Consider the following 72,089-nt stretch of genomic DNA (forward strand, 5'->3'; position numbering starts at 1 on the left):
TCTTCCAATAGGCATAGTTAGCTCTATTGAAGAAAAGAGGCTTGTTGACGGACTGAGAATCAAGAACAAAGTCGAAGTTTGATGTAGAGGTCATTGATGATTTGAATATCGATTGAACTCTTCATGGATCTTCTCAAGATGTGGTAAAAACTTCAAATGAGACAAGCTCTGATACCAATTGTTGAGTTAATCGATCGGATGAAATAACCAATAGGGGGTGAATTGACAATTAAAATTTTGGTGGAAGCTTTGATAGAAAATAGAAATAATTTGAACAGCTATTTAAAGTGGTTCAACTTTCTCAACCAAAGTCTACGTCCACTACCTTAGCTATCCACACTAAGGATTTTCCATAAATTTACTAATTTTTCTTTCTTTTGAGGACAAAGAGTAACCTTACAACTCCCTCAAGAGTTATACCCCAAATTCTTGAGACACACTCTTCTCAAAGAGAAAATTACAAACTTTGCAAACTTACAGAAAAACCTCACAAGGTAAGATGTTTGCACAATTCTAGAACAAAGAAAGAGCACTAAAAATAAATACAATTGAGCACAAATTGTGTTCTTGAAAGCAAAATGAATATTGAATGGATGTTGGCTTGAATTGCTCAAACTTGATGTTTAAGGCTTTCTCTCTTGTTTCTTTTTTCAATTCTTTTTCACCAATGACTTCAAGACTTGTTTAAATATACCTCATATCAATTCTAGACATTGGGGATGATCATGGAGTCAATAAAGCCGTTATAGTGTGAAATCCACTTGAAAAGTCTGCTGGAAGCGTATGTGTATCGGTACTCCTTCATAGGGTATCGATACTACCTGTATAAAATTCAAATATTTTGACTGTTGCAAACCAACGATATCGATACTGGCCAGGGAGTATCGATACTACTATGTAAAGTAGTATCAATACCGGTCATGGTATCGGTACCCTATTTGCATTATGTTATTTCTCAGAGTCAAAAACAAAGTGGTAGTGTCTGTATCGTTGGCTATGGTATCGGTACTACTATATATAAGGGCATCGATACCCAAAATGGCTTCGATGTTTGGGGGTATCGATACTGTTAAGGCAGTATCGGAACTACCCTATTTAAAACTCAATTTTGACTTGATTATGATTCGAAATACTTTGTAAAAATTGTTTCAAAAATATTTAAAGTATAAATCTCAATTTTTCATTTAGTAAGGAGTAAAAATTGATATTTGAAAACTTGGAGTAATATTTGTAATATTCGAATAATTAAATCGAAAATAAAATTTGAATCGAATATAAAATCTTAAAATTCATTAACATATTTATTTGTTATATCGAAATATCAAAATATTTCCAACATTTTTATTATAATAATATTTTTATATGTATTTTTTATATTTTTATTATAGTTTAGATTGATATATTTTATATATAATAATAATTTTTCAAACAATTAAATTTTAAATTCACTTTATCTTTTCATGCATAATGTCTATAATAAACATTTTATTTTTTTTCAAACTTACTTTTTAACAAACAATCCGAAACAGGTAAATTTTAAACTGCACTTTTAAACAACACTTTTAAAAATTATTTTCTACTTCACTTTTAAAAGTCAATTTTCAAAAATTCTATCCTATCCTATGGACTTTTAATCAAGTATTGTGAATTGAGTTAATTAATTTGGTTTGAACTGATTTTTACTCAGCTTAATTGAGTAATATATATTTGTTTTTAAATATATTTTAATATTTTTAATTGAGTTAATGGTTAATTAATTTTTAATATGAAGTCAATTAAAGACATAATATATAATATAATTAGATAATTGAAAATTGAAAATTGGCTTACTGACATTTTTATCTTTTAAATTAAAAATATCATTATAATCATTTTAATCCTTAAATATTTAAGAATTTTTGTATGTATACTCAGAATATTACAGTTTTATAATTAGTTATATATTTTCAATAGTAATTTCATGTATCTTTTAATAAATTTTTATCTTCAATTTGTTTCTTGATGCATGAAATAAGTTATTTTAATGGTTAAAGATACGATTGTTTAAAAGTCTAAGGTTTGAGTATCAACAACTACTTCGTATTTGAGTGTTCATTATTAAATGATTAAGAATAGGAGTGTTCAAATTCGGGTACCCGGGTCCTCGGCTACTTGATTGGTCGGCCTGTGTCCTGGCCCGGATGTTAAGGGTACCTGGTAATTAGGTACCTGAATTTTGCGGGTACCCGTAATTCGGGTAATCGGATACCCGATTTTTTTTATCATTTTCGAATTATTAATTTACAAAAAAAAAACATACACAAATTTAAATGTTCGAATTACACACTCCAACATATAAAACATAGAATTTAAAAGTTCGAAATACAAAATCCAATAATCCAAAATATAAATAAAACATACCCTATTTTTTAATTTTATTAATTTAATTTAATATATAAAATTATTAATAATTAAATATGTAATATTATTATATATAAAAAATAAATGTAACTGGGTACCCAAAAAAATTTAATTTTGTGACCCAGACCCGACTCGGGAAATGTCGAGCTGGGTACCCAACCCGAAACTTGATTTTTTTTAAAGTACCCAGATTTTTTAACCGGTTCGACGGGTCGGGTCATCTGGGTCGAGCTTTTTTAAACACCCCTAATTGAGGGTCTTTTAAACATGTACTACCACTTGTAAAACAACCTAGATTAATAAAAAAATTTATCTCCTGATAAAATAATCAGGTTCGGTCAAGGACAGACGTATGATCTTATGTTAGGGCAAAATTTTGAACTTATAAAATTTTAAGGAGCGAAAATAGATTTTCAATAAAAAATACATAGAAAAAAATCTAACTTTAATTTTAAATTTTTACCAGAGTGACCTCCCCATTTAGGTCCATCCCTAGGATCAACTCTTAGGGAGAGGACCTTACGATTCCTTAATTTCTATATTTATAATTAGTTCTCTTAATTTTTATATTTATAGTTAGACCCTTTAATTTTTACATTTATAAATGAGGTATTATTTTTTTAATTTTATAAAATTCTCAATTTTTGATTTATTTAATTTTTCAATTTTAAATTAAATTTAATTATATTTTTTTTAAATCTCATTTTTTTAATTTATCAAATATTATTTAACTTTTAGTCTTTTCCATCTCAATTTAACGATAAAATAATTAATTATTTTTCATTTCTTTATTTATTGTTCAAAATCAAACTCAATATCACATTCACATTCAATTTTTTTCTTACTTATTCTCTTTTAATTTTATTTAAGGTTTTTTATTAACAAAATAATAAAAATAACATGTTTAACAAAATTTAATAATTTTTATATGATTTATTATTATAATATTAAATTAGTTGTTCTAAGTAATGAGATATATTTTTGTTTTATAAGTCTATTTTTAAGGTTTCACTCTAAATAATGGTGGAACTAAGTGGAGAAAGTAGGGCCATGGCCCCCTCAAAAATTGAAAATTCAATTTTAGACCTTCAAATTTTAAAAAAAAATTAATTTGTCCCCACAATTTTTTTTTCAAAAATGAGCAATTCAAAAATTTAATAATTAAATTAAAAAAATTAAAAGTGCAATAAAAAAATAAAGCCAAATTCAATGAAAAATGATGTGAGTTACTATTCTTTTTACTAAGAACTTATAAATTCCCATTAGCATGCGAAAGCATCAACTCAAAATGGAAAACATAGTAATTATTTTTATGGGTAGATTACACTGATTATTACTGAATTTTATTATTTCTTCTATTTCATTCATTATATTTTAAATTTTTTCATTAAATTTAATATATTTAATTTTTTTGTTACTCTGTTTTTTTCACTAACAACTATTTAAATTGATTGTTATATAGATATAAAATGATTTTTTTGGGTAAAAATTTTATTTTTTTAAAAAAAAATTCATTAAATTTAATATATTTAATTTTTTTTGTTACTATGCTTTTTTTCACTAACGACTATTTAAATTGATTGTTATATAGATACAAAATGATTTTTTTAGGTAAAAATTTTATTTTTTTAAAATGACATCATTTCAATGCTATTAATTATTTAACAACAGAATGACAAAAAAAATTAAATGTATTAAATTTAGTAAAAAAATTAAACAAATTTAAAGTATAATGAGGGGGGAGAAAGAGTAAAATTAAGCAATGATGAGTGTAATTTAGCCCTATTTTCAGGTACAATGTTTTTGACAAAGTAGCTGGCAAAATTTTGGAGCTTTCCTGTAAAATAATCACAGAAAAATAAAACAAGCGAGTGAAAAAAAAAATGATGAAAACATCTGTTGGTATAAAGGGACAGTGATGGAACTCTCCCTCTCACCCTCACCTCCTCCTCTCTGCGAGAACTGTACACCGGCAAAGTTTTAGGAATTTAAGCTTTCATTTTCATTCTTTTTACTTATTTCAACAGAGCACAGGAAGTAAAATCTCAGTTGGAAACTGTCTCCGGCGCCGGAGTTTCAAGGTGCGTCACCGTTTTCTTTTCCATTTTCATTCCGGTCATGATACATGCACTTCTTTTTCCCTTTTGGATTTAAACAAGTTTTTACGTGCATTGGCTTTGAAATATAGAATCATAACATTGGGGGGGGGGATTTTCAACTGTGAGCAACTTCTTTGTTGGTTTTCCATTGGATATTTCCCCAATGTAGAAAATTTGGGTTACTTCCCTGCTTCTCTATTGAACTACTTTTTCATTGTTGAATCTTCATTTCCTTGCTCTTCCTCGTAGTTTATATTTTTCATATTATACTCTCTCTCTTTTACCATCTGGGAAAATAAAATTTGTGAGTGAAATATTATGTTTTGTAGTTTTCCATGAAAATTTTTTGGTAGCATTCCGGGTTCTTTAAATTGTTCATTTTCCTTTCGGAGATTCTGGGTTTTTTTAGTTTTTATTTGTTGATTCAGCCTGCCATTAACCATTCATGAGTGAGTCCCAGGGGTATTATGCGTTTTCTGTGGCATTGTATTTATTGTAGTAGCGGACATAATGAATGTTATTGGCTATTGCGGTTATCGTTAGCATTACGGTAGTAAAAAAATTTAAACATTTTTAAAGGAGTTGATTTTTCTTTTAAAAAGGAGCTGATTTTTTGTTTTAAAAAAAGTTTAAAATAGCAGAACAAACCGCGGTCTGCTATTGTCACAGTTGGCCTTTCCCCGTTAAATTACGAGCTTGACAATTAGTGTGATTTCACTTCAAGCTGCTATTTTCCACAAACAATTTCGGACACCGCAGGTATTGCTACATTGCGGCCAGTGGCGAATGTAAAGCATAATCAGGGAGAACAGCTTAAATCCGAATTTCTTTATATTAGTTGTCCATTTTACTAGGCATTCACCCTTTATTTGTGTCCAATTTCAATTATTATTATCTACGTTCCCATATTCAAAATATTTCTAGATCCACTATGGGAACCCTCAAAACTATTTCTCGATCCACCACTAAGAGCAGCCGCTATTCCACTGTCCTGCCGCTATTTAAATTAATCTGAATGGTTGTTTATATTTATTGTTTTATGAGATGTCTAATAACCGTGCCAGCATGGTACAGATCAAATTGTTTTTATATTAGCTTACTTTTGGATGGTTCTGCCATATTCATTGACATTATTTCTTGTAAATTACAGATCATATGTATCCCATTAATTTTGGTAGTTGATTCTCACTTCTATCATGCTGTTGTAACATCACTGTCATTTGTCTTCACAAAATCCACATGCAGACATACGTGTTCTCTTTAGTGTGCTACCATGTGATTTACCAACTTCCTAGAGACATTTTACACTTTGCACTGTTCCGCCTATGTTTTGGATACATGTGTTGCTGTCATTTTAGAATATAAGATTTATGCAAAAAGCTTTTTGTTTTTTACCCTGTTGAATCAGTTATGGGAAACATGAGAAGTCCATTCAAGGGGATAATCAAAGACATCAAGGGTAGAAGCAAGTGCTACAAGCAAGACTGGGTCAATGGATTTTGCTCCGGCTTCCGGTATGTTCTTCGTTTCGATGTTTTTGGCACTGCATTATGTTCCACTTATGAAGATATTTTCGATTTTGATTCATATTTCACCTATCATTTCTACCAGGATATTTGCTCCAACTTTCTATATCTTCTTTGCTTCTGCTCTTCCTGTTATTGCCTTTGGAGAGCAACTGAGTCGAGATACAGGTACTGCATTTGTTTTGAGAATGTTTAAAAGCTAGCCTGTTCTAGAATGAGGTTATGTCAATGCAAATCATCTCATCTCAAAGATTATTATTGCGGGATGTTAGTGCCAAAAACTCATTTATCCTATTTTTTTCTTGAGTTTATGGCTTTTCATGAATAAACCTTGATACTGTTTACGTTTTTCTTGTTTCAGATGGTGCCCTGAGCACAGTGGAAACATTGGCTTCCACAGCTATTTGTGGAATCATTCACTCCATTTTAGGTGGGCAGCCTTTGTTGATAGTAGGTGTTGCGGAGCCAACAATTATCATGTACACTTATTTGTACAATTTCAGCAAAGGAAGGCCAGAGTTGGGCCAGGAACTCTTTTTGGCTTGGACCGCATGGTAACGGATATCGTTCCCTCTCTTCTTCTTATTGTAATTTTAAGATAATTGTTTAACATTCTTCAAGATTTTGATTCAGTTGAAATGATCTTATTGTTTAAGTTCGTTTCTTTCTTATCTTTCCCAGGGTTTGCGTATGGACAGCTATGCTGCTCATTCTTCTTGCTATATTCAACGCATGTACCATAATCATCAGGTTTACAAGAATTGCAGGAGAGCTTTTCGGCATGTTAATAACTGTCCTTTTCCTTCAAGAGGCTGTTAAGGTATTGAAATAACTTATGCAACAAAAAATTTGCAATGTTAATAATGATGGAATCACATGGTTTAACCTTGATAGTTATAAATGTTTGGATAATAGGGAGTGATCGGTGAGTTCAATGTTCCCAGAGGTGAAAATCGTAAGTTGGAGAAATATCAGTTCCCTTGGCTATTTACAAATGGGTTGCTTGCAGTCATTTTCTCGTTTGGGGTTTTATTCACGTCCCTAAAGACACGTAAGGCAAGATTGTGGCGTTACGGAACAGGTACACCGACTCACTAACCGGGATTTACTGATTTGTCAGTTTAGATGGATATGATTTCTGAAACTTTTTTCTTCTTTAAATCATGTTCTTAATGGATCTACTTTCAGGTTGGCTTCGAGGTTTTCTTGCAGATTATGGGGTACCCCTTATGATCTTGTGTTGGACAGCATTGTCTTACACGATACCTCAACAAGTTAATTCCGGAGTTCCCAGGAGGCTGTTCTGTCCACTTCTTTGGGAACCCGAATCATTACATCATTGGACAGTAATAAACGTAAGTTGTGATTCAATTACTTTGTCTGTTCCATTTCCGCAGGTCTTATGTTGTCGATATCTTATAACTGAACCGCTTCTTGTTACAGGATATGGGAAAGGTACCAATAATGTACATCTTTGCTGCCTTTATACCAGCAGTAATGATAGCAGGTCTATACTTCTTCGATCACAGTGTTGCTTCACAGTTGGCACAACAAAAGGAGTTCAACCTTAAGAATCCCTCTGCTTACCATTATGATATCTTATTGCTAGGAGTTATGGTAATTAATTCTTCCGCCGTAGTTGTTACCCCTTTTTTTCACAAGTTATATGATTCATACTAATATCAAGCTTAAATTCTTCTTGTCAATTTTGGTTTCAGACTTTGATTTGTGGATTGCTGGGACTCCCTCCTTCAAATGGGGTCCTTCCACAATCTCCCATGCACACCAAGAGGCTCGCCGTTCTCAAAAGACAGGTTAGACGTCGTACAATTAGAAATTGTTCCGACAATTCTTTTATGATCTCCATCGATTTAGCTTCTTAGACTATGCAATTCATCGATTGCAGCTGATTATGGAAAAAATGGTAAAAAGTGCCAAGGAGGGCATATCGCAACTAGCGAGCAACTCAGAAATCTATGGAAGGATGCAAGCTGTGTTCATAGAAATGGATGTATCTTCTGCTGTAAGTACTGCAGGCTTGTATACGTACGTATGCTCACAAGCATATTTGATTTGCTGCAAGACTTACTATAGCATAATTTGGATTGCAGCCTACTTCAGTAGATAAAGAGTTGAAGAACTTGAAAGAGGCTGTAATGAAACGTGACGATAGGGAGACTGCAAAAGAAAATTTTGATCCTGAGAAGCATATTGATGCTTATTTGCCGGTTAGAGTCAATGAGCAAAGAATGAGCAACTTGTTGCAGTCATTCCTCGTTGGCCTTTCATTATGTGCTCTGCCTGTAGTAAAAATGATACCTACCTCGGTACTATGGGGATACTTTGCCTACATGGCCATTGACAGCCTCCCAGGGAACCAGTTCTGGGAAAGGGTGTTGCTTCTGTTCATCACCCCCAGAAGACGTTACAAGTAAGTCGACATACCTTAAAAGTAAACTTAAAATACAAAACAAGCATTTTATGAAGATGGTTGATTTATACAATGATATATCATATAGAAGCAGTAGTATAACTCTGATAAGAAACTGAATTTGATGGTTTATGTGATTTTGCATCTTATATCTTCGAACAGAGTCCTTGAAGGTGTTCACGCGTCATTCGTTGAGTCTGTACCTTTCAAGCCCATTTTGATGTTTACACTCTTCCAATTGGTATATTTTCTGGTATGTTTTGGTGTGACATGGATACCTATAGCCGGAATACTGTTTCCACTGCTGTTCTTCCTCCTCATCAGCATCAGACAGCACATCCTTCCAAAGTTTTTCTCACATGAATATCTTCGAGAACTCGATGCTGCTGAGTACGAAGAAATTGCTGGCACACCCCGTAGAAACTTAAGTTTATCATTCAAGGTACATCTTTTTCGGTTCTTCCTCGTAATCTGCTGTTTTAGAACCAGAACAATATTTCCATTTGGTTTCAACCTGTCATATGAACTTATGGGAAGAGTTTCCTCTCCATAACCAAAATCTTACCGTAAATGACGTGGTTTTCCTTTTGTACTCTAGTACCGTTCGAGTCATGGAAACTCTTTTGGCTTAAAAGATTTTATGCGGTTTGTTCACATACTTGGTAATGTTCAAACAGGAAAGGGAATCATTTGATTATCACAGTGAAGGGACTGAAGACAACTTTTCTGATGCTGAGATATTGGATGAAATGACAACCCACAGAGGAGAATTGAAGCTTAGAACCGTAAGCTTTAAGGAAGAAAAGTTACATCAGGCTTATCTTTAAGTTTTAGTGTTCGACGAGCCTGCTATGACGTAGGACGCCAATTTGTAATCATCATCCTCGGTTTGAGTGAAGCAAACGATCATAATCCTAACGAGGAAATGTCCACGAATGTTGCCTCTTATATACCCAGTTATGTACCAGAAAAGCTGACAGAAAAAGGATTCAACACTTTCTGGCTAGAATATTAACTGTGAAGTTAGGTACTTTTCATGTTGGAAAAAAAATGGAAATGCCAATTCTTTTATTGATTTTATCATCAAATTATGTTTTTTTCCCTTCTAGATATAATGAAAAAGATTATGTTTATTTTACTTTCTCTCCTTCGGTATTTTGATCGATGTCCCACGGCATCAGGCAATGATGGAAACCCTTGCCTTTTCTTCCTTCTCAAGTCATTAGTTTCTAGTCAGAAGCTGGATGGGCGTCATAGAGTACCAAGTTACATGTTGAAACAAGAGTTTGGCCAAGAAATAACTATTTGGTTCCCTGTTTCGAGACTGAAAACAATGTTCAACTAGCTGGAAATGAGAAAACTATGCAGGAGGTGAGGTGAATGTACTGAGAATTTTGAAAAAAATTATTTGAATATGTTATTTTGACAGAGTAAAATTTTCCATCCCCTGTTCTATGTTACATTTCCCTTCTCCTTCCGATGGTGCAGACCGAGTTGAGAAAGAGAATCAGGCCAGTGGTTCCTTTGAGTCTTCCCAAAAGAGACAGATGAAGATATGAATCAGTCCCTGTCAATCATCACAAAGGATATGTCAGTTTGAAATCTGGTTATTTGGGTTTATATATGAACAATCCTTTGATTGTCGCTTTCGACTTTATATTAAAGCGCCGGTGCCGGATTTTAATGTCGCAGGTAATTTTATGTGTTTAAGCGATCAAATCGTAGCAAACTACACTCACCATATCCTTCCATAGAGATTACTTGAAGATCCCCTCCAAAATACTGTGCATACAAGCGGCTTATAGGTATTCCGTAACTATATCCGGCCATTGTTACTCTATCATCCGTTCCGAGAGCCTATGGCAGTGCTATAAAGGTATGTGAAAATCTTGGGAAGGCCTTTTCTTGGTATCCCACCCCCTTCATCTAAGATCTGCATTGCCAGTTAAGACCTACTTATGATGCTAGTCAAAGACCAAGAATGCATAGTTCATCAGGCATGAGAAGCTTCCTTTATGGTCACATCCTCGATTCCCTCGGCAACTATTATTGGAACAGGCGGTGCAACTTTATCCGAATCCATAAAACGCTCTTGGACAGCACGCAATGAGTTCTTGACCAACTCGAACACCATAAGCTGCAAATGTGTTGGAACGTACCTGTTATGCAAGAAAAACAGACGATACATGTGACTGAAAACAAAGGATTATCGATTACCATATTAATGACCGAACAAAAGACACACGACGGCTTGGGAGAATCCATGATTGGAAGTGTATATAAAATCAACTTACGGAAACGTAAAACTGGGATCACCATAGATAACGATATCAGGTGCAGTCCCGTATTCTCGCAAGCAAATCGCACGAGCTCTTTCGCTAGCATTTCGTGCCACTTCCACTGGAGACATTTTTGTATGTATACAGCCAACAACATACGGTGAAGGATTCGGCTTATGCAACTCGACATGCTGCCCTGGTTTCACCAAAATTTAAACATGCAGACAGTGCTGACAACCAGCTCCAAGATACAGATAATGAAGAAGAGAACAATAGATCTATCACACTAAAAGTAATGAAGTCAAACCAACCGATAAGCATGCAAATCCCAATTCTCGACATGTAAAACCGATCTAGAAACTGATGAATCTCGTCGAGATCCTCGTAAATGATCTTCGGATCCATGCCTTTCTTCAACTGTTGAACCCCCAAGTCCATCGTAGGCACGACGTTGTTGTGTCTTACCTTGATAGCCTTGATCATATGTGTAAATTCCTTCTCGTCATTTATATTCTTGATCTCGGAAAAATTTCTCATGTCACGGAAGGAATCAATGTACCAGAGAAATCATCAGAAATCAAAGTAGATAACTTAATCTCTCCCCATCTCTTAACTCAAATCGAACAAATCCCTCACAGAACAAGGAATGCAAGTATCAAAATGTTGACAGAGGATGCAGAAACTTAAAGTAAATGCTAACAATTTCTTTGATTCCATTAGCAGTTAGCAGCAGCAAAGCAAGGATAGCACTGGGGTCACAGTATTACTAGGGCCGCATCGAAATGTTTTAAAAGATCGTGACGCCGCAAACCGCATCTGCAATATAAAAACATAGTTATTTTTAAAAAATAAATCACATCGTAATGTCCGCGAACCCACAACAGCAACATCGCAGCTGCAGTTTAGTAGTATGATTGGGGTTCATCCAAGACAATGAATTTCAAAGGCAAGTCAAGTGGGAGTTGAAGTTTGGAGTTGAAATTCAAAGACCATTTTTGGCAAAATGAAAAACCAAACTCAAAACAAAGCATTTGGGGTTCATCCAAGACATGAAATTTCAGAGGAGAAAAAGAAGAAGAAGAAGAAACGAACCTTCAAAACAGCAGGCTTGTCAGAAAGGCCATAAGGGAGGGCACCGAGCTCAATAGCTCTGCTGGCAATTCTGATAGGGAGCTCCTTGTGGAGGAACTGGCCGGAAAGCAACAAGTTCCGGTCCGATGGATTTGACCCGAACTCCATCATGTATCTCAAGCTCACCCCGGTCTGCTTCATGTAACCCCATTTATGGACCTCGTCTATTAAGCTCTTGGAAAAAGACTCGTACGCCTTCTTAGCCGCCATCACCAACGCTTATAATGCCAAACTAACACACATAAACAACATTGGAGGAGAAGATGAAAAATCAAAAACCAAAAAGAATAATATTAACACCCAAAACAAGGAAAAGATTGGGAATATAAATTGCATTTCATTGACTAATAATGTAAAATGCTAAAGAAAAAATGGTTTTTACAATTGCAGGCGCCAGGGGGGAGTCTTCTATCCTCTTGTCCTCTCTCTCCAGCTCTGCCTCTATGTTGTAATGATTAATGAAAAAAATATAATTTTTACGATATGAATTATGACAATCATAGTATATTCTCAGAATTTTAACGTTGATGTTAAAAAACCAAAAGAGAATGAAATCACCATACCCCCGCGAAAACTGAAAATCTCTGTTCCTCTTGTAAATGGTGAGTGGTGGTGGTGACTCAATCAATTTAGCTTTATAACACGAAATATGCATAATTTAGTTTTTTTTTAATTAATACAAGCAAGGGGGAAATCTACAAAGTCCGCTGTTTAAGTTGGTTTGTTGGTTTTATTTATTTTAAAAAATAAAAAGCCTAAAGTACATAAATGGTCCCAACTATAGGACACTATTTTATTAAGTATTTCGACTATTAAAAGTTACAAAATAGTCCATTTATAGGGCATTACTTTGTTGAGTCCCTTGAGTATTAAAAATTACAAAATGGTCATCTGACTATTTATATATTCTAAACATGTCATTTTTCTTTATAAATTTGATGACATTCTGAGCTAGACGTTAACTTATTGACTAAGATATGATAGTCATTTGAGATTTGAGGATTAGATTTGATCATATCACAGTCAGTAGGTAGGGTTGTAAACGAGTTGAGTCGAGCTTGAGTATTGTAGAGCTTGACTCGACTTGACTCAAAAACTTATGAACTTAAAATTATGAAGCTCAACTTGAACTCGAAATAAAAAAGTTGAAGCTTGAATCAACTCGAAATCTCACGAGCTTAAAATTTTCAAGCTCAACTCAAGCTCGAAAAAACTTGAACTAAAAATATTCTCAGACTTAGTCGATTGAAGCTCAAACTCTAGCAGAAACTTAAACCTTAAGTATATGAAAGCCTTATATTGTATATTTTTAAAAAAAGAATAACATATAAATGTTAATATTATTAATAATTTAATTTAAAAAATCTAAAATTTAATATATTAATTTTTCAAGTTGTTCGACCACTCTTAATATTATTCTCTCGAGGGACTGGCCGCTGCTCTTGCAAAGCCTGGCTATGGAGGACACCAAGGACAGACTACAGGGGACGGTGGAAAAGAGGTGTTGCAGCCGCCTTTCTCCAAGCCTTTCTTTTGGGTATTTTCTTTTTTCTCTTCTTTTCCTCTCTCCTTTTTGAAGATGTATAATGAGATATTTATAGTGGGAATTTCTAGGGTTTAATGTTCTCATAAATTCCCTAAATACCTTTGGTTTCATATCATTGTGTGAATAAATTGACATTTGGCAGTGGTCTCAAATTCTTAGTAAGGGCAGGGGTTCATGTGAGGTGCGTTGGATAGTTAGACATGTGACGTCAGTAATTTTATCTCGTACTACGTCAGACTGATGAGATAAAACTTACCCTAGCAAGAAAATTTGTTCCTCAATGTCTCCATCTTCTGTTCCATTGACCCTAGCAAATTAATTTGTCTAGGCAAATAAATTCTTCCTCAATCATTTCCTGCATCATCGCAACCAACAAACAACCCTTCTCCTCAGCAGCATTAGTTTAGTTAAATAAACTTTGCCTCAGTAAAACTTATCCACCACATGAAAATATGTCATAAATGCAACTATATACAACTAAAATGCTATGTTAATGGCTTTTAGACAATCAATAACTTAACTAAAAAGACTTAAAATATAGTATTTTTATGGAGTTATCACACCCCAAACTTAAGTTATTGCTTGTCCTCAAGCAATTGATAATGAGCAATAGAAAAATGAAATGTTATGGCCAAGTCTAAATCAGGAAAGTCAAGTGGTTTAAAATTTCAGCTCTCAGCAACAAGTTTGGCCTTAACATGATAGACTAACTGAGAAGTCAAGTACCTTTCCCTAGGCCAAGACTCTTTGTCAATGTGTGTGCGTGATTGTATCTAGTCTATGCTTAACAAATTTAGAAAACTCCTAAGAGAGTTCTTTTGGTTTGCCAAGCCATAAAATTGTTCATTATGCACAGCTTCACTCCTTTTTATTCAACATGTAACTTCAGTTTTTTTATACTTCTTCAAGGGGAGTCAGCTCATCACACCTACCGTCCCACACTCTAGGTGAAAGGGAGCATACCTTCCACACCCGAGCTAGTCACGTATAGTCATCTTGTGACTGCTTTCATTCACTCATGTGCCAAGGCTACCATTTATTTAAGGGAGTTGCCAGGTAATGTCGTCTCACAGAGGAGTGTCCCTCTACAGTTATGCCGAGGCATTTATTTGCAATTCAACAAAATTCAACACGCTAAGGAGTTCAACTTAATCTTTTCAATCATTTGATGTCACGATCCGCAAAAGTTTTATCCTAAAAAATTTCTAAGTACCTTAAGCATAGAAAACATACAGACGTGTTAAAAGAATCACAAATAATCAAGTCCTAAGGTTGGTTCTATCCTCCTCATCAGTCATATACAATAATTCTAGCCAAGGTAAAAACAATTTCATCATCGGGCATCATCAACTTATTCCAATTAACTAGCCTAATCATAATTAATGCCATAACAAAAAAAATTCTACTAAACATTATCAATGCAGATGACTAAGTATGAATAATACCTCCCCCAAACTTGAGGAATGCATTGTCCTCGAAGCATGAAGACTAAATTAAAGATGAAATGCAGTGCAAGGTACCTTGACTAACATCTACTTTGATGGTGGTGGGGTTGTTTTGCGTAGATTCCTCAGGTGGAGAAGTCCAAACGTGATTGGTTGTCTTCTTTAGGCGATGCTTGATCAGAGTTATTGCAATTCGCAGTGGCATTTGTGAAGACGGGTGGACATCATTAGCAATTTCATTGTTTGTGCCAAAACCAATTGAGTCTTCTTTCTAAGTGGGTGCAGCATCCATAGGGGCTTTACCCTTGTCCACATGCTTGGGAGCCTATTCTTCTAAAAACTAATATTAAAAGTAAATAAATAAAGAAATAAAGCGAAGAAAAACAAACACAAAAAAAAAACAAAAAAAATAATTTTTCCATGATAAAAAAAATAAAGAGGGTGGAAGGGATGCAAACTCCAAACATCCTGAATTAATATGTCAATTTGTTCGCATTTGATTGGAGCACCAGTATAGACCAAAATGCCCCACACATATAACAGTTCCACCTTCAAAATATTTTGCCCTAACATTTGGTGTCTTTCACATCTGAATTGTAAGACCTTTGTAGTAGTCATCTCTCCTTTAAAGTGCTATCCGTATGAAGCTGAATCGCAGTGCAATATGATCTCTTTGTTATGTTTCTTCAATGCTTTTAAAAGATTGCTACAGCTAGGAATATGTATCACTAACTAATCTTAAGTATCTAAGTCTAATGATATAAGCAAGGAAAATATGCAGTGGCAAATGGTATGGACAGATGGAAAAAGTTTACCGAGGTAAGAAAAGTATGAAGTGAAGGAAGCAAATAAAATTTTTCATGGAAAGAAAAATATGATATAGTAAATAAAAAAAAGTTGCTAAGGTTAAAGTTGTCAAAACTCTAGAAATAGACTGGCAACCTTACACAATCAGACTTCAAACGGAGCACTTGGGTTGGATTTGCTATGGCGACAAATTATTCTATGTCTATAATGATTTAATATGCTATGGCAATACCACTCAACGTGAGCTACAACCCTTGGTTTGTAAAACTGTTGCTACGATAATACCCCTCAGAGTAAATTGTAGCTTTTAGCCTATCTTACTCAAGTGTTTACCCCTTTTAGTCGAATGAAATCCCCTCATTATCTCTAAGGTGGATTAGAACTTCACTATCCCGGATTAATTCCCTTGTTCACGTAGATCTAACCTAACTATCTCGATATTAGGCATTAACTCCTAAAAAAATGGTGATCTCTCAAAAGCTCTTACAAAGACTAGAAATTTTTTGTCATGGCACCAGGAAGTCTCTCAAAAGCTCTTATAGTGCCAAGGCAAAAGATTAAAATAGTGAACAAAACAACATTTAGCAAAAACATACTGAATCATTCAATAATAGTAAAATAAAATATCATACAAGCATTTCCAAAACCAAATAAAACAATTTATGGTATGGTTAACATCATCCCAAAAATATTCAGTAAGTACAAGCCCTCAGAAAAATAAAAAATGAAGAACAATGGAAGAAAAACTCCGAGAACAAAGCTCTGATGTGACATCATACCACCACTATAACTACTTTAGCGCACCAACCTATCTTGAGGGCCTGGCCGCTGCTCCGGCAAAGCCTGGCTATGGAGGACACCAAGGACGAACTAGAGGGGGATGGTGGAAAAGAGGTTCTTTAGCCACTTTTCTCCAAGCCTTTATTTAGGGTATTTTCTTTTCTTTTTCTCTTCTTTTCCTCTCTTATTTTTGACGAGGTATAATGGGAATTTCTAGGGTTTAGTGCCCTTGGAAATTCCCTAAATACCCTTGGTTTCATACTCATTGTGTGAATAAATTGACAGCTAGCAATGGTCCCAAATTCTTAGATGGGGCAGGGGTTCACGTGAGGTGTATTGGATAGTTGGCCATGTGACGTCAGCAATTTTATCTCGTACTACGTCAGACTGGTGAGATAAAACTTACCTTACAAAGAAAATTTGTTCCTCACTGTCGTCGTCTTCTGTTCCACTGGCCCTAGCAAATTCATTTGTCTCAGCAAATAAATTCTTCCTCATTCATTTACTGCATCATCACAACCAAAAAATAACCCTTCTCCTTAGCAGCATTAGTTAAGTAAAATGAACCTTGTCTCGGCAAACTATCCACCACATGCAAATATGTCCTAAATGCAACTATATGCAGCTAAAATGCTATGTCAATGGCTTTTAGACAATCAATAACTTAAGTAAAAAAACCTAAAATATAGTCTTTTTATAGAGTTATCAGGTACTGATACCAAAGGTAATAAAAGCATCGATACTCTCTAGGTAGTACCTGTTGTTTTCCAAATTGTTCAAATTTCATAATGCAAAATAGGTACTGATACTCAAAGGGATACCGATACTAATTTACACAGTGACATCGATACCATGAAGCATAGTATCGATATTAGTCAAGTCAAACGGTCTTTAACGTCTAGTTTATTTAAATATTACAAAGGTAGTACCTATACTCATTAAAGGAGTACCGATACTCCCTGTTCTAAGCAGTTTTATTTTACTGAAAATTAATCCCCAATGGCTCCATAATATCCCAACGACTAGAAATGACAAAAAACTCATTCCAACATATAAAAATAAGTTGAGGACACTTGAAGAAGGTTACCAAAACACCTATCCAAGCATTCATACACAAGAGAAAAGTTTTTCAATCTTTATTTTATTTCTCTTGTAAATATTTGCATTTTTAGCTTAATTGTATATCCTTAGATTTTGTTTTTGTTAGCTTGAATCTTTGTAAACACCATACTTTTGTGAGGTTTACTTTTTTTACATCTTTATTCCTTTTGAAAAGGGGATTGGTTCTAGCTTAGCCTGTGAAAAGCTAGGGAGTTGTAAAGGTTATCTCTTTGTCTTGTAAAAAGAAAGAACAAATTAGTGAATTTGTTAGAAAATCCTAAGTGAGGAGCTTAGGTACTGGATGTAGATTTGGTTGAGAAGTTAAACCACTATAAATCCTTGTGCAAATTGTCTCATCTTTATACTCTTTACTCCCTAAACTCAAAAAGGCAATTCACCCCCTGTTGGAAAAATATTCGGTTGTTCAATTGAGCTTCATCGAAATCCCAACAATTGGTATCATAGCTTGACTTATTAGAAGGTCTAACAACCTTGAGGCGATCATTTAAGAAGCTCTATCGACTCCCGACACAAATGAGAAGATAGGTTCAACCTCCGATTCTTACTACATTGAAGACTCTCAACCGGTCAACAAGCCACCTTATTTCAATGGAGCAAATTATGCCTATTGGAAGAATAGAAAAATGCTCTTCATTCAAGCCAACGATCTAGGAGCTTGGAACTCAATCTTGAAGGGATAATTCATTCCAACTAATGATATGGATGATTGAAGTGATGGAGAGAAAAAGAAGGTCCAACTCAATGCAAAGGCTATGCATATTCTATTTTGTGCATTAGGCCCGGATGAATATGGAAGAATCTCCTCTTGTTCAAATGCCAAGGAGTTATGGGACAAGTTCCAAGTCACTCATGAAGGAACCAATGAAGTGAGGGAAACCAAAATTAGTCTTTTCAACCATAGCTGTGAGAATTTCAAGATGAAACTGGATGAAGAAATCAAAGCTATAACGGATATATTTTCCGTGATTATCAACGGTCTCAAGGGATTTGGAGAAGTTATCCCTAATGAGAAGCTTGTGAGAAAGATGATCTAGTCTCTCCAAAAGTCTTGGAAATCAAAGAAGAAGGACATTATCGAAGCTAATAACCTAAAGTCACTCACTCTTGATGAGCTTATTGATTCTCTTCTCACTCATGAGTTGATGGTGAAGGAAGAAAAATAAGACGAAGAAAAGAAAAATAAGAAGAAAAAGGAGGTAGACATTGCCTTCAAATCCACCAATAAGAGTAATCTAAATTCAAGTGACGAGGTGGATGAAGATGAAGAAGAAAAGATGGCCAAGCTCTTTAAAAGTCAAGAGATTCATAACTTTTAAGGAAGTAAAGCATGAATCAAGCAAAAAAAAAGTCCTCTGGTACGCTTCGAATATCAAAGAAAGGGGCATGTCAAGTATTATTGTCCCCTCCTAAAGAAGAAGGGATCAAGTAAGAAGAAAGCATTCGTGGTTACTTGGAGTGATGAAGATGAATCCAATGATGAAGATGAAATAACCAATCTATTCCTCATGGCCATCGAAGAAGATTCAATGGTAACTTCTAACTCTAGTGAATCTAATTCATATTCTTTTAATGAGTTACAAGATGCATATGATGAATTATTTCTGGAGTTTGAGACCATGAACTCCAAATATAAGAAAATAATTTCAAAATTTAAAGTTGAAAACAAGAAAAAGTTGATTTTGAAAAAAAAAATTGAAAAATGATTTAGAGCCTTCAAAAATGAAAATTGAAAATTTTGAAAAAGAATGTTTTAATTTAAAGGTTAAACTTGAATGCTTAACAAAAGAAAAGACAATCATTTTAAATAATTCATATAATTTCATAATGAAAAATTGCTCACATTGTCATTATCATGGTCACAAGGAATATACTTGTCCATTAAATAAAGGAAAACGTTGGGTTCCTAATGGAACAAAGGGCATTGAAACTAACGTCCAAGGATCCAAAGCAATTTGGATACCAAAATCCAATTAAATGTCTCTTGTAGGTATGTGGGAGCAATGGTGATGAAAATGAAGATAATCAAATGCTCTAGCCACACTGGAAAAGGAATGGGTAACCTCTAAGCTTATTTTGATTTTCTTGCATAATTGGTTGCTCATTCAGTTTAAGCATGCATGAGTTTTGATTTTAAATGATTTACGTTTTCTATCTCATGTATGTTAAAAAGATCTGTGATGAACATTTTTTAATGTTTTAAATGATTTTTCATAAATATCTGTTCATCATATTGAATTTTGGTCAAAATTCATTTTAATGTTTTGTTTTTACAAATTTTAATTTTTGACCTTAATTTAAATGTTTATGCATGTGAATTATTGCAAATGATATCTCTCTAACAATTGATATCAAATTTTCAAATGCAAAACATTTTTTGGATAGCTTTATGCACATGAACTCAAATACAAAAAATTGCTATTGCATAAAGTATATTAGACTTGGATATATTGAATTTCATGTGCTACTAACATGTTTGTTAATCATTGTTGAAATTCAATGTCTTTTAAGTGTCAAGCTTTTAAAGTCAAATTTTTGTTTGGAATGCTTTTATTGAGCGGGAGCTTTGATTTTTCAAATGATTTATGCTAAATTTTACCACTTATTCTCCATTGTTATTTTTGAACTTTAAAGTTGAGTTATTTTTTATATAACAAAAAGGGGAAGAAGCATGTGTTTGAAAAATTCAATTTCAAGAATGAAAAGGGGGAGCTTTAAAATTTTCCAAAATATGTCTCTTTTTCATTAAATATTTTATTAAGGGGGAGTTTTGCCCAAGACAATTTTTCAAATGTTATGTTATATTAAAAAGAGGGAGATTGATGAACTATATTTTATAATATTTTGATATAACAAATTAAGACAAAATGTCTTTGGACTTGATTGAATTTGTTCAAAGTTTTCAAAAATAATTCAAAGTCCATTAAAATAGAATTTGAGCACAAAATTGTTTTTCCAGGTACGTAGTACCGATACTGTTCTTACAGTATCGATACTACATGAACAATATCGATATTGTTCATGTGGTACTGATACCAAAGTTAATAGAAGTATCCATACTCTCTAGGTAGTATTGATACTACCAATTGTTTTCCAAATTGCTCAAATTTCATAATACAAAATAGGTACCGATACTCAAAGGGGTATCGATACTACTTTACAAAGTGGTATCGATACCATGAAGCATAGAATCGATACAAGTCAAGCCCAACAGTCTTTAACGACCAGTTTATTTAAATATTACAAAGGTAGTATCGATACTCATTAAAGGTGAACCGGTACTCCCTGTCCTGAGTAGTTTTATTTTACAGAAAATTAATCTCCAACGGCTCCAAAACATCCCCAACGGCTAGAAATGACCACAAACTCATTCCAACATATAAAAACAAGTTTATGACACTTGAAGAAGGTTACCAACACCTATCCGAGCATTAATACACAAGAGAAAAGTTTTTGAATCTTTATTTTCTTTTTCTTGTAAATATTTGTGTTTTGAGCTTAATTGTATATCCTTAAGTTTTGTTTTTGTGAGTTTAAATCTTTGTACACACCTTCTTTTTTAGAGGTTTTCTTGTTTACATTTTTATTCCTTTTGAAAAGGGAATTGGTTCTAGCTTATCTTATGAAAAGCTAAGGAGTTGTAAAGGTTATCTCTTTGTCACGTAAAAAGAAAGAACAAATTAGTAATTTTGTTAGAAAATCCTAAGTAAGCAGCTTAGGTAGTGGATATAGACTTGGTTGAGAAGTCGAACCACTATAAATCCTTGTGCAAATTGTCTCATCTTTATACTCCTTACTCCCTAAACGCAAAAAGATAATTCACCCCCTCTTGGCAAAATATTCGGTTGTTCAATCGAGCTTCATCGAAATCCCAACATATATCATTTCCTCCCTGTCACCAGATCTGAATCGTTGGATCTGAACCAATCAAACGGCCTAGATTAGAAAGCAGATAGGGCTTTCTTGTAACCTAGGAAATATATTCCATGCCGTATAATGCCAACCATAGTTTGGACCGTTGGATTGGTTCAAATCCAACGGTCCAGATCAATTGAATACAAAGGAATTCAATAAGGCTCAATACACTATGTACAAGAGAAAATGGAAAAATAAGAATGAAAGACTTTTTTCTCTTGATATTTAAGATTGGATAAGTGTAGTAACCTTCTTCAAGTGTCATGGAGAGTTTTATTATGTGGAATGAGTTGGTAGCCGTCTATGACAGCTGGGGATGAATTTTAGCCATTATAAGCATTAAAAACATGCAATTAAGGCCACATGCACATGAAGTTTTGAAACTTTGAGGAAAATTTTGAAACTTTGATGAGAGTTTCGAAACTATTGTGAAACTATCAAAACTTCAAACACGTTGTTTTTGAAAGTTTCGAAACTTTGATAAAAGTTTTGAAATTCTTACATAAAAAATATGACTGTTGAAGAAAATCGGGTTGTTGAAACAGTTTCAAGGGTAAAGTTTCGAAACTATAAATAGTGTTTTTCATATTTTAAAAGCTTTAAAAGACATTTTAAACACTTTAAACATATTTTAATTAACTCAAAAACATTTCTTATATATAAAACAATTTAAAACGCATATTTTTCAAGTTATTCTAGACTTTGAATTATTTTTGAAATATTTGATTAAGTCCAAAATCAATTTTACAAATATTTATTATATCAAAATATAATTTCAACAATATTCTTTTTTATCCTATTTTTAATTTAATCTTTATTTTATTTTATAAAAATGAATTATTTACATTTATCCGGCGAGACTCTTCTTAAATTTGAATCTAGTGCGAGTAAAAAAATTAATTTTCAAATCGAATTCAGATGAACCAAAAGCCAATTCAACTCGATCTATTATCATACCTAGTGGTAAAACATGGGACATTGTTGTAGAATTACTGAACATGGATGGACGAGACGGATTGTGACAATTGCTTCTTGGAATTTTACAAATATATATATATTTTAAATATTTTGTATGCTTTTTATTAAAATTACATTTTCATTAGTTATTTAAAATTTTATAAATTCATCTACTAATAAAAATTATAAAAATTATGATACTCTTACCGAACCTGGTCACATGCGTGGTCTTAATTTGCATGTTTTGTTAAAAGAATCCTCCTTGTCCAATGCTTTTTCACCTGTCACCATCGTCTACCTCTACCATACAAGTTTTATCATGTTCGCAATGTTCTATTACCATTTATGTTGCCGAGCCATAGTTTGTTTTACTCGAATCTCGGTAACTGTTCAAAATCTCTCTTTCAAAGTTCACAAACATGGAGAAACCAGTACCCGATCCCCGACAGCCCTTTGTTGCACTCATTGTCGGCGTCACCTGCATGGCAGGGCTGAGCTTAGCTGAAGCCTTGAAGAGCCCCAAAGCCCTCGCCGGTCCCTGGAAAGTTTACGGTTCAGCATTTCGTCCTATGCCAACCTGGTTTCCTTCCTCAGTCCTTGATAAATACATCGCTTTCGACGCCACCGACGCTGGCGACACGGCCGATAAGCTCCCTCCTTTCTCCGGCAAAGTCACCCATGTGTTCTGGGTGGCCATCCAGGATCGTGAAAGTGAACACGTAAACGTCACAGTTAACGCAACTACGTTATCCAATGTTCTCCACGTGTTAAACGGCGGCCGTTGTTCAAGACAGCCACATCACGGTTCAGACCGGCACCCAACATTACATGGGTCCGATCCATGATCCGTTGGAGATGACCCGTGGTTACAACCCCCATGAACCACCGTTCGTGGAGGATTTGCCCCGGTTGCCTTACCCTAACTTTTACTACGCGCTCGAAGATCTCGTGAAGTCGTACGCACACCGTCAATCATAATAGGCGCGTCATCGAGAAGCAGATACAGCACGCTACTTACCCTAGCAGTGTATGCATCGATCTGCCGACACGAGGATTTACCGTTCTTGTACTTCGGCAACCGGTACGCATGGGAACATTTCTGCGACATATCCGATGCTCGTGTGCTGGCAGAGCAGCAAATATGGGCTGCCGTAACCGACGGCGCCAAGAACCAAGCTTTGGCAACCGGTACGCATGGGAACATTTCTGCGACATATCCGATGCTCGTGTGCTGGCAGAGCAGCAAATATGGGCTGCCGTAACCGACGGCGCCAAGAACCAAGCTTTCAATTGTACTAACGGCGATTTTTTCACATGGAAAAGCGTATGGAAGAAACTGTGTGACATATTTCATCTCGAGTTCATCACGTTCGAGGAATCCAAAAACTTCGATTTCGTCGAGTTCATGACTGAGAAAAGCAGAGTTTGGGATGAAATTGTAGAAAAGAATGGATTATACAATACAAAATTGGAGGAAATTACATGTCCAATGGCTCTTAAAACTGTGTTGCATTTTATGTTTCAACATGTGTGTAGTATGAACAAAAGTAGAGAATTTGGGTTCTTTGGGTATGCACATACTCTGAAAAGTATTCCTCTGTGGGTTGAGAGACTGAGACACATGAAGATTATACCTTAGTTTCTTTATATTTTGATGTTAGTTGCTATTGTTATTCCCAAGCTCACCACTTCATCCATATACTGATGGAGTCGATTGAATAAATTTTAAAGTTTTTATGTTTACTTAATAAAAAAATGTTTGTAATAATTTTTATTTTATTTAAATGAAAATTCCATTTATAACTATTTTAATATGTATTATTTTATCCATTAAATAAATTATGTCATGTTTGAATATAAATTTATAAATTTTTTAAATTATGAGTTTGGGGGGCCTTTGGGTCATAAGTTTGGTTTATCATTAAACCCAACGAGCTCAAGTTGTGTTCCATATTTCGACCAGAATTGAGAAGGATCTTTTGGCCCGATAGGGCATTCAGAATAAAAAATTAGGATTTTACTCATCCTCAACTTTTAATTGTAGATCTATGACATTTATTAAAGTTTTAGACGAACTCATCACATCGAGGTAATGAGTTACTTAAAATATGATTTTTTTAATGGACTCAAATGAGTAGATCCCACGTGGACCATTAATTTATTAGTTTTAGACGGACTCATCACGTCAAGTCTATTAATTTTTTTATTATTGAAAAAAATTAAATTAGAAATTAAAAAAAAGGTAACTCGTCACCTCGAGGTGACGAGTTTATTCAAATTAAAAAAATTAGTCGTTTTGTAGCCGTTGGTCAATAGGCAGATGCTACGGTCACTTGAAGCTCGTCACCTTGAGGTGACGAGTTCAACCAGATTTTTGCATTATAACCATTGGAATTGGGGCTATAAATAGGGTTTTGATTTTTCATCAAACCCTAAATTAAAAAAAATACCATGAAAAGTCTTACTTTTTTATGAAAATCCCAAAAGATGGCTTCCTGAATAGACATGTTGCGCCTCGACAACGTCCATATTTCGTCAATCAAACTCTGGCCGGAAGAAGAATGGAGTATTCATCAGCGCGGGATGACTTCGAGAGATCCGCATCAGCGAATGTTGATATATCTTTAGCAATCCAGTATATTTTCATTCATATTTGTGCGTGGCTTCAAGGTGTAACGGGCATTCACTACAGCAAAAGTGGCTTGTTGTGGCGTGTTTTTTACTTATAGCGGCGTTTTTAAGCGCCGCTAAAAACACCTGCGGCGTAAAGACAAACGCCGCTAAAAGCGCCGCTAAAAATAGCGCCGCTAAAGTTTGCGGCGTTTTTCAACAAAAAAACGCCGCAATAGGTGACAACATATAGCGACGTTTGTTGAACAAACGCCGTAAAAGGTATTGATATTTAGCGGCGTTTTGTAGAAAAACGCCACAATAGGTGTTGATATTTAACGACATTTGGCAGACAAACGCCGCAATAGGCGTTGATGTTTAGCGGCGTTTTCTTCACAAACGCCGCAGTAGATGTTTATTTTTACCAGCTTTTTTCCTACAAACGCCGCAGAAGATGTTGATATTTAGCGGCGTTTTCCTACAAACGCCGCAATATGTCTTGAGATTTCACGGCGTTTTTATCATAAACGCCGCTAAATGTATGGTATATTGCAGCATTTTTTGTTACAAACGCCGCTAAATAACACATAATTTAACAGTTCTAAAAATTATGCTTAATACCCCAAATCTGTTTTTTCAACCTGTTCCATTATCCAACAAACAAAACAACAATAACATCAAATCCAATATAATAAATAAAAGTTTTCATTAACGTAATATAAGTTAAGTTAAACACGGTTCAGTAACATTAACATAATGCTCATAACATAAATGAGGCTACGATGGTGGATTCTGAGGTTGCGTTTTTTGTATCATCAGCATCATATCATTTAGTCGTTTTTCAAATTCTTTACATCTCTGCTGATATATTACTTCTCTCTGTTCTGCCGCTGCCTCTCTCTGTGCTGCCACTGCTTCTCTCTCTACTTCCGCTGCTGCTCTAGCTGCTTCCGCTGCTGCTCTCTCTGCTTCCCTTGCTTCATTTTCCGCTTTCAAGTTAGCCATTTGTTGATCCATCTCAGCCAACTTTTCTTTTAAACGACCAACTTCTAATTGGGAAGATCGAGACTGTGATGACATGTACTGTGATGAACTGGATCCAAAATATTTGGTGGGAGTAACGAATGATCCTTGACAGCGCACTCGACCATATCTTTCAGGACCCAAAACGTCATTAATAGCTTGGTTTTTAATGTCATCATCATTAACAATACCTTGACTCGAAGCAGTAACATGATACTCTGCCCTTTTCTCCCTCAATTTTTCCTAATAATAAAGTGAATAATTAATTAAAATAAAAAATATCATGGTACAAATATAAATAAAGTCAGGTAAATTTAAAACATCTACCCAATAAACGTACCATAATTTCTACAGCGTCAACAGTCATAGGAGTGCCATCCTTCTTCGTATGTGTCATGTCGAAGAGTTGGATTCGACCAACTTTAGAACCGGATGTATTTTCCTACAATGTACCATAATGTAATTACTATGAGTTAGTATGTACATGGAATACAAAAAAACTATTTCAATAATCTATAATACCTCCTCATGAGCTATACAAGCAAAGCTCTTCGATCCAGCCGTGTGCGTAAACTTTTGTTGTTGCCTGCTAGCAACACCAACATGCTCTCGGTCCTACAATGTCAAACAACCACTTATAATGATGATTTAAATTTTGTTACAAGTATTTATGAAAAATACATCCTACCTGTCCTTTTTGAGAACTCCAAAATCTGACTGCATCTTCCCATTGGTACCTGAGCATTCCTGGTTGGACTGTTTGCAACTTCTCTTCAAGGCTGAGATCATTCTTGAAGTATTTATTCTTTAAGAAGCTCTTGTGGTCCCTCCATCTCTTCCCTAACGCTTGCTTCACATAATCGTCAGAGACCTCTAAAACAAATTTCTCCTATACAGCAATAAGTGTGCACCGTAAGTATAATTAGTATTGAATTTATATAGAGTATCTATTATAATGACATTATTACCTTAACAAAATCCAACGCTTGATTTTTGTTACTTAGGCATTTTGCGCCATGACTCATAATTGATCGGTAACAGATTCGCATTACGTCCAACTATGCCTAAGTAACCTGCTAGAAGACGTGATTCTGGGCCAATAGGTTGACCGATATCGTTTCTTGAAACTTTGACACGATGTCCATGAGGAAGTTGGTATAGTTCCTTTAAAGTTATACGTCTTCGAGTCTTGCGCGTTCCAGCATTTTCAACTATATAAGAAATTATTAAATGTCAGTTTTGAAAATGAACAAAGTAGTAAATAAAGTTTCGAAGATTACCTTGAATTTCTACTTCTTCAACAGTTTCAGGAACTTCGGAAGACTCAGGTGCATTCGTTTCCTCGTTATTTCTTTCTTCATGGTCTTCAGAAGCTCGAACAACCCGCAAATCAGATATTTTTCTCCTCAGCATTATATCTGTAATAAACAAACATGAGTAATAAAAAATGATTTAATTAATGAATACATTGAAAGACAACATGTTAAGGGTTATAACATTATAAATAAATAAATGAAGATATAAAATCGTACAACAGTCTTATGTAATGTCAGTTGTCATAAATATCTTCATCAACGTCTTCCTGAACCCATTGAAATTGTGTTGTATTACTGATAGTTTCATCTAAGTTTGTGGTAGTAGAGGTAAACACTGATCTTGTTTCAATGTCATCTCTACTTCCATCCCCGATGTCTATCAAGTCTCTGGGAGTATTTCGAAGCACAACATACCAACCGTCATCCATTGGATCGTGACAATAAAATACTTGTTTCACTTGAGAGGAAATAATATGGTTCATCCATCAAACGTTGACCCGTGTGAATTAATCGAGAGAAATTCACCATTGAAAACCCGAATTTATCTTTTTATACATCTGTTTACATCAACCCAGTCACACCGAAACAACACAACCTTTCGTTTTCCATAGTAATCTAACTCAATAATGTCCAAGATTTCCATAATAATCGACCTCTCCATCCTCGAATTATTGTCCCTTACAGTAGCATAAACTTGTAGTTGATGAGGTAATACGACTCCACAATTTGTGTCCTCCTTAATCTTTCACGAGATTTCGTGTGAAGCCTGAACCCATTAATGGAAGGCATTATATCTTTTAACTATTCTATTCGGACCTTGAGAAAGCCATTTAACTTCTTCACTAACTTCTCTCCCACTCCAAACCTATTACACATGAATGGTGAATTAATTTGCATTGATGTCGATATAAAAAGCAAGACATATATTATTTATAAGTGTTCCGTAAGATTTAGTTGCTTACCGTCTGGCCTAACCATTCATGAAAAGTTTCTGTGAATAACTTATAGCTCTCGCTGATTTAATCTTCGGGAGTGTGCTCGAGATCTCAATACTTCTTTAAAACTCACTATAAAGAATATTATGTCGTTAAAAATTGATAAATATAAAAGATAAGAGATTTCATTAGGATTGGGTCTAAAAGACTTACGTGCGAAAGTGATCTATTGAATCGTGATGGAAAAGAACATCGGTGTGCTTGTACCCAAGACGTGTCATCTAAATGTGCAATTTCAACTTTCCCTAATGGTTGACCATAACTTCCAAACAAATAATGTTGAGTTAAGTCATCAGTACCTAACTCATCATTTCGATTTGGTCTATTCCATCTTGTTTCAACATGTTCCAAATATCTAGAGCAAAATGTCATACCTCCTGCCAAATACCCTTCAGCAATTGATCCTTCCGGATAACGCTTATTACGACAATAAGACTTCAACTTGCCCAAGAACCTATACAGAAAACAACACTACGTAAATATTTTATTCAAATGTATAATCAGTAGTAATTTGAAACGTGTAATTCAATAACACCTCTCTATAGGGTAATCCATCGATAGAAAACGGGACCACCAACTCTTGCTTCGTGAGGAAGATGAATTAACAGATGCACCATAATTGTGAAGAATGAAGGCGGAAATATCTTCTCCAAGTTTCATAAAGTCAAGGCAACTCGATCTTGTAGTTTATCAAGTTCTTCAACCATTAGAACTTTCCCACATATGGCTTTCATTATATTAGAAAGTTCAATGATACAAGATGTCACCTTACTCGACATGCAACCGCGAACAGCTACTGGTAGTAAATCTTGCATTAATATGTGATAATCATGACAAACGACGCCGTAGCTGGACTTGTTATAGTCTTGGGTCATTGTTTACTTGGGTGACGGCCCAACACTCTCATCAACGACAAATTCATACTAAAACATTATCTTAGAAATAATAGGAAAAGGCAAATGTATAATGTAAAAATTAGTCCCCAATAATTTTCAAATAGTTATTATGGATTATATTACTTTTTATCATTTGGACTTTAATGTTTTATTTTAGGAGAAAAAGAATCCTAACATTTGATTGAATAGTCATTTTGACCCTTATTTTTTCAGGAGTATTTTGGTCTCAACATTTCATTTTAAGGTCAAAATGCCTATATTTTGAAGCGTTAATTGTTTGTTAACTAACTGTTTTCATTTATTGAGGGGTCTTTTTGTCCAAATAAAACGTTGAGGCCAAATACTTCAAAAATATATATATGGGCAAAAATGATATTTGATAAATGTTAGAGGCTAATTTTAAAATTATGCCAAAGGATAACGCCTCGACAAAATATGACCCAAAGATGAACACATTCCTTTTAATTATTAATTTCATGGTATGTTCCTAAACTAAGGCTTAAATTTTGAATTAGCCTCTAAACCATTAAACGGTTTATTGAGTCTCCAAAATATTATTTGTATTATATCAATATATCGTTGTAGATATCAATTTTAATATTAAATTTTAGCTCAAATGTGATATAGAGTATATGTAAAACACATGAATCAAAATCTTAACAAGTTTACTTCAATTTGTTGAGAAGAACAGTTTATTTTTTAAACAAGAGATATTCAAGTTATTTGTAGTATAGATACACATTTTTAAAAACATCGAACATAATTAACCATTCTCACTAATTTCATGTACAAATGATTGAAATAGAAACGTCACACCTCATTGACTTAGTAAGGCAACAATGTTGTTGGGGAGTCCGATCATGGAGATTCTCCACGATAACCATAAAGTTGGAGTAATAGTAGAGGAAACATCATCATCATTGAGGATACATACTGCTTTTGCAATTGAAGATTCTTTCAACGTCACAGAGTTACCAAATTCGGTTTTAAACATCGGGTATTTTTCAACTCCTCTATCATCGTTCTAAATAAGCTTCGAAGATCCTACATGTGTACGATCTATGAAATTTTATTGACCATAGAAAAATAGTATATAGCGGCTTAAAGATTTATAGATTATTACCTTCAAGTATGAGATCGGCCATGGAAGGGTATGGAGCAATAGAAGTTCCTTTCAGGTCATCATCGAGTTTCGACGGCGAGACCGGACCGATAGCCTCCCAACGATAATTTGATCTATCGTCAGAGCAAAGACGCCACGCAAACATTCCTACGATAATTTCTCTTACTCAAGGCAACACCTGCTCCTTTTTTTTTCCAATACGTTACCTTTCTGGGTTTCCCCCATTTTCAGAATACCCACAAAAACAAAAATGAAAAATATCATTAATTTAAGAGGGATCAAACCGTGCAATTTTGTTATAGTTCGTCGATCAGATGACCGATTTGGTCACCGGGACATTCAAAAGACGACGTCGCTTGGAATCGTGCTCAGCCTGTTGTTGTACCAGAGAATAAGGTTTGAGGGAAGAAGATTTGAAATGATTTTAGGGTTCAGGTAGGAGAAAAGAAGGACCATATATTTAACATTTTGCGGCGTTTTTAAGAAAAACGCCACTATATCACATACTTTTGTGGCGTTTATAAAAAAACGCCACTATTGATTAATACTATTGTGGCGTTTGTCTAAAAAACGACGTGAAAGTATAATTATTGCGGCTTTTGAGGTATAAACGCCGCTAACTTACCGCTATATTGTGGCATTTGGCCTAAAACGCCATAAAATTTCTTCTCTATTGCGACGTTTTTTTGTTAAAACGCCACTATATATCCAATATATTGCAGCGTTTGTACATAAAACGCCACTAGATACAATAATATTGCGGCGTTATCAAAAACGCCGTACCATTAACTCAATAGCGGCTTTGTACAAAAACGTCGCTAATTGTTGATAAAACGCCACAATAAATAACTCTATACCGGGTTGTTCCAAAACGCCACTAAATTACTGCTCTATTGCGGTATTTTTTGAAGAAACGCCGCTATATTATCATTTGGCGGCGTTTGGATTATAAACGCCGCTATATTTCAATATCTTGTGGCGTTTAATCTCCAAATACCGCTAAAAACGCCGTTACAGAACACTTTTGCTGTAGTGATTGATTGAGGCTCTGATTGAACGTTGACAGCCCGAGACACACACTTTCTATTTCCCGAGTGGTGAAGCGATGACTACTTTGGAAGACATCGCTTACTAACTTGGTTTTACTGTGAATGGAGCCCCTGTGGTGAGGCAGAAGAATTATGACCCCAGAACATTAGTCTACGAAGTTTTAGGAAAGTTGCCACCATCCGAGTTCATTGATGGCTATCGAGTAGGGATGGCGTGCTGGAGTCCGAATTCCAAGTGACGGTCGACTATACCGAGAGCGAGGTTACTTTTTCATCCCAAGCATATCTTCTCCAACTGATCGGAGAAGTATTATTACAGGATAAATCCTGTAATTTGGCGCACACTCAGTATCATCGAATATTAAATGACTTCGTTGAGTTTCGAAATACCAGTTGAGGCTTGGCGATTTTAGCTTTTCTATACTGGGAGCTTTGCAAGGTTGTAATTGTCGAGTGGGGTCAAAAAGCTGATGTAGCAGATTGTCTAATATTGCTACAATCATGGGTTTGGTATCAATTCTTATTTTTTATGCTGATTACAATAGCCCCGACCAAGTTTCCTCTTGTTGGAAGGTAATTTTTTTTTAACTTTTTATAAAAAAAATTTATTAACTTTATTTTATTTTTATCCTTTTTTATTTTTAAATATTTTAGATGGCGCCATAAAATAACTAAGATGAAGTTGTTGGGTGCCACTGCACAAGATACACAGATGAGGATCGACATCGTCAGTCGATATGCGATATATATTTATTCTTTTATTATTTTTTAATTTTTTTAAACTTTATATATATTAACTTTGATATTTGTTGGAATATCGAATGAAGCTCAAATGACAACCGAATATTGCCTAGAGGAGATAGGAAAATTACAATGATTTATAGTGGTTCGACTTCTCAACCAAGTCTACATCCACTACCTTAGCTCTTCACTAAAGATTTTCTAAAAAATTCACTAATTTTTTCTTTATTTTTCAAGGACAAAGAGACAACCTTTACAACTCCCTAGCTTTTCAAAGGCTTAGCTAGAGCCAATCCCCTTTTCACAAGGTTAAATAAGTATACAAGAAAACCTCTCTAAGGTAAGGTGTTTACAAATATTTAAGCTCACAAAAACAAAATCCTAAAGATATACAATTAAGCTCAAACACACTATGTACAAGAGAAAAAGAAATAAAATAGTGAAAAAGCTTTTCTCTTGATGATGAATGCTTGTATAGGTGTTCCAACCTTCTTCAAGTGTCCTCAACTTGTTTTTATAAGTTGGAATGAGTTTGTGGTTGTTTCTAGCCGTTGGGGATTTGTTTTCTGCAAAATAAATACTATCTTTATAATTTTTAAATAAACTAGCCGTTAAAGACCGTTGTGCTTGACCAATATCGATACTATACTTCATGGTATTGATACCACTATGTAAAGTAGTATCGGTACCCCTTTGAGTATCGATACCTATTTTGCATTCTAGAATTTGAGCAATTTGGAAAACAACTGGTAGTATCGATACTACCTAGAGAGTATCGATACTTCTCTTACCTTTGGTATCGATATCACATGAACAATATTGATAATGTTCATGTAGTATCATACTGTAAGAACAGTATCGGTACTACGTACCCAGACCGTTTTGTGCTCAAATTCTAGTTTAATGGACTTTGAATTATTTTTGAAAACTTTGAAAAAGTTCAATCAAGTCCAAAAACATGTTGCCATAATTTGTTATATCAAAATATTATAAAACATAGTTCAACAATTTCCCCCTTTTTGATATAACAAAACATTTGAAAATTTGTTTTTCCAAAACTCCCCCTTAATAAAACATTAAATGAAAAAGGGTAATATTTGGAAAATATTAAATTTCCCATTTTTCATTCTAGAAATTGAATTTTTAAAACTCATACTTCTTCCTCTTTTTGTTATATAAAAAACAATTCAAATTTAAAGTTAAAAAATAACAATGGAGAGTAAGTGGTAAAATTTAACATAAAATCATTTGAAAAATCAAAATCTCCCCCTCAATCAAAGCATTCCAAACAAGAATTTAACTTTTAAAGCTTGACACTTAAAAGACATTGTATTTCAACAAAGATGAACAAACATGTTAGTAACACATGTAATTCAATATATCCTAGTCTATTATACTTTATGCAATACTAATTGTTGTATTTAAGTGCATGTGCATAAAGCTATCCAAAAATGTTATGCATTTGAAAAATTGTTATCAATTGTTAGAGAGATTTCATTTGCAATAAATCACATGCATAAACATTTAAAATAAGGTCAAAAATAAAAATTTGAAAAAACAAAGTATTAAAACCAATTTTGACCAAAATTCATTATGATGAACAAACATTTACGAAAAAATCATTAAAAACTTTAGAAAATGTTCATCACAATTGTTTTTAACATACATGAGATAGAAAACATAAATTCATTTAAAATCAAAACTCATGCATGCTAACAACAAATAGGCAACCAATTAATCAAAACAAAAGCATTAAGCTTAGAGGTTACCCATCACCATTTGAATATCTTTGCTTTCATCACCATTGCTCCATACACCTGAAAGAGACATTTATGTGGATTTTGTTATCCAAATTGCTTTGGATTCTTGGACGTTAGTTTTAATGCCCCTTATTCCCTTTTGAACCCATACTTGTTTAATTTTAAAATGTTTTTCTTTCTTTAAAGGACAAGTATGTTCCAAATGACCATGAAAATGACAATGTGAGTATTTTTCCATTTTAACATAGATGAATTGTTTTTATAAATGATTTCTTTTTATTTTGTTAAGCATTCAAGCTTAACTTTCAATTCAAAATTTTCTTTTTCCAAATCTTCAATTTTTTGTTTTTGAAAGCTTAAAATCATTTTTCAAAGTTTCATTTTGCTTTTAAAAATCCAATTTTGCTTTCAAAAGAAAATCATTTTCAATTTTGAATTTTGAAATCAATTTCTTATATTTGAAATTCATGGTCTCAAATTCCAAATACAATTCATCATAAGCAACTTATAACTCATTAAAATAATAAGAATTTGATTCACTAGAGCTAGATGTTACCATTGAATCTTCTTAGATGACCACGAGGCATAGATTGGCTACTTTATCCTCATCATTGGAGCCATTTCATCACTCCAAGCCATCACAAATGCATTCTTCTTACTTGATCCCTTCTTCTTTAGGAGGGGACAATCATACTTGACATGCCTCGTTCTTTGACATTTGAAACACACCGGGGGACCCTTCTTTTTCCTTGATTCATTCTTCACTTCCTTAGAAGTTATGAATCTCTTAAAAATTTTAAAGAGCTTGGCCATATCTTCTTCTTCATCATCATTTTCATCCACCTCTTCACTTGAGTCTTGATTACTCTCATTGGTGGATTTGAAGGGAATGCCTACCTCATTATTCTTCTTGTTTTTCTTTTCTTTATCTTCTTCTTGTTTTTCTTTTCTTTATTTTCTTCTTCTTCATTTACCATCAGCTCATGAGTGAGAAGAGAACTAATAATTTAACATCCCAAACTATGGGTTAGTGATCAAATTGTAAAATTTCAGAATTTGGTGACTAAAGTAGAAGAATGGATTAGTTCAGTGATTTATTTGGAAGTATTTCCTAAAAGTTGTTAGTAATTATTAAAGGAACTAAAGGGTAAAATGGTCATTTGATCATTTAAGGAATTAAAAATGTGATAGTGGGGATATATATTTTTACACGTGGGAGTGTAGGAAACCAAAAACAATGTTTCCAGAATTCTCTTCTCCTCCTTTCTTCTTTGTGCGTGAAGCTCCAGCTCAAAGGTGAGTTTCTTAATTATTTGGTTATTTGTTGAATTAAAAGTTGGGTTATGATTCTTAGGTGATACTTAAGCTTAAGTTATCTTAAAATCAAAAGATAAATGAGTTAGGGAAGATTAAAGATTTGGAGTTCTTGAGTGAATTTCCAGAATGGAGTTGATAAGTTGAACTTGAAACTAAATTTGACTTGTCATCAGCTAAATTAAGAAGTATTAAGTGTTAGAATTGGATTTGAAACATGTGGAAAATAGGGTATGATTCTTGAAATTCCTAAAGAGGAGAGGATATTAAGGTTAAAGATGAGATAAATGAATATTAATGAGTTTAAGTATTTATATGTAAGTTAGGAATATGAAAGGGGTTGAAATATGAAGGATTTAATCCAAAAAGAATGAATTTTTGGGTTCAAAAAGAGGATTCTGGGTAGAGTGCATCGATGCATATTCATAGTGCACTGATGCATCAAGGTTAAAACCCAGAAATTGTTTGAAGGTGTATCGATGCACAGGTAGTGCATCGATGCACCCTTTTAATCTAAAAACATCGAATGCAATTGGTGCATCGATGCATAAGGCATGCATCGATGCATCCCAGTAATAAACAAACATCGAATGTATTTTATGCACCGATGCACAGGTAGTGCATCGATGCACCGATAGGGAATGCATCGATACACTGTGCAGTACATCGATGCATACCTTCATTAAAAGATGAAATGGGCTTTTCTTTTAGCCTAATAAGTGGCAATTTAGAAGATATCAATTAGTATACTGATATGTATCAATGTATTATTATGATGTAGATATAGAATAAAGCTTGTTCCGGAACAATCTAAGGATTAAGATTGATTCAAAGCAAACAAGGCTAAGGTGAGTGCACATTCTCTAGTATATGAGGTTCAAGGTAAAATAAGACTTGTGATAAGTCTATTTCCAATAGTGAAAAACATGAATTCATAGAAGTATGTATTTGTTATGATTTATATGTGCATGAGTATATGTGTTATTGAATATGGTAAGTAAAAGGGATTAATGGTGATGATAAGAATAATAAGGATAATGAAATGATAGGTATATGTGAATATAGGTATTGATGTGTTTTTGTATGTATTGTAAGATGATATGTTTATGTGATAACATGATAAGATGACAATGATTTACATGTTATATGAACACATGAGAAATGTTATGAGCCATATGAAAGAGAAAGTATATGTGATACATGAGGGTGAATCCTATGTTTATATGAATATGAACTCATATGAGAATTGACATGAACTACGTGATTACATGTATATGTGAATAAAACCATGAGCTTATATGAATATATGATATGGTTACATGAATATGTAAAAGGATATAAAAGATAATGCCCATGTAATGTGTTATGAGAGCTAGGGGTATAGTTGGCATGCCAAGAGTCGAGGGTCTATGTAGTTCTTCAGGACATATATGTATTCTTTGGAACATGTGTGAAGTCTGGTGAGACACATACTTGATCCTTGGCATATGTATATGATTCTTAAGGAATGATATGTGGTCCTTCGGGACATATATGTATTCTTTGGAACATGTGTGAAGTCGGGTGAGACACATACTTGATCCCTAGTATATGTATATGATTCTTAAGGAATGATATGTGGTCCTTATAGACATTATTATATGGCACTACGGTGCAATTCTACGCGGCACTCCGGTACAATTATATGTGGCACTTCGATGCAATTATATGAGCTGTGGTGACAACATTAGTGCACAACCTCTATGTACTCGCATATCTTTACTTCTCACATGTGTATCATGGGCTATTAAATAGATAATATTAATAAAGTGATATGATAATATGTTTGTTTCCTTGTGGAATTTCATGTGTGATATTGATTGTACAAATGGTAACTTATAAGACCATATGATGAAAGGAATCAATGATAGTGATAAAATAAGAAAGAAATGAAGATGATAATATAGTTGCTTGGGTGTACGTGTTTTATGATAGTATATATATATGGTTTACATGATATGTATATGTGCAATTGGTTATGGTATTTGTTATATGATATGGACATAAGAGATCATAGGAACATGAGATAAGAGATATGAATGATAATGACATATATGTATGCATATATTTGTTACATGTAAAAGTATGAGTGGTATGAAATGATAGTAGTAATTGTTTAGGTATGATTATTAGTTACTGTTTACCTTATATGTTTATATGCCTCACTAAGTCTTTGACTTAGCGTGTAAGTGATTTACACGTAGGTTTCAAGAAGAGTAAAGAGCAATGTGGAGCAAGACAGGCCAGTTCTCCTTACTAAAGGTCAGATCAGAAAAGATGTGAATAATATGTATTTTAGTATATAAAGTTCTAGTTGGCATGTTTTCAAAAGAATATATAGTTTAAGCTATGAACAGTTTTATAAATCTTTCGAATAGTTATATGTAAATAAATAAGTGAAATATACACGCTCTAATTGGTTTTGTAATAATGAAAATGTCTTTTATGTAAATTAGTCATTTATATGTTATAAAAGTTTTAAATTACTCATTATTTTATACAAGTACATGTTTTAAAAGGTCAATGTGACACCTCAGATACGTATCCGGGTCGGATATGGGTTGGGGTGTTACATTTAATGGTATCAGAGCTACGGTTTAGCCGATTCTAGGCATCAATCCAAGTAAAAAGTGTTTTAAAAAGTATACATGCCAACATAAAGTGAATAATTTCTGATCTGATAGTGTAAGGAGTGTATTGTCTTGCTAATAGAATTAAAATGTTATGTTATATTAGATGTATGATCATGAGAGCTTCCAAATTGAAGCACAAGGTAATAGACTGAAGGTAATAGCATTCACCTGCCCTGGCCAGGCAGGGAGAAGAGCGAAAAACCTCAGGAAGTGCCTGTATAAACTTAGGGAATGTCTTCACCATGTTGAAGAATATTCTGATGAATTTTCAATTTATATTTTTTTTAATTCATAGAATGAATGTATCGAATTAGTTGAAAAGTTAAGAGCACCCGAGTTCAAGGATGGATTTGAGGAAGGTACTGTTGTTACAGACCTATGGTTAGATGATATGATAGAAGGTTTTTATTTCTCCAAAGAGGAGAAATTAAATTGAGTAGTTTCGTTACTACTTTGACAAGTTAGAGTATGACGGATAAATGAAGCTCGAATATATGATCTTGAAGCAAGGGAATTACCCATGCATGTGTATGAAAGTAAGTTTGATAAGTTAAGCAGATTTATTGTTGAATTGATTCTGATTAAGAAGGATAAAAAGGATACATGTGATTGATTGTTTAAGACTTGTTCCTTAAATTAAAAGAGTTTTACTGGTTTTGAAATTGTTTTCATTTCAAGAAATGGTTGATCGTGTTAAAGCTCTAGAGAGAGCTAAGAATAAAAGGATTGGGGAAAAAAATCTCAGATGATTAAGAGAATTAGTGCTTCATAGAATTTTAGCACCATCAAAGAAAGGTAGAGATTCTGGTTCAACTTTAAACCAGACATGAATTAGTTGTATTCTCCGTCAGAGAATCAAATCAGATGAGAGTTCGACAGACTCCAACAATATGTTTGATCTTGAAAGATTAAACAAAGAGTTAATTGAGAATAAGTTAGGGTTAAAGACAACCCTTGTGAATTAGGTTAAAAGCCCTTTTAGAAGTTATGTAAATCGAAGCAGAAAAAGTATTTTAAATGGATTAGATGAGTATTGAAATTTGGTGATTTTTTGAAACAAGTGGAGAAAACATAAGTATAAGAATGGTAAAGAATAAGGTTTTGTGCAAGTAAAGTTGACTATCAAAGTAATGAAAATGTGATAAGGAGTGATAGTTAAGGATAAATATATGTGATATAAAAGAGCATGGGAGTATGAAGAACATGATATGGTTTAGTTATGTATAAGACAATGCGGATTATAAAAGGATAAATGGATAAAGACCAAGGAATGGATTAAGTGTTTTGCTAGAAATTAAATAATGTGAAGGATAAGAAGTATTTTAAATGTATCAAGTGAGGTAGAAACTGTTTTTGTATTTAAGATGGAAAGAGTTAGCGTGTGCTAACAAGATTATGGGACGAAATGTATTGAAATTACAAGATTTCAAGATATGGTAGGTTATGATAACCAAATATGAAGTGAATCTAGATACAGTTGTATACTGTGATTATAGTAAAGTGATAGAGTGAAGGAAGTGAGGATTCAAATGTTTGAGTAAAACTAAGGATTGATAAGAAGAGTTTAAGTATGGGTACATCAATGATCAGTTTATAAATAAAGGAAGTTAGAATGTTAAGCTTGAATAATTGAAGTGACATGGTGTATGAGATTGAATGTTTATTTGATTAGTTGAGTAAACTATTGTTGAAATAATTCTGACTGCAAAGAACGTATATGAATGGTTCGATGAAGGTTTACATTTTAGATTGGAAGAATCGATGTTGACTAACAGAGTTATAAGATAGTAGTGTATTATAGTTAAAGGATTAGAAGGTGATTTCAGGGTAAGCTAATTATGTATGGTGTGGATTGAGATATGGTTATGTATTTTAATCATTGAAATGAAAGGTAATAAGAAGACAAGGAATACTGTATATGAATGAGAGTATGGGTTCAATAAGTGAATTACACTGGGTTGATTTTAACTGAAATGATGTTTATGATTAATTTGATCAGGGCTTACGCCCTAGATTTAAAAGTTGTTATTAATTAACTGTAATGGCATGGATGTTAGAGTTTTCAGATTTGAAGGAAACATAAATTAAGTTAATCAAATGAGATACGAATACGAATCTGGATGTGGTTGTGTATTTTGATCATATAGATATGATATAGGCAATGAGATAAATATTTATGTGTTTTAAAGAAAATTTTGAAGGAAGAAAATGCAAGCAAGATACGATAAGAATGAGGTTCTGTATAAGTGAAGTTGATTAGTAAAGTTATAAAGATATAATAAAGATTAGTAATCAGAGATAAGTTTAAGTGATAGAAATAGAGTATGTGAACATGAAAGAAAGGTATGATTGGTGTATAAGAAGATTTTGATTTATGAAGGAAATGAAAGGATGAAGTTTAAAGAATCAGATGTGATAAAGGTTATGTTGAGATATAGATTATAAGTTTAACTAGAAGTAAGAAAGGTATGTCAGGTAATATAAGAAATTGTTTAGTTATGCAAAGTGTATGTTTAAACAGCTATGATGAAGATTTAAGGTTTTGTTTCTTGGTCAAGTGGATATAGTCAGAGAAATGAATAAAGATTTATATGTATTAAGGAAGTTTTGGAGTCAGTCAAGTAAGGATGAAATAAAAGTTTGGTGATTCATGAAAGATAATTGAAGATTGACAAGGAATTTGATTGATTTATGAGTTGAGTAAAGAATTAATGTTATTGTCTATCTGATAAGTGACATGATAGGAGATATAAAGTAAAAAGGTAGTCGAATAATTGAAATGATAAGAACCAAGTTATTAAAGATGATACAAAAGATTAAGTTCAGAAAGCAGAATGAGAACGTTAGAAGATATGTTCTTCTCAGGATGTGCAGTGAAAATTCGAGGATGGATCTTTTAAAAGGAGGGGAGATTTGTAACATCCCAAACTATGGGTTAGTGATCAAATTATAAAGTTTCAGAATTTGGTGACTAAAGTAGAAGAATGGATTAGTTCAGTGATTTATTTGGAAGTATTTTCTAAAAGTTGTTAGTAATTATTAAAGGAACTAAAGGGTAAAATGGTCATTTGATCATTTAAGGAATTAAAAATGTGATAGTGGGGATATATATTTTACACGTGGGAGTGTAGGAAACCAAAAACAATGTTTCCAGAATTCTCTTCTCCTCCTTTCTTCTTTGTGCGTGAAGCTCCAGCTCAAAGGTGAGTTTCTTAATTAGTTGGTTATTTGTTGAATTAAAAGTTGGGTTATGATTCTTGGCTGATACTTAAGCTTAAGGAAAGCTTAAGTTATCTTAAAATCAAAAGATAAATGAGTTAGAGAAGATTAAAGATTTGGAGTTCTTGAGTGAATTTCCAGAATGGAGTTGATAAGTTGAACTTGAAACTAAATTTGACTTGTCATCAGCTTAATTAAGAAGTATTAAGCGTTAGAATTGGATTTGAAACATGTGGAAAATAGGGTATGATTCTTGAAATTCCTAAAGATGAGAGGATATTAACGTTAAAGATGAGATAAATGAATATTAATGAGTTTAAGTATGTATATGTAAGTTAGGAATATGAAAGGGGTTGAAATATGAAGGATTTAATCCAAAAAGAATGAATTTTCGGGTTCAAAAAGAGGATTCTGGGCAGAGTGCATCGATGCATATTCATAGTGCACCGATGCATCAATGTTAAAACCCAAAAATTGTTTGAAGGTGTATCGATGCACAGGTAGTGCATCGATGCACTCTTTTAATCTAAAAACATCGAATGCAATTGGTGCATCGATGCATAAGGCATGCATCGATGCATCCCCGTAATAAACAAACATCAAATGTATTTTATGCACCGATGCACAGGTAGTGCATCGATGTACTCTTTTAATCTAAAAACATCGAATGCAATTGGTGCATCGATGCATAAGGCATGCATCGATGCATCCCAGTAATAAACAAACATCGAATGTATTTTATGCACCGATGCACAGGTAGTGTATCGATGCACCGATAGGGAATGCATCGATACACTGTGCAGTGCATCGATGCATACCTTTATTAAAAGATGAAATGGCTTTTCTTTTAGCCTAAGAAGTGACAATTTAGAAGATATCAATTAGTATACATATATGTATCAATGTATTATTATGATGTAGATATAGAATAAAGCTTGTTCTGGAACAATCTAAGGATTAAGATTGATTCAAAGCAAACAAGGCTAAGGTGAGTGCACATTCTCTAGTATATGAGGTTCAAGGGAAAATAAGACTTGTGATAAGTCTATTTTCAATAGTGAAGAACATGAATTCATAGAAGTATGTATTTGTTATGATTTATATGTGTGCATGAGTATATGTGTTATTGATATGAATATGGTAAGTAAAAGGGATTAATGGTGATGATAAGAATAATAATAAGGATAATGAAATGATAGGCATATGTGAATATAGGTATTGATGTGTTTTTGTATGTATTGTAAGATGATATGTTTATGTGATAACATGATAAGATGACAATGATTTACATGTCATATGAATACATGAGAAATGTTATGAGCCATATGAAAGAGAAGTATATGTGATACATGAGGGTGAATCCTATGTTTATATGAATATGAACTCATATGAGAATTGACATGAACTACGTGATTACATGTATATGTGAATGAAACCATGAGCTTATATGAATATATGATATGGTTCTATGAATATGTAAAATGATATAAAAGATAATGCCCATGTTATGTGTCATGAGAGCTAGGGGGTATAGTTGGCATGCCAAGAGTCGAGGGTCTATGTGGTCCTTCGGGACATATATGTATTCTTTGAAACATGTGTGAAGTCTAGTGAGACACATACTTGATCCTTGGCATATGTATATGATTCTTAAGGAATGATATGTGGTCCTTCGGGACATATATGTATTCTTTGGAACATTTGTGAAGTCTGGTGAGACACATACTTGATCCTTAGTATATGTATATGATTCTTAAGGAATGATATGTGGTCCTTATAGACATTATTATATGGCACTACGGTCCAATTCTACGCGGCACTCCGGTGCAATTATATGTGGCACTTCGGTGCAATTATATGAGCTGTGGTGACAACATTAGTGCAAAACCTCTATGTACTCGCATATCTTTAGTTCTCACATGTGTATAATGGGCTATTAAATAGATAATATTAATAAAGTGATATGATAATATGTTTGTTTCCTTTTTGAATTTCATGTGTGATATTGATTGTACAAATGGTAACTTATAAGACCATATGATGAAAGGAATCATGATAGTGATAAAAGAAAGAAATGAAGATGATAATATAGTTGCTTGGGTGTACGTGTTTTATGATAGTATATATATATGGTTTACAAGACATGATATGTATATGTGCAATTGGTTATGGTATATGTTATATGATATGGACATAAGAGATCATAGGAACATGAGATAAGAGATATGAATGATAATGACATATATGTATGCATATATTTGTTACATGTAAAAGTATGAGTGGTATGAAATGATAGTAGTAATTGTTTAGGTATGATTATTAGTTACCGTTTACCTTATATGTTTATATGCCTCACTAAGTCTTTGACTTAGCGTGTAAGTGATTTACACATAGGTTTCGAGAAGAGTAAAGAGCAATGTGGAGCAAGACAGGTCAGTTCTCCTTACTAAAGGTCAGATCAAAAAAGATGTGAATAATATGTATTTTAGTATATAAAGTTCTAGTTGGAATGTTTTCAAAAGAATATATTGTTTAAGCTATGAACAGTTTTATAAATGTTTTGAATAGTTATATGTAAATAAATAAGTGAAATATACACGCTCTGATTGGTTTTGTAATAATGAAAATGTCTTTTATGTAAATTAGTCATTTATATGTTATAAAAGTTTTAAATTACTCACTATTTTATACAAGTACATGTTTTAAAAGGTCAATGTGACACCTCGGATTCGTATCCGGGTCGGATACGGGTTGGGGTGTTACAAATAAGCTCATCAAGAGTGAGTGGCTATAGGTTCTTAGCTTCGATAATCGCCATCTTCTTCGATTGGAAAGACTTTGGTAGAGAGTATATTATCTTCCTCACAAGCTTCTCATTAGGGATCACTCTCCAAATCCCTTGAGACCGTTGACAATCATAAAAAATCTATCCAGCATAACTTTGATATCTTCATCCAGTTTCATCTTGAAATTTTCATAGCTATGGTTGAGAAGACTACTTTTAGTTTCCCTCACTTCATTGGTTCATTCATGAGTGACTTGGAGCTTGTCCAATATCTTCTTCGCATTTGAACAAGAGGAGACTCTTCCATATTCATCCGGGCCTAATGCACAAAATAGAATATGTATAACCTTTTCTAGTTGTTGTGGATGTTTTGGAACCGTTGGAGATTTATTTTCTACAAAATAAAACTGCCCAGGATAGGGAGTATCGGTACTACATTTATAATTTTTAAATAAACTATCCGTTAAAGACCATTGGGATTGACCAATATCGATACTATGCTAATAGTATCAATATTAATATGTATAATAGTACCAGTACCCCTTTGAGTATCGATACCTATTTTGCATTCTGGAATTTGAGCAATTTGGAAAACAACTGGTAGTATCGATACTACCTAGAGAGTATCAACACTTCTTTTACCTTTGGTATCTGTACCACATGAACAATATCGATTTTGTAAGAACAGTATTGGTACTACGTACCCAGAAAACCGTTTTGTGCTCAAATTCTAGTTTAATGGACTTTGAATTATTTTTGAAAACTTTGAACAAATTCAATCAAGTCCAAAAACACGTTGCCATAATTTGTTATATCAAAATATTATAAAACATAGTTCAACAATATTTAATATTTATAGTTTTCTTAGATTCCTTATATTGATGAGGACGAGATCTACCAGTTATTTTCACCATAATTTTTTGAAGGGTTCGATTTATGATGTGTCGTGACGTCTTTATTACATTTTGCGATTGTTGAGTGACACGTCGTTGATAGAGTACTGCGACAATATGCGTCATATCAGCCGATTCCTACACAAATCATTGAGATGGACGTGCTTCGTAGAATTGATACGCGTGAGAAACATATCGAAAATTGGTCGGTGAAGCACACTTATCGCTCCCCCACGTTATGCGATTACACCGCTGACCCTAGTTTTCGACCATTCTTCATATCTCTTAAATTACGAAGAAAATAGAAAATCATATCTCACGACACCACAACAGAGGGGAGAATGGGAACAACATCATGCCAGATTCCCTAAGTCCAAGAAGAAATCATCAGCGTCTTCTTCCTATCGCTCCCCCCGCATTACGAGATTACACTATTGGACCTAGATTTCGATCATTCTTCCTATTTTCAAAATTATGAAGCAAATGGAAAACCATATCTCACGACACCACAACAGAGGGGAGAATGGGAACAACATCAGGCCAGATTCCCCAAGTCTAAGAAGAAATCATCAGCGTTTTCTTCTTATTCTGCTTCAGCATCTGCAGCTGAAGATTACTATTATGCATCTCAGACTAGTTTCGGTTTCTATCCTACATATCATGCTTCAACCGGGACTCAGCCGACTTGGGTTAGAGGTTCATGGGATGTAATTTAACACAACACACTCAAACATCTTCGACAGAACATGTGAGTGAGGGTGAATGAGATCATATCATATATGGTCAACAACATAGCCGCCAAGTCGATTCAGTAACGACAATGATGGCGTCAAATACCATAAGCCCATCACTGTGTTTTGAAGGTGAATCTCAAAGTGTGTTAAGTACACCTCCTCAGTAAGAAGACGACGACAACCTCAGTGTATTCGACGAGGCCCGCGCAATTATCATTCGACCACTCATCGGCATCGTCAAGAACTTAGAAAATATAAATAAATTTTATTAGTTTGTAAACAATGTTATTTTAATAAAAAATATTAATTTTTTCAATTAATTTATTTTTTTTAAATTTAACCCAGGGGAACTCATCACCTCGACGTGACGAGTTCCATTGTGACCGTTGCACAACTGCTCGTTGACCAACGACTACAAAACAACTAGTTTTTTTGAATTCGAAGTGACGAGTTCCCCTCTTTTTTAATTTCTAATTTTTTAACTTTTTTCAATAATAATTTTTTTAATTGACTCATCACCTTGATGTGACGAGTCCATTTAAAAATAATAAATTAATGGCCACATGGGACCCAATCATCTAGGTCCATTCAAAAAATTATATTTCAAAGAACTCGTCATCTCGAGGTGACGAGTTCACTCGGCATTGTAAAAAATACCATAGATTCCCAATTAAAAGTTGAGGATGGGTAAAACCCTAATTTTTTATTCTAAACACCCTATTGAGAAAAAAAAGTAAAATTGAGAAACCAATTGGCAATTGGGCTAAGACATAATCATGTTTTGTGTCGACTGTCAAGCCCAATATTCCTTTCTACTGAAAAAGTAATTCAGGTACACAAGGAAACCACCACCTTAATGACACTCAACGAACCATCATATTTAATAATAATAATAATAATAATAAACTAACCAAACATCACAACCCCAAACACCATTTACAATTTCTAAAAAACATTACCCTGGCAATTACAACGATAAAATTGATATCATATTTATAAAATATAGTAATAATTAAATATATAATTATAGTAAAATTCTACGATGCTTAACGAGTAACAGTGACAACCTAACTATTACCTTTTTTTCATTTTCACTACCATTTTTGAAGTTCTATTAATCAAGTCACTAAACTATTTAAATGCATTCAATTAAGTCACTTGTCGTTAACAATTAACGGAAATGTTGACGTGAAAATTACTAAAATTTGTATAAATACACATTTAGTCATTATTACTTACACAATCTATCAAATTGTTCATATATTGAAATTAATTCAATATATTTTATCCTCTAATCATATAACTTCAAATCTTTTATATTGAAATATTAACAAATGATACACATAAAATTATCCTCCAATCATATAACTTCACATTTTGAATTATAATTTGATGATTTAAAATAAATAAGGGAAATAAAAAAAGAAAATCGGTGGATCAACAATGAAACATGTTTGATATGATTTTGTAATTGTTGATATCAATATGTATACAATAAACCAAGTTTCATGTGGTATTTTTTTCAAGTAGCAATACTTAAAAAAGTAAGTAAAATATTATCTGTTTTATCATTGATTAACTTCTAACAATTACTTGATATCATTCAAATAAAAAAATTTATTTTTTAAAATCTATTTAGTCATTAGACAATTGACAATTGGCATGATAAAATCATCAAATTATAATTCTCTATGTATCATTTGTTAATACTACAATATAAAAGATTTTGAAGTTATATGATTGGAGGATAAAATAGATTTAATAAATTTAAAATTATGACCAATTTGATAGATTAAACGTGTAATTATACAAATTTTATTAACTGTCACATCAACACTTTCATTAATTGTTAACAACAAGTGGCTTGATTGAATGCATTTACATAATTTAATGACCTGATTGAAAGAATTTCAAAACTAGTGGTCAAAATGAGAAGGGACAATAGTTAGGTGATCACTGATATAATTTACCAAAAAGATTATGGAAAATAATATAATAAATATTTTATTTTAATTAATTTACCTTTAAATTCTTAACTAATTTATAATTATACATTGAGTCCTTTAGAATTTTAAATTTTTATAAATTAAATTAATATTTCTCATAGTTAGTTTGCTCAACGGTACTCGTCGAGCGTGAAAGAATCATCCATAATTATATTAGTTTTATTAATGAGAAGATTAATTTTTTTTTCTAATATTAGGGATATATGACTTAATTATCATTATTTAAAATTTTGAGTGATCTAATTAAAAATTTTAAAACATCAATAGTAAGCTTATATTCTTTAAAAATAGTCACGAGTATAATTTACCTAAAACTATAAAAAGAAATTATAAGATAAAATTTAATTTAGATTAATTAAAAATCTAGATTGTTGTACACGTTAAATTATTTAAGTGGAATTATTGTCATTTTCAGAGATTTAAGTTCAAGTATAAATAATTTAATAGATGTGATTAAACGTTTATTATTACATAATTGAAACTATTTAGAATAAAATATTAACTTTGTTACCTTCGCAATTAGAATGGTTAAGATGACAATTCTAATTGATAAAGTAAATTTTGGAATTCAAATTCTCTAGATATAAAGATCTATGTCGAAAACTTTTATTTTCTTTTAAAGATTTGGTTCAATTCAATTCAATTCAATTCAGATATAATCGATGTAACTGTTGGATAACTCTGATTAAAAATATAAGAGGAAGAAAAAACATGACTTGTGAATTAAGCAGGAGTCAAGGTGGGAGAGAGAGAGAGAAAAGAGACAGGGAAGGGAAGAAAAGCCATTGATGGCGTTTAAATGCATAGTGGGTGTGTTCATACCCGAGTGTTTAATTTGATTGTGGGGTCTACTCTCTCAAGAGTACAGCTATTTTTCATTTCTCCTCACTGCTTCCCTTCCTTTTTTTTTTTTTTTTTTTGGTTTAGTCCCCACCCTCAGCTCATTCATGGCTTCTCTGTCTTCTCTTACATTTTCTCACTTTTCGTCCCTAATTCCATAATAACCCATTGTTTTAACCTCTTTTCCACTTTGGGTATTTTTTCTTTTTTGGTCTATGTTGTGCAGTATTTTGAAAATCGGATTGGATCAGATCGGTTGGTTCAACCGGAAATCGCTGTCTAGTCCGGTTCAAACTACATCAGTTGAACCGCTACTAGTGAACCGGTCGGAACCGCTGAACCGTTCGAACCGGACCGGCTGAAAACCGGAAAAAACCAGAAATTTTGTTTTTAAAAAAAAAATTAAACCAAACGACGTCGTTTGTTAAACGAGCCAAATCAAACACGAGTATTGCTAAGCTCAACTCAAACTTTAAAAGTAAGCTCGACTCGACTCAAACTCACGAACTAAAAATTATCAAATTCAACTCGAACTCGAAATATAATATTGAAACTTGAACTCAAAAAAAATTTAGAAGCTCGATTGAAGCCTAAAATTCGAGCTTGATTGAAGTGAAAGAATAATTCACTTTATGCTCACCAAAAGGCTCCATGATTTTGAATGCCAAATTACCTCTATTATTTATAGAAGTTAGTTGGGATGCTCTTCTATGTTTCTTAGTCATGTGAGATTGTTTTGTTCTCATATTTTTACTCTTTAGACTTTTGGGATGTTCTTCTATGTTTCTTAGCCATGTGGGATTGTTTAAAAAAAATTAAACCAAACAATATCATTTTGTTATGATTTTTTTAGCCCCAAATTTATTTTTTAATTATAGTTATATAATTATATTTATTATTTAATATGTTTTACCTTAAATATTATGTTGTAGTTAATTTGAATCATTTTGTTTCACTTGATTTTATGGTTTTTAACTTATATATGTTATGACTTGCTTTGAATATGATTTGATTATTTTTTATTAAATATTTTTAGTATTTTTATTTAATTTTTTAAATAATTATGACGTCGTCCTGTTTTTATGACCGTTCGAACCGGTTGAACCAGTGAACCGGTAGCATGACCGGTTCGCTAACCGGTCCGATTCTGAAAACCATGATGTTGTGTTGCAACTGTTTGTTTCATCAAAGGAAAGAAGACATGAATGCTGGTGTGTTTCTCAAGCGCAGTTTCACCATGTTCCTGCTTGAATTGTTCATATTTTTCGCCTGTGATTGATTTCAAACACTTCTTCCTCGTTCATTTCCTTTGGGTGTTGCTTATATGTGCATGATCTATTTGTTTTACCATTTGGTTCATTGTTGTCAAAATTGCTTATTTCTGGGAAATGTTAGCCTAGATTTCCTATTATTTTTCTTGCATATTTGATCTTAAAGAAATGAATTGTTCTTTGGATTTCAAGGCTTGTAAAGTTCTGTGCTTTATGTAGGAAGGTTCTTGATTGAAGACAGTTGAACCTTTTACTTTCTTGCATTATTGGTGCTTTGATTCTGATATAATGTAGGTGCTTGTGAATAGTTGATATTAGTTAATAGTTTGCTAGTGACTTAATGTAGTTTACCAGACTTTCTGCTGACAATTACTTGAAATTTCAGTGTTGTTTGAATCTTAGATCTCGACTACTTGTAAACTGTATTTTTATGTTAGAGTTAGGAAACTGGGAACAGACATAGGCTATGTTGGTTTGACACTTCATTTTTCTTAAAATACTTGATATGATCCTCCAAATATATAGAAAAATTAAGGAAAATGAGTAACATAAGACATAAGCATGTCTTATCAATGGCATCGTCGAACTGACCCGTGCTAAGCCGCCCTTTAAGGAGTAAGTATAGCAGTTCTCAAGTCCCGGATGAGTTTAAGATTTTTATGGTTTTTCTTTCTCCCAAAGGTTGTAGATTACCTTTTTTTTTTGCCTTTGTGTAACATCAGTGCAAGACTGGAAATTTCACATCTTACTTCTCCTGTTATCTTAAACTCCGATCCATGCCTTCGTTTCAGGATTCCATGAATGTTTATCCAGCCCACCAGATCATCGTAAAGGTTATATGTTAACAGACAGGGCGACGGATGCTTTCTTACCTAAAATTACTCCAATCGCAGCTCCTCAGCCATTTCTTCCTCTGCTTGCACCTTCTCCACCGTCACCCTTCACAATTAGTACTTCTCCTAAATTATCTGGTATGCTTCACGTAGTAGGGTAAATTGAAATGCGAAAGCAATTTGGATGTTAGTGTATGATTGCGGTTTCTGCTTGGCCTTTGTAGGACTCTGTATGTTAAATTTCACTGCTGCTCAAAGCTTGATATGCATCACCTCGATTGATTGTTGGGTTGCATTTGCTCCATTGTTGGCGAATATAATATGTTATCCGCAGCTACATGCTACTCTTGTGATTCTTGTTGGTCAATCAAGTAAAGAGACTGGTGTGCTCACTCTAAACAGAACCCTTGCCAAGCCTTGCCTCTCAGATATTGAGCACGTCCTGACATGCCAGGGAGCTGGTGAGAATCTCAAACACATTTGCTCGATTCATCCATCAAACCTTACTGAAGCATCTTGTCCTGTGAAAGACGTCGACGAATTTGAGAACACTATAGACACTTCCGAGCTTCTTGCTACATGCGAAAAGATTGATCCTGTGAAAGAATGTTGTGACCAAGTTTGCCAAGGTGCCATATCGGATGCTGCAACAAGACTTGCACTCAAAACTTCTGATCCTCTGACCATGGATGGGCCCCGTGTTTTACCCCAGCATTCAACAAGGGTAAACGACTGTAAAACTGTTGTCCTTCGGTGGTTGGCAAGTAAACTCGGCCCTTATCATGCAAAGGAAGTTCTTAGAGGACTAACCAATAGCAATGTTAATAAAGGTGCGTTTAGACTAAAGCATAGATGCATACATATGTATTGGCTTCATATTTAAGTTCTTTTTCGATTTATTATTTGGTTGTCTTGTGCTTCAGTTTTCCCTCTCGTTTTCCCGAACATAAAGCACGTGGCAAACAGCTGTGGAAATGGGATAAGTGACCAGGCAGCTTGTTGCGATGCTATGAATAGCTATGTCTCTCACTTGCAAAAGCAGATCCTTATCACCAACTTACAAGCTTTGGATTGTGCTACGTCGCTCGGGTTGAAGCTCCAGAAATACAATATCACCAAAGATGTTTATAGCCTATGTCATATAAGCCTCAAGGATTTCTCCCTTCAAGGTTTGTTTTCTTGCTTTATGCAACCATGATGAGCAAACTGAAGTGATCGATTTGAATTGGTATTAACACTTTATTCTTTTTGTCTTCATGATCGATTTTGATTCCGATTACCAGCAACTTACTATGCATCAGTTGGAAGCCAGGGTAAGATTCTTCTCCACTAGGAAATTGTAGCATAAATTTGGTTTTAAATACTGGGAATTTGTTCCTATATGCATCTCTTATCTTTCACTACAACTTCTAATATCTTTAGTTGGTACGTGAATTACGTTGAAACACATTGTTTGGAATCTCGTGTACCGTATTAGATTATCTATTCCTCTGGTCATTGCCGATTTTAACATGTCTAACTAGTGTGTTTCTTTCCGCTGCTTTTAGCATCTGGATGCCTCTTGCCGAGCTTACCCTCTGACGCAACGTTGGACAAGTTTTCCGGGATCAGTTTCATTTGTGATCTGAACGACAATATTCTCGCTCAATGGCCCTCTATGTCACTACCAGCTTCATCATGCAATAAAAGTATGTGCCCTTTAGTTCACCCCTAGAGCCTAGTTCGAGTAGTTCATCTTACAACATGATTTCGAATTACCTTGATGTTATTTTCCGCTCGGCTCTGGCGGCTATTTATTGTTAGGTATGGCTCATAAATATACTGACAAAGTCTCGTAGTGGGGTTACGATTATATGGGTTGGGGGTGCGGGGGCTGCGACCCCGTGGTATGGTATATGGTTATTTTTATAAATATGTACCAGAGTTTATTTATTACAAAAGGAGATGTAACCTAAACCTATGAGATATTGAATTGAATAAAAATTCTAGCGCCACCTAAGGCACCGAAGACGTAAGCACGTTGCTGAACCTCGTTAAAATTCTTGTGTTCTTTCTGTTTTCTTTATCCGATTATTCAACAATTGATATCAGATGTCAGGAGCCAAATTCGAAGTTGCAAAATTCGATGGTCAGGGTAACTTCGGATTATGGCACACAAGGGTGAAGGATCTGTTGGAGCAGCAAGGGATCCTGAAGGCTTTGCGACCTACAAAGCCGGCGTCTATGGAGGAGGAAGATTGAGAAGAATTGCAGAAGCGAGCGGCAGAAACCATACGATTATGTTTGGCGGACGAGGTCATGTATCACGTCATGCATCTGTCGTCTCCAGATGAAATTTGGAAGAAGTTGGAAAGTCAGTTTATGTCCAAATCCTTAACGACTAAACTGTATCTAAAGAAGCGGCTGTATGGGCTGCAGATGTAGGATGATCATGATTTGGCACAACACGTGAATGTCTTCAATCAAATCGTTTATGATTTGGCTTGGCTTGATGTGAAAATTGAGGATGAAGACAAAACGATGATTTTGTTGTGTTCGTTGCCTCCTTCTTACGAACACATGGTGACTACTCTTACATATGGGAAATAGACTATCAAAGTTGAAGAGATTACTGCAGCCTTGTTGGCTCACAACCAGCGGAAGCAGAATGCAGAGGAAAGCTCTCAAGCTGATAGCTTATATGTCAAGGGTAAGCGAGACCGTGGACGGAAGCCAGAGAAGGCATGGTATGGGAAGCGTAATTTCATATCCAAATCTAGGGATAAGAAGACAATTCACTATTACAAGTACAAGGATGTGGTACATATGAAGCGAGACTTCCGAAGTTGAAAAAGCAGATTGATGAGAAACGTGATGACTCATCCAAGTCTGTGAATGTGGTCGAGGATGACAATTCTGATTGCAGTGAGGGTGATATGCTCTATATTTCAACGACTCAATTGAAGGATGCTTGGATTTTTTACTATGGATGTTCTTATCATATCATGCCAAATAGGGAATGGTTTTCGACATACAGGTCGATTAATTCTGGTTCATTTAGTTGGGTGATGATCGATGTTGCAATATTGTTGGTATTGGTGATGTCAAAATTAAGATGTATGATGGTTCTGTTCGAACGTTGTGTGGTGTTCAGCATATCCCAGATTTGAAGAAGAATTTGATTTGTTTGGGCACTTTGCACAAGAATGGTTTTATCCCTAAGGATGATGAGGATAGGGAAACCATTCGGATTGTTAAAGGAGCTTTGACTGTGATGAAAGGAAAGATGAATGCAGAGAATATTTACATATTGTGAGGGAGTACCGTTGTAGTTGGAGTTCATTCTATTGAGTTCTGTGATGATACTACCAAACTGTGGCATATGCGTCTTGCTCATCTTAGTGAACGTGGTTTGGCTGAATTATATAAAAGAAATCTGTTGCATGGTGTTAAAAGTTGTAAGCTCGATTTTTGCAAGTATTGTGTTCTTGGTAAACAGAGTAAAGTTCCTTTCAAGACTAGAAAACACACAACTGAAGGGATTCTTGATTATGTGCATTCTGATGTATGAGGCCCTTCCACGACATCGTCTTTGGGTGGATCTAGGTATTATGTTACTTTTATTGACGATTTTCATGGAAAGTTTGGGTGTATTTTTTGAAACAGAAGTCTGACATTTTTTAGAAGTTCAAGCTGTGGAAACTTGAGGTAGAAAACTAAACAGGACTAAAAATCAAGTGTTTGCGGTCTGAAAATGGTACGGAGTACACAGATTCACAGTTTCTAAACTTCTATAAGGAGCATGGGATTAAGAGGCATTTTACAGTGCGCAAGACACCACAACAGAATGGTGTTGCGAAACGGATGGACAGGTTGTTGAATGAAAGAGCCAGATGTCTGCGGTTGAATGCGGGGCTTCCCAAACACTTATGGGCTGAGGCTATTAACATGGTGTGTTATCTTATCAATAGACCACCAAGGGAATCATTGGATGGGAAAGTTGCAGAAGAGGTATAGACTGGTCATGATGTTACTTTTGATCACTTACGGATTTTTGGTTGTCCTTCTTATGTGCATGTACCTGCTGATAAGAGATCCAAACTTGATGTAAAATCAAAGGAGTGCATTTTTCTGGGTTACAAGACAGGTGTCAAAGGATTCAAGTTCTGGGATCCAGTTGCGAAGAAAATTGTGATAAGTAGAGATGTTGTTTTTGATGAACAACCCATGTTACAGTAGAAGAAAGACACGAAAGTGGTGGATTTCGAGCAGTTTCCAGATGAGAAAACAAAAACTTCTCAACCTACTTCTGGTGGTTCCTCTACGGATGATTTTCAGGATTATAGTCTCGCTAGAGACAATGTGAGATGGACGAATATAAAACCTCCGAACAGATTGGGTTTTGAAGACTTGGTCTCTTTTGCACTTACTGTTAGTAGTGATGATCCGATTACTTTTCATGATGTTGTTACTAGTCAGGAAAACGACAAGTGGATGGATGTCATGGTTGAGGAGATGGAGTCTTTGAATCGCAATCGCACATGGAAGTTTGTTCGTCTTCTTGAGGGTAAGAAGCCTATTGGTTGCAAATGAGTTTATAAGAAGAAACTAGTAGTAACAGAAAAAGAGGGGGAGAATTTCAAGGCTCATTACGTAGAAAAGGGTTTTTCACAGCAGAAATGAGTTGATTATAATGAATTTTTTTCCTGTGGTCAGGCATACTTCAATCCGAGCAGTACTTGCATTGGTGGCTAATTGGGATTTGCATTTAGAGCATATGGATGTTAAAACTGCTTTTGTGCATGGTGATTTAAAGGACCAGATCTACATGCAACAGCCTGAAGGTTTCACTCAACCTGGAAACGAGCATTTAGTTTGCAGATTGAAGAAATTTTTGTATTGGTTGAAACATTCTATGAGACAATGGTACAAAAGGTTTGACTCCTATATGATCAAGATTGACTAAAAGCGATGTGAGTATGATTGTTGTGTTTATGTTAAGAGCCTTGATGATGGTTCTTTTTTTTTTGTTACTGTATATTGATGATATGTTAATTGATGTGAAGAACATGGATAATGTTATCGGTTTGAAGACTTTATTGAGTCATAAATTTGATATGAAAGATTTTGGTACTGCAAAGAAAATTCTTGGAATTGAAATTTGTAGGGACAAAGACTCAAGGAAACTGTGGCTATCTCAACGGGGTTATGTTGAGAAAATACTAGAAAGGTTTGCGATGAGCAGAACAAAACCAGTGAGATATCCATTGGCGAATCACTTTAAGCTCTCATCAGAACAATGCCCTAAGACAGATAAGGAAGTTGAAGATATGAAAAAAGTTTCGTATTCTAATGATGTTGGCTGCTTGATGTATGAAATGGTATTTACTCGTCCTGATTTAGCCCATGTTGTTAGTCAAGTTTGTAAGTACATGTCTAAACCTGGTAAACAACATTGGGAAACAATCAAGTGGATCTTTAGGTACTTAAAGGGAATTGTGGGTCATGTAATTGTTTTTGGTAGTTAGCGGAATAATCCTTTGGTTGTAGGATATGTGGATTCAGACTATGCGGGTGGCTTGGATAATAGAAGATCTACGACAGGGTATGTCTTTACTCTTGGTGGAGGGCCTATTTGTTGGAAGTCTACTGTTCAATCTGTTGTGGCATTATCTACAACTGAAGCTGAATACATGGCAGCGGCTGAAGCTGCAAAAGAAGCTTTATGGATTACTAGTTTTAGTGAAGGAGTTGGGTGTTCAACAAGGTGGAGTTCAGTTGCTTTGTGACAATCAAAGTACTATTCACTTGGCTAAGAATCAGGTATATCGTGCTAGAACTAAGCATATTGATGTAAGGTTTCACAAGATCAAAGAGTTGGTTGCATCTGGAGAGATTTTGTTTCAGAAGGTACATACTGATGAAAATGTCGCTGATATGTTCACCAAGCCAGTTATGACAGACAAGTTCATGCATTGTTTGGATTTGTTGAGTGTTTTGAGTTGTTAAAGAAGTAAGGTAACCCAACCCACATCGAATGCTTCCTAAGGGGCAGGATATTCGCCAAGGTAGAGATTTGTTAGGTATGACTCATAAATATACCAAGAAAGTCTCGTAGTGGGGCTACGATTATGTCGGTATGGTACAGGGTTATTTTTGTAAATATGTACCAGGGTTTATTTATTATAAAAGGAGGTGTAACCTAAACCTATGAGACATTGAATTGAATAAAAATTCTAGCGCCGCCTAAGGCACCGATGACGTAAGCACATTGTTGAACCTCGTTAAAATTCTTTTGTTCTTTCTGTTTTCTTTACCTGATTATTCAACATTTATTATTTGACCCGGATTTTTGGCACGCAGCTGTAAGAATTCCTGTACTACCAGCAACAAAAAATGCTCAAAGTGGTAAGAAAATGACCTTTTACTCAAAAGTTGTCCATGCCGTGTGGTCAAGCAGACTCGAACATTTATCTGATTCTGAGCCTCTTTGCATCTTCGTTCTCTCTTTCGCAGGTCTTCACACTAGATATACCGTGGTTTTTCTCCTCGTCGCATCATTGATGGCCATAACGATGCTCTTACAAATCTAGTTCGAGACTAGGCTAATTCAATCTTTTTCGAGATCCCATCATGCATCCAAAGCTGAAGATAACTGGAAGCAAGTCTTGAAAGAAAACTGGTTTATCAAAAGGTTTAAGCAGAGACCGGAGGTGGATTGAAGTTGATGCAGGGTTTTGTGTAATAATAAGTTGTAAAGTAAATACCATGGGAGAGAAGATAGAAATATATGTTGTCTTGTCTTGTATCTATATGTGTATTTTCAAGCATAACATGTAAAGTTCGATTGATGGATAAGATTTTTACTCTACTCATCAGGGGGTAATTTTTTTGAACTTCAAAACGTTCTATAAGTACGTATAAATCATATTTTTTTCATCAGCCTAACTATTTAAACACGAAACATATTTAAAATAATTGTTTCAAACTGTAAACACGCGTGTATCTACTTAATGGATAGTTTAATTTTGATGTATTAAAAACAAAAATATCGTCTAAATTATCGACATTGTTTTTTTATCATGTCTAATCCGTACTTAGGATTCAATTAAGATCGGATTATTACAACACTGATACTTTAAGGATTTAATTAAAACATGTTGAAATCTAGTGACCAGTTTAGACAACGGGAAATAATTTAGGGACTTTTAGGGCAATTAACCCTATATATGATGTAAAGTTAGTATGGTTAATTCGTCCATTCATTTAGGTTGAGAAAAAGGATGAAGAGAATAGGTGCTAAAGTAATCGATGTTGCCTTCCGGGGTAAACCAGCATCAAGAATCACTTTTCATAATGTACACGCACATCCGTGAAACGAATATAAAGGGAAAAGACCCAAAAGGTCATGTTCCTCTGTATATTAAATTACGGCTACGGTATCTATTACTGATGTGATTACCGTATCGTAACTGTTTTCGTATACTTGATCTACTAGCTTCATCAATTTAGTACCATGTGCTTCTCACCCTTTCCTAGCTAATTAGTATATCTAAGTATCCACCATAGTTAGGAACTGTTGGTAATGCTCAATCCCACATAGTATTGGAAACACTATTGGGAATGGGTATTAAGGTTTGGATTTCTCACTTCCTTGTTGAGTGATAGAGAACAAGGGGGACTCTCGTGCACCGTCGCCGTCCGTCTCGTCTCGTCTCGTGGTCGTGATCGTGGTAATATGTTCGCGCGGATACTATGTTTTTAGAGAAAATTCTTGAGGAATTTCTCTTTGAAAGAAACAAATGAAAAAACGTTAATACGAGTTACAATGATTTAATTTCAAGAGTTATAACAGCTGAATAATGATGCAATGAACCTGGACTATTTCTGGGTCAGGTTCATCTAGTCATTTCAGCTGTTATAACTTCTGAAATTAAATCATTGCTAGATTTCTTGGATTAATTAATTAATTAGGTATAGATAGAGACTACACCATTTATTTTCTAGTAATTCCATGGTCTTTTCTTTTTAAATTACTACTTTGCGTTGTTAATGACAGCTATAGTGTTTATACTCATAAAGTAGTAAGATTTCTGAGGTGCCGGTGAAAAGAGAGATAGAATAAATTCTTGCCCATATATTTCTTACTTTAATCAGATATATATAATTTTATTTTTAATCTTCACATTTAAAAATGATAAAAGTTATTGTTAACTATGGCGGTCAACCCTTCTGAGAATCTCACTTTTCCTGTTGTCATGGATTAATTCAGCAGTCATGGTGATCGATCGCCTGATGGAAAAATCAGACTGGTGGACCCACCACTTCAACATCCTTCAGATCATCCCAGCGGCAATGGTGTTAATTCCCCATGGGCGATCCTGTGGATGTTAGATCGGAGAAATTGGGGAAAGGAATTGGAGCGTTCAACAGCGGTTATTCTCTTTCTCGTGATATGGTAAGGGGTCCAAAACTGATTGGTAACCAACCCATTTTGATTAATGGTTTCGATGTGGATGTTTACCATGAGGATGTAGTTTTGGGCATTGATGGCCCTCTGCCTGCGATTAGCTTTTCAGATAGAGTCCACGACGCTATTGATGCCAAACTGGCTAATTTTTGTGGTTATTCGATTACTGGGGAAAACGATTGGGTATAAGGCATTGCTGAGTAGGATCAAATCACTATGGAATCTTTTAGGGGAAATTAGCCTCATTGATCTTGACAATGATTATTATCTTGTTCGCTTTGCTTGTGAGGAGGATTTCTCTCATGTATTGACAGGTGGTCCTTGGATGATATATGGAAGCCACCTCACCGTTCAACCGTGGATGAGACAGTTCTCTACCGCCATGGATTATCCAATGAAGATTATGGTGTGGGTGACGCTACCAGGTTTGCCCTATCGCTATTATACACGTAGTCTCTTTGGACATATTGTATGAGCTATTGGTAAGGTGGTAAGGGTAGATTATAATACAGAAGATGGGAATAGAGGTCGCTTTGCATGACTCACGGCTGTTGTTGATTTGGACAAACCACTGATCTCTGGAATAATGATAGATAGTCATCGTCAGTAAATCTAATATGAAGGATTACCAACTATTTACTATTCTTGTGGGAAGTATGGGCATGCACAGGAACACTGTGGTAAAGTAGCTAATGCTGATAATGGTGAAGCACATAAAGCACATGATATTGAGAAATCTGATGATCTGTATGGTCATTAGATGCAAGTGATGAATAGGAGAAGAAAGAATACTGGGGTCAAAAGGATTGCAAGCTCAGATACAGGGAGATAAATCACTGCTCATAATTCGGGTTCTCGCTTTGAGTCCTTTCAGGCAATTCAAGTCGATGATAATCCAGGAAGTAACCCAATACAAAAGCCATTTATGATGGGGACTAATAATAAGGGAGCGATGGCTTCCTCTAGTCATTTGAATGCTAAGGCAAGTGGTAGTACTGAATCTAGCAGCCAAAGGGGAGCAAGATGAGTTTCTAAAGAGTTTAATGAATCGAAAAGAAGTGATGTAGCAGGTCCACAACGAACGGATAACAATATTGTTGTGGCGTCAATAGGTAAGATTACAAGTGTTGCTTCATCTTTGAATAAAGACAAATATGTGGCTATACAGGTGACGGAAAATGATGAGAACTTAGCTCCACAGGAATGTAACTTAGACATTTTTCAAAGAACTGCTCGAGGGACCAGTCCAAAAGTGCAAAAATAAAGGGCTTGCTGTAGTTAAAGGTTTATCTCACAAGGGGTTGAAGACAAGGAAAAAAAATGAGAAGATGTCAAGTAAACCAGTGTTAGCTGAGTGAATTTCGGCTATGAATTATGAACTTAACCGAACAAGTATTACTTTGGAGAATCAATCAATAGAAATCCAAGGTTCCATGGATACTGACGGTGACATGGTTCAATGGAGTACGAACACTATGTTCGAACATTCGGAGAAAGCATATTTACAGGTCTAATCCTTCGTGTCATTTTCTATCCTCTTTTCTTATGGTTAAGAATATTTTTTATAATGTTCAGGGAGCTCGGGACCTTGATTTCAATAGATATTTTAAGTTATTGATTAAGTCTAAAAGATCGGATGTTGTTGCTAATTTGGAACCAAGAATTAGTGGTATGGCACCTGATCAGTTTATCAGGAATTCAAGTTTTGAGTTCTCCTACTGTATTGAAGCTTTGGGTTTTTCTGGTAGAATTTGGATACTTTGGAGGAATTCTCTTCATATTACTATCCTTGTTGTATCTTGACAATATATTCATGCAGCGTGTTCTATGATGGGTGGAGGTCAACATTGCTTTATTACATTTGTCTATGTTAGCCTTGCGATTGGGATGAGAAGCAGGTTGTGGAGGCACCTGAGAGAATTGGAACTAGGTTTGGGGTTTTCATGGATGCTTGGTGGGGATTTTAATGTCATTTGTAATTACGATGAATGTCAAGGTGGATCTCAACATCGCTATGAGTTTGCTTAAAATTCGGTGATTTTATGTTTGATACAGGGTTGATTGATATGGGGTTTTCGGGTCCAAAGTTCACTTGTAAACGTGGTACCCTCTCTCAACAGTTGGATAGGTGTATTTGCAATGCTGAGTGGTATGATTTTTTTGAACATTCAGAAGTTTTTTCATCTTCAAAAATTGGTTTCGGATCATCGACCCATTCTCCTTAAGTTTGGGGACCAACATGAGACTTCTCATAATCGACCTTTTCGATACATTGATGCTTGGAGTGAGCACCTGAATTTCCTAAATTTACTGATGAATTATTGGAGAAATGATAGAGACATTTACGATAATATACTTGATTTCCAAGCTAAAAGTAGCTAGTGGAATAAGTAGGTGTTTGAGCATATTGGGAGGCGTAAAAATATGTTGCTTGCTGGAATCCATGAAATTGAAAAAGTTATGGATAATTCAAATGAACCTTTTTTATTAGAACTAGAGATGAAACTTAAAAAGGAGTTGAATGTAGTTCTCGCTCAAGAAGAGAGCTTGTGGAACCAAAAAGCTCGAAATACTTGGATCACGAATGGGGATAGAAATACCTCATTTTTCCACGCGTCTACTATTAATCACCGGAAGCACGACACGATTAGTATATTGAAGTTGTATGATGGTTCTTGGTATAGTGATCATGTGCATCTCATAGATCATGCAGTTATTTTTTTCCACAATCTATTTATGAGCTAGCGAAGGGTGTCTAATATTGAAATTGGGAGGTGTAATTTCTTTCATTATGGGGATGATGCTCTTCCACCTTTGGTGCATGATATTTCATTGGAAGATGTCAGAAGTGTTATCTTTAGTATGGCTCCCTTGAAAGCCCCAGGCGCGGATGGAATCCATGCAAAGTTTTTTCAAAAAAATTGAAACACGATTGGTGAGTCGGTTTTCCAATTTATCAATCGCTTTTTTAATGATGGCTATCTAGCTGATTGGGTGAATCAGACTCTGTTGGTGTTGATCCCGAAGGTTAATAATCCTGTCTCCATTACTCATTTCAGGCCTATTAGTCTGTGTAATTTTCTTTATAAGACTATTACTAAACTGATTGTATGTCGTTTGAAGCCGTTTCTTCCTAAATGGGTGGCAAAAAATCAAGCTAGTTTTATTCCAGGCCGCCGGATTACATATAACATTATTCTTGCCCAGGAGGTTATTCATTCGATGACAAAGAAGATGGGTAGAATAAGATGGATGAAAATCAAGGTGGATTTGGAGAAGGCTTATGATCGCATAGAGTAGAACTATATCGAGAGCACTCTTCATGCAGTTGGCCTACCGGAGTTACTCATTTCTCGTATCATGTGCTGTGTTAGATCTATGTCGACACAAATTCTCTAGAATGGGGATATTATGGATTCCTTTAAGTCTACGAGAGGTATTCGACAGGGTGATCCGTTATCGCCTTATTTATTAGTCTTATGTATGGAGAGACTGTCTCAAGCTATAAAGACGAAAGTTGTTTCAGAAGACTGGAAAAAGATTCATATATCAAAGGAGGACCCTGGGTTATCCTATCTCTTCTTCGCAAATGATTTAGTGTTGTTTGCTAAAGCGTCGATGGATCAAGTTTTGATGATCAAGGTTATTTTGGATAGTTTTTGTGATGAATCGGGACATCGTATTAGCTCAGCGAAAACTCAAATTTTCTTTTCAAGTAATTTTCTAGTAAGCACTCGTTAGGTTGTTTCTCAGAGGTTCGGTTTTAAGGAGGTTATGGATCTTGGAAAGTATCTGGGAGTTCCATTACTCCATAATAAAGTCACTAAAGTCGCATACTCTTATCTCATTAATAGATTGACTCAACGCCTTTTAGGTTGGGCGGTGAAGTGTCTTACTTTTGCAGGCCGTCTAACACTTACTAAGGCTACTCTTCAGGCTATCCCAGTCTATATGATGCAATCAACTTGGCTACCGAAAGGTTTGTGTGTTGAAATGGAAAAGTTTATTTGAAGGTTTGTTTGAGGCTTGAATAATGGTGGTATTGGTATTCCCCTGGTTAAATGGAAATCTATGCAGCATCCAATAAATTTTGGAGGTGTGGGTATTCGGAACCTACATAATCAAAACAAGGCCTTCTTGATGAAGTGGGTTTTCAATTGATATCCAATCCAGAGAAACTTTGGGTCCGTACTGTTCGTGGGAAGTATAAATGTGACAGTCTTGTTCCTATCTCATTAAGTCATGCTAATGGTCCCCGTTTGTGGAAAGGACTAAGATACACTTGGTGTGAGTTGTATGATAACATAGCTTGGAACATACAGTATGGGAGATACATATTTTTGGTATGATCATTGGCTTGATACTGAAAATCTTCTTGTATTCTCATATAAAGGAGAAGGTACACCAAGGCCCACCTCGGTTTGTGATATGGTTCTCCCTTCGGGTTCGTGGAATTGGGGTAAGCTTTCTTCATTACTCCCTGAACATGTACTCTAAAAAATTGTTGTTGTCCAACAATCTCAAGATTACTTGGGTCCTGATACACCCGGGTGGAGATGAGAGCATAATATTAATTTCATGACAAGGTAAGCTTATAATAATATCACATGCCTTGACAATAGTAATGAAAATTCTCTATGGAATTTGATTTGGAAGCTAGGAGTTCCACAAAGAATACGTGTTTTTCTTTGGTTATTATTCCATGATCGACTCCTTACTAATGTAGAACAATCTCGTCGGCACCTTTCTAGCCTAGTGGATTGACAGATTTGTGGGGCTGTTATGGAGGATGTTGATCATATTCTGCGTCATTGCAGTATGGCTAGGAATATGTAGGTAAGGGTTATCAAAACTGAGAAGCTTAATGAGTTCTCGACTCTTCCTTACAAGATTTGGATTGAACGTAACTTAAGGTTACTGAAGTGTATGCGCAAATGAATTATAATTGGGATATTCGCTTCTCAGTTTACTGTTGGCACCTTTGGAAACGGAGATGTAGTATTCTCTTTGATTCTAGTTATGTTGAAAGAGATGAGTTCATTTATCGTTGCGATTGATTTGTTGATGAAGTTTTGACTGCTAATGTTAGCAACACAAATCCTAGTCCATCAATGTCTTGGACTAGACCTCCCACCGGTTGGATTAAGGGATGGGGCTGTTAGAACGTGTAACAATATGGCGGCTGCAGGAGGTATTCTGCGCAACTCTGAGGGAGAATGGATTTTTGGTTTCACGCGTAGTCTAGGACATTGTTCGATTCTTACCGTTAAGCTGTGGGATGTTCATAATCTCTTGTTGCATGCTTGGAGACTAGGAATCCGATATATTGAACTGGAAACCGATAATCTCGAGGTTATGAAGATCTGCAATTTATCATCGGATGCGCTTGTAGGGAGTGTTTTGGTCACTTAAATCCATGAACTGCTCGAACTTGAGTGGATCACAAAGGTATCACATATATGTCGCGAGCAGAATATGGTTACGGATAGATTGGCTGCTTTGAGCTTAGGAGCCTCCATTGCTGCTACTATTTTCTTAGAGCCACCATTGGAGTTATCTTCCACGTTGCTGCGAGATCTTCAAACATCCAGTTAACTCTTTTCTAAATGTTATATAAAAAAAATGATAAAAGTCGTACGAGATATGAATAAATTTATTTATTGAATTGATCAATCGATTAATGTTGGTTGAAATGGTGCAGCATGTCAATCTCCACCTTGATGCTCATGGTTTCAGTTGGGTTCAATGCAGCTGCAAGGTTAGTTTTCCTCTTCAATAATTCCATTTTCACAACTAATGATTTTTACTGTATTATCATTTGGACTAATATTTGTAAGGATCAAATTGATTAACTCTCGTCTTTGTACAAGGATGAAATTCATAATTATACCCACATTAATTACTCTTAAGGAACCTAGATTGCTTATGTTACCGCTGAAAACAGTGTTAGGGTGAGCAATGAGCTGGGAGCCGGCCACCCCAAGTCGGCAGCATTCACAGTTATCATCGTGACTTCGGTTTCCTTGAGTATCGCTTTCGTAGAAGCCGTTGTCGTTTTAGCTCTACGCCATGTAATTAGCTTTGCATTTACGGAAGGTGAGACCGTGGCCAAGGCAGTGTCGGACCTATGCCCATTATTTGCCGTCACTCTTGTTCTTAATGGAGTTCAACCTGTCCTGTCCGGTGAGAACCTTTTTTTGGGTCTATTTAAGGATTTAGTCCCTCCATTTTACTGATTTAAAATTTAATCCTTTAATTTTACAAGATTTTTTGTTACTAGTAGATCTAAATTGATAGCATTTTCAGTTCACGTCTTTAAGTGATTGTGTAGATTTTTTAAAAGAAAAAGTATTTGTATGGCATAAAAGAACATTATTACTGGTTGAATAGATATTCATTAGCCCTGATTGTGTGACCAAATAACAGTTAAGAAAATGTACACCATCACTTCAACAACTAATGGTACTATAAATTAGAACTTACTAACAACAGACTAAAAGTGAGGGAATTAAATTATGACATTATAGTTTAAAGATTAAATTTTAAAATAGTAGAGGAACTAAATCCAGAATTGAGCTGCAAAAGCTAGTAATTGAGATATGATTTGAATTGCATTTCAGTGGGTGGCTTTTGGATGCGGATGGCAAACATTTGTTGCATATGAAAACGTGAGATGCTACTATTGTTGGAAGCATAGATGAGCTCTCGATAATTTATAACTCAAACTTTTATTTATTGATACAAAACAAAATATTTTACAACGACACTACCTCAATTTTACAATACTGCAATACTAGCTGCGTCTAGTTTACAAACTCAACCTCACTATTTTAAGCTTTGCTAAGCTCTCTCAATTCTCTCTATTTTTTCTCTCGTATTATTTTCTTTTGCTCACTACACACTTTTCCTCACTTATATTTCTTTCACTCACACTCTTACATGCTTGCTTTGCTCATATATATATATATATATATATATATATATATATATATATATATATATATATATATATATATATATATACATGAAATAAACAGACATTGAAGATTGTAGAAGCTACTCAAGTTCTCCATTATTGTTACCTTATTGCTTTGTCTTGATTTGCTTTCATTTCAATTAAAAAATCTTTTCCGACATACTAGTGCACTGCCACATATTTCTACACAATTCTAAATTGAGTTTGACTTCTAGCAACTATGTTGTAGGGATCCCTCTTGGGGCAAAGGTAAAAACTATAGTCTACTCAAATCCATAATTTTTAAGTCTTTAAATACCGATGTCAATTAAACTAATACCCAATCGACTCTCTTTTTCTGTTAATTTGTAAAAAAAAAAAAAAATCGTATTGTGGTCCGAGGCCTCAAGCTAAGATATTCGACTCTTCGAGCAGGGAATATGGTCCGGGATGATTGGGGGAACATTAATGCAGACCCTCATTTTACTGTGGGTGACATTTACAACAGATTGGAACAAAGAGGCAAGTAGTCCCTGTCAAACGTTTCATCCACTTCATTTTGTTATTCACGTGTTGATGTGTCTAATTTTTGTGGTTAAATTATGGTTTTGGTCTACCTACTACACTCAAACTTGAAATATAGTCCCCGTATTTAATTTAACATATGTTGGCCCCTGTACTTTTATAGTATCATTAGTTAGTTATCAAGAGAAATTCACTGTCAGCATTCCAACCGAAATACATAACAGTATTAACCATTTGAACAAACTAATGACATTATAGAAGTAAAGAAATGAAATTATGTCAAATTAAAGTACATGGACTAAATCCCAAATTTGACCATAATAGAGGAACCAAAACTATAATTTGACCTAATTTTCATGCCTATTAAAACCCTAAATGAAGAATTGGTGAACCTGCTGAAATTTCAGGTGGAGACAACCAAGAAGCGGTTGGACAAATGGGATGATAAGAAGCCTCTTCTCAAGAAGTAAAGATTATTAAGCTTTACATGCATATGCATCAAAAAGTTGAAGAAATGAATCTGGACTCGATTGACCCACCGCAAATAAGCCAAAATGTCAATGCCATGGCATTTTGCTCATACTACTATCAAATGGTTTGCTTATGGTAGCTTTTGAGCTTATAAGCCTCAAAATACGGTTAGCTTGAACTCACAGTAACAGCTGAGAGTTTACAGTACTCTAGAGTTTGTTTGATTATATTTTTTTTATAGGAAGTTAAGGCCTAGTTAAAAACCCCTTTCATGATTAGCGGAACACCGATTGGTGTTCCTTAATCAGCGGAAGGAGGAAAAGAGTGTCTCATAATTCATTAATAAGTAGAAAAATACATAATGTTTAAAACTAACAAGCCCCTTACAAAAAACCCGAAACACAACACGAACACCTCTTACGCTCAATAAAACAAATCCCAACCCATCAAACAATAACTATCCAATACCAGCCTTAGCTAAACTATCGGCTTCTATGTTTGTCGTTCTGTCAATCCATTTGATAGCTCCTTCCCAAACTCTTATCATGGAAACAAACTCTTTAACAATATGAAGGAAAACACTAGGACAACTATCTAAATTCTTAACCCAATCCACAGCAAGCTTGCTATCAGATTCAACAATCCACCGATTCTTAAACCTCTGAAGGTCATGCTCAAAGAAGAGTACACCCCTCTTGATGGCAACAAGCTCCAGCAAAGTTGGAGGTCCAGGATCTGCAGATTCTTTAAAAGAACCCAAAATCTTACCAGCCTCATCTCTTAGTAAACCACCCACACCACTCTTTCGCCAATCATTGCAAACTGCTACATCTACATTCAGTTTTAGATAACCCTTTGGTGGAGGAATCCAGGACACAATATTAGTAGCCGAATTTCTGGAAGAAGACTAGAAATCTGCAATAGAAGGGTCACTTATCAGGGAATCTTTAGAAATAGTAACCTCATTGAACTTAGCTAAGAACAATAAGCAAGCTTTAGCCTAGCCATGAAAAATAACTCAATGTGATCCAAGGACCTTCCTTCAAACACCACGGCATTCCTAAATTTCCAAATGGTCCAAAGCACCACCCCCAGAATTAAGGACCAAATAGAAGAAAAAACATCATGCCATTCCAAGCAAGCAAAAAGCCTTGTGCATTTCCATGAAGGACCGAACTAATATTCCAAAAATTCAAAAACTTATTCCATAGGGACCATGCCGCCGTGCAAGAGAAAAATAGATGAGGAATAGATTCATTCTCTCTTTTACACAAAGTACAAGAAACATCAACAATCCCCGAAACCCCTCTTTTTTGAAGCTCAAACTTAACCGCCAATTTGTTATGGGCTACTTGCCACATAAAGGTTTCAATTTTAGGAGGCATCAATCCCTTCCAAATACATTTCTCCCAGAAACTATCTTTTACCGATTCAACAAAACAAGTCTTCATACAAGAGTTAACAGTAAAAATGCCTTCCCCATTCCCTCTCCAAAGCAGACTATCTCTTGACTCGTGGGATAGGCTGAAATTATGAATGATGGCAAGAAGATTAGAAAATTGTTCTAACTCCGAATCACATAGATTCCTTCTCAACTGGACAAACCAAGACCAACCCGATGAATTAAACTCACCAAATTCCTTAATTATCCCAAACTGATTTGATGAAATATCATATATTCTCGGGAAAGCAGTCTTCAAAGGATAATCAAGGGCCCAAATATCTACCCAGAACCTGATTCTCTCCCCATTACCCACTTTGACTTGGAACATGCTACGAATCTTGGCACCAAACTCATCCTCTTTAAAATGATTATTAACCACCGATTTCCAAATTCAAGAAGCATTTGTAGGAAATTTTTTAGAGAAAGAAATCAGATTAGTGTCCTGATTATATTTGGAACAAATCAACCTCTTCCAAATTGAATCACTGTCATTAGCAAACTTCCAAAACCATTTCTCTAATAAGGCCCTATTCATAAAATTAAGATTTGGCACACCCAAACCACCACAACTTCTTGATTTACACACTGTAATCCAGTTGACCCAGTGTATTTTCTTAGATTCTGCCCCTCCTCCCTACAAAAAACTGGCCATGATGGATTGCAACTTAGAATTCACTGCTGCTGGAATTTTAAACATAGACATATAATATGTAGGCAAAGAACATAATACTTATTTCAATAAAACCAGTCTCCCTGCCAAAGAAAGAGTTCTTGCCTTCCAACCCGACAACTTCTTGAAGAATTTCAGCACAACCGGATCCCACATAGCTGAAGAGTTCCTTTTTGCTCCAAGCGGCAGCCCTAAATAATCAAAAGGGAAAGAACCAACTGCACACCCAAGATCCCCCGCCCACTCCTTCACCTCTTCATCAGTAATATTAATGCCAAATAACTTACTTTTGCTGAGATTAAGCTGTAGACCAGACATAATTTCAAAGACCCAAAGAACTCTCTTAACGTTTAAAATATCCGTCTTAGAGGCATTACAAAAAATGATAAGATCGTCTGCAAATTGCAGATGTGATAACATGTAAGAACCTTCTTCTTTGCCAATAACTAAACCATTAAACAACCCCGAAGATACCGCCTTGAGAAGCAATTGATTAAGTAGCTCTCCTATAAAATTAAATAATAATGGGGAAAGAGAACAACCCTGTCTGAGACCTCTGGACATTAAAAATTCCTCTGTTAACCAGCACTAAAACTGAAGCAGTGGCCACACACTTTCTAATCCAGCTGCACCATTTTATGCCAAAACCCATTTTGTCCATGACTTTGAAAAGAACATCCCAATCCACTGTATCATAAGCCTTCCGGAAATCTACCTTAAACACACAACCCTTCAAACCTTTCTTTCTCCAAAAATCTATTCCTTCATTAGCTATAAAAGAACAATCCAAGATTTGTCGACCTGGAGTAAAAGCAAATTGTGAATCACTAATGACTTCGTTCATGCAACATCCCAACCTTCTCGATAGACATTTCGAAAGGATCTTGTATAGTCCACATACTAAACTAATAGGTCTGAAATCATCTAATCCCCCAATGTTGGTACCCTTAGGGATGAGGGTTATGAAGGTGTGATTGATACCATGCTCCCAATTTTTACCCAAGTAAAAATTATGAAAAAAATTCAGAATATCAACTTTCAATGTGGACCAAAACCTTTTGAAAAACCCCATGTTAAACTCATCCGGCCCTGGCGCTTTGTTGCTATCACAAGAATTCAAGGCCTCCCAAACTTCTTCTTCCGTAAACCCCTTCTCTAGGCTTGTACTCTGCTCTAAAGTTAATCTCGAAAAATTCAGCTTGATATCTTCCACTTCCAGGGTAGACTTGAAATTAAAAGTTTCAACAAAATGCTCACGGACACTTGCCTTGATGAGAGATGGGTCATAAATGATTAAATCTTTCACATTAAGAGCCGTTAAAGAATTCAACCTCCTCCTAATTGAAGCACACGTATGGAAAAATTTTGAATTACGATCACCTTCTTTTATCCATTTCACCCTTGAATTTTGAATCCAAATTTGCTCCTCAATCCTGTATAACTTCCACAATTCTGATCTCAAGGACTGCAATTCCTCAACACTGTCTATACCCCTCAGTACCTGCTGTGACTAAGAATTCTGCTCTAATTGGTGAATCTTATCTTCTAAAGAAGAAATGGTAGAAGCTGGATACTGATCTCTCATTCCAGACCAACTTTTAATAGCTGATTTTGAGCTTCTAATGATACTCAGAATACCTACTTTTCTATTAACTTTCTTGCAATCTTTAATAGCTGTAACAACCTGCTCATCAAACCCGTCCTCATTCATCAAGTAGTTAAACAACCTGAAAGGTTTCTTACCCCAATTATCACCCCATGTCTGAAGCAATATTGCATTATGGTCAGAAATAGATCTCGGAAGAAGGAGTTGGGTGATATCCGAAAATGCAGATGAAAAATTAACACTCAGCAGAAACCTATCCAATCTGACAATAGTAGGAACTTCCCAATTGTTACCCCAAGTAAATCTTCCCCCCGTTAATGGAAAATCAATTAAACCCGAATGATGAACAAATTGCCTAAAAATCTCCATCGAATTTCTGTTTTGTGCTCTACCATCCTTCTCATCTTCTGTTAAATAAGCATTAAAATCCCCTCCTACACAAAAATGAATACTGATGCCATTCAAAAACAAGCTGAGCTCTTCAAAAAAATCTGCTTTTTCTTCCTCCACCGAAGGTCCGTATACGTTAATAAACCCGCACTGAAATTGATTCAATTTGAACTTCCCTAAAATAGCAATAAATCTCTTATGAATCTGCCTATCTTCTACCTCAAAAAATTGTCATCCCAACAAGTAAGTAATCCCCCTGAAGAACCTACTGCTGGTGATTCAACATACCCTTGAATATTGTTCAGTCCACTTCTTCTCAAAAAAGACCTTGGACATGCCTCCAATTTTGTTTCTTGCAAAAAGAGAAATGATGGTTTCTTCTCGGAAACCATCTTTTGAACAGCTCGCTGCTTTTCTTTTTTCCCCAAACCCCTGACATTCTAAGACATTATTACTATCTTTGTTTTCATGATGATATGCAAATACCAGTCTCCTCCCTAACTTGACAACCTACTCAACTGGCCCCACTCAAACCTTCCTCTAATTTCATGATTTTATTCAAGAAAGCTTCCTTCCCTTCCTTAAAAGAAATACCCAACATCTTGCTGATCTCCCAAGTTGTAAGAGCTTCATTTAAAATCGAAGAAAAAGCATTGGATGAAATAGTGGAGACACTTAACTTTTCTAAAGCGTCCTTAATCAAAAACCTTTGAATTCTCCTTTTAGATCTTCCAATCCCCACATCTTCACAATTCTCTTCTGAGTTTTGCTCAACGTCTGGAATTTCAGATTGTGCATATCTTAAAATAACAGCATTTTCATTCTGTTTAATTGAACCACCCTCTGTTTGAGATAAGAAATCATGCTCACTACTTCGCCAAATGTTCCTCACCCGAGATCTTTTATAAACTCTCTTACAACTTCTTATCATCCTTCTTCCCACCGGAGCACTTTTCATAGAAATATTCTCTGCTGGGTGAATCTGACAAACACCCCTTCAGTTAACAAGTTAAAACCTTCTGCAGGCCTCACAATAGCTGAATTCAATGCTGTAAAATTAGAAC

At 34.7% G+C, this 72,089-nt stretch overlaps 2 protein-coding genes and 3 pseudogenes across 3 annotated transcripts; 4 read left to right on the top strand and 1 right to left on the bottom strand.

Annotated features, from left to right (window-relative positions):
- The first annotated feature begins 4,428 nt into the window (after nt 1-4,428).
- On the top strand, nt 4,429-9,527 carry LOC120127471 (probable boron transporter 6). Of its 2 annotated transcripts, none has more exons than XM_039145389.1 (13): nt 4,429-4,481; nt 5,908-6,013; nt 6,111-6,193; nt 6,387-6,579; nt 6,707-6,845; nt 6,941-7,106; nt 7,214-7,380; nt 7,469-7,642; nt 7,744-7,839; nt 7,932-8,048; nt 8,137-8,456; nt 8,619-8,898; nt 9,134-9,527. In XM_039145389.1, exons 2-13 carry the CDS (start codon nt 5,910-5,912, stop codon nt 9,281-9,283), a joined length of 1,989 nt encoding a protein of 662 aa, XP_039001320.1. In that variant the 5' UTR covers nt 4,429-4,481; nt 5,908-5,909; the 3' UTR covers nt 9,284-9,527. The 2 variants fall into 2 exon arrangements, with proteins under 2 accessions (XP_039001320.1, XP_039001323.1); XM_039145392.1 differs by lacking the exon at nt 9,134-9,527 and adding an exon at nt 9,001-9,024 and having other exon boundaries at nt 8,619-8,958.
- A 216-nt stretch (nt 9,528-9,743) lies between these two features.
- LOC120127493 lies at nt 9,744-12,504 on the bottom strand (annotated as a pseudogene).
- Nucleotides 12,505-22,802: 10,298 nt separating this feature from the next.
- LOC120126959 lies at nt 22,803-24,093 on the top strand (annotated as a pseudogene).
- Nucleotides 24,094-49,612: 25,519 nt separating this feature from the next.
- LOC120128029 lies at nt 49,613-57,087 on the top strand (annotated as a pseudogene).
- A 7,352-nt stretch (nt 57,088-64,439) lies between these two features.
- On the top strand, nt 64,440-66,914 carry LOC120128039 (protein DETOXIFICATION 40-like). The gene is made up of 5 exons (XM_039145818.1): nt 64,440-64,528; nt 64,666-64,722; nt 64,909-65,147; nt 66,170-66,189; nt 66,852-66,914. The coding sequence occupies exons 1-5, from the start codon at nt 64,440-64,442 to the stop codon at nt 66,912-66,914; spliced, it is 468 nt and encodes a 155-aa protein (XP_039001749.1).
- Nucleotides 66,915-72,089: the final 5,175 nt, after the last annotated feature.

Source organism: Hibiscus syriacus, unplaced genomic scaffold, assembly GCF_006381635.1.
Source record: "Hibiscus syriacus cultivar Baekdansim isolate YM2019G1 unplaced genomic scaffold, ASM638163v2 tig00001478_pilon, whole genome shotgun sequence".
Classification (NCBI taxonomy): Eukaryota; Viridiplantae; Streptophyta; class Magnoliopsida; order Malvales; family Malvaceae; genus Hibiscus; species Hibiscus syriacus.

What these genes read in the sequence shown, in the direction of transcription:
- LOC120127471 (XM_039145389.1), top strand. Translation starts at nt 5,910, where the DNA reads ATGGGAAACATGAGAAGTCCATTCAAGGGGATAATCAAAGACATCAAG. An exon ending in GCAACTGAGTCGAGATACAG is followed by an intron (nt 6,194 to 6,386) that starts GTACTGCATTTG and finishes TTCTTGTTTCAG; the next exon opens with ATGGTGCCCTGAGCACAGTG. An exon ending in TCGCCGTTCTCAAAAGACAG is followed by an intron (nt 7,840 to 7,931) that starts GTTAGACGTCGT and finishes CATCGATTGCAG; the next exon opens with CTGATTATGGAAAAAATGGT.
- LOC120128039 (XM_039145818.1), top strand. Translation starts at nt 64,440, where the DNA reads ATGGTTACGGATAGATTGGCTGCTTTGAGCTTAGGAGCCTCCATTGCT. An exon ending in GGGTTCAATGCAGCTGCAAG is followed by an intron (nt 64,723 to 64,908) that starts GTTAGTTTTCCT and finishes CGCTGAAAACAG; the next exon opens with TGTTAGGGTGAGCAATGAGC. An exon ending in GGATCCCTCTTGGGGCAAAG is followed by an intron (nt 66,190 to 66,851) that starts GTAAAAACTATA and finishes CTGAAATTTCAG; the next exon opens with GTGGAGACAACCAAGAAGCG.